The sequence below is a fragment of the Salvelinus fontinalis genome, unplaced genomic scaffold (assembly GCF_029448725.1).
Source record: "Salvelinus fontinalis isolate EN_2023a unplaced genomic scaffold, ASM2944872v1 scaffold_0251, whole genome shotgun sequence".
Lineage (NCBI taxonomy): Eukaryota > Metazoa > Chordata > Actinopteri > Salmoniformes > Salmonidae > Salvelinus > Salvelinus fontinalis.
This window is the reverse complement of record NW_026600460.1, coordinates 35,396-107,484: the sequence shown is the minus strand read 5'-3', so window position 1 is coordinate 107,484 and position 72,089 is coordinate 35,396. Positions and strand designations below refer to the sequence as shown.

General features: G+C 42.9%; 1 protein-coding gene across 1 annotated transcript; it reads right to left on the bottom strand.

The window, feature by feature from the left end:
- Positions 1–36,925: 36,925 nt before the first annotated feature.
- On the bottom strand, positions 36,926–71,119 carry LOC129844925 (ceramide kinase-like). The gene is made up of 15 exons (XM_055913086.1): positions 71,050–71,119; positions 69,339–69,459; positions 68,565–68,631; positions 68,185–68,330; positions 63,672–63,746; positions 63,148–63,297; positions 62,935–63,040; positions 40,360–40,436; positions 39,648–39,722; positions 39,077–39,229; positions 38,868–38,973; positions 38,669–38,754; positions 38,338–38,540; positions 37,974–38,185; positions 36,926–37,835 (listed from the first exon to the last, which is right to left on the bottom strand). Exons 2-15 carry the CDS (start codon positions 69,418–69,420, stop codon positions 37,745–37,747), a joined length of 1,629 nt encoding a protein of 542 aa, XP_055769061.1. The 5' UTR covers positions 69,421–69,459; positions 71,050–71,119; the 3' UTR covers positions 36,926–37,744.
- Positions 71,120–72,089: the final 970 nt, after the last annotated feature.

The window sequence follows — 72,089 nt, the reverse complement described above, 5'->3', positions numbered from 1 at the left end:
AAATACACTAGTTAGAACTGGGCGGACCCCCCACTGTATTTTTGGTTAGTTAGTTAGCTGTTGTTGAAATAGGCTAGTCTAGCTTAGGGGTGTTTTTGGATGCTTATTCTTTCTTTCCTTGGGTCCAGCTCAGCCCCTTTTCCTACCCCCCCATTACCGTGTGTTTACTAATAAACCCTGAGTTTGACGGTAGAATTTAGTTGTCTGTGGTTATTTCGTTCTCACCATTACTTTGTCACTATTACACTTTGCGTGAGTTATGTTACGGGTCCCATTACCATCCCCCCTAGACTGTCGGGCCAAAAGGGATTCGTAACAACAGTGAACACTGAATCAGAGCTGAGAAGGGCATTCACTCATGATGTCACTCTATGACCACACTATGATGGATAAGGGCCTGCTGTTCTGTTGACATTTTCCTTCTGCTTGCTTGGCTCTTTGACATTTCCATGGAGGGCTAATGCTAGCTAGTCTGATTTGGTGTAGGCAGAAACATGTGTCCTGCAAAGCAGGCCCATGACCTACCAAGGGTTTGAATTTCTCCCGCTCCTCATCCCCCAACCCAACTTTCTTTCTATGGCTGTTTATTAGCGAGTGTGTGTGCTGTGTCAGTATATTTCAAAGGAGAGAAGATTATCTTCAAACATTCAAAATATCAATTGTATTGATCTTCTCATTCAATGGAGAAACTGTCAAATGAGAACCTATGGTTTAGGTAGACCTTGATGAGTACAGTTTGTCTGTGATGACTCCGGCTGGGATTCAATCTGAAATCACGCCATTTAAAGGCCGCTGCACACCCTACTCAAACAGAACGATGGAACGCCGTATACGGTCCGTTCTAAAATTTGAGCCAAACAAAAGTACGTAGAGAACAACGCTCGTTACCTGCAGCGTTTACCATGAATGCGATCTCTGCTAACACGGTCACATTACCTTTTAAAGGCTGCCTTGTCTACTGGCATGATCATATTGACTCCTGGCCTTAATGACATCATTTTCATTGACAACAGAGAGGAGTTGACATAATGACCCAGAGCACTGGAGCAAAGGCCCTCCCCCCTTCACTTCACAATCACTGGCGTCCCTCCCTCCCTTCAGTGTTGTGAATATTTCATGCCCGACCCATATCCAGATAGCTAGGTTAGCCTTTATTTTCGTTGTTTGTCTTGTATGTCTCGAGCTAAAGGGAGTCGGTCAACATCGGTATCTACAGACCTTTTATTCTTAGCTCGGCACAATATCATGTTGGCTTATTCTGAGGAGGCCGTAGGAGGGCAACAACCCAGCAGCAGGACCGCTACCTCCGCCTTTGTGCAAGAAGGATTAGGAGGAGCACTGCCAGAGCCCTGCAAAATGACCTCCAGCAGGCCACAAATGTGCATGTGTCTGCTCAAACGGTCAGGAACAGACTCCATGAGGGTGGTATGAGGGCCCGACGTCCACAGGTGGGGACTTACAGCCCAACACCGTGCAGGACGTTTGGCATTTGCCAGAGAACACCAAGATTGGCAAATTTGCCACTGGCGCCCTGTGCTCTTCACAGATGAAAGAAGGTTCACATGCACATGTGACAGACGTGACAGAGTCTGGAGACGCCGTGGAGAACGTTCTGCTGCCTGCAACATCCTCCAGCATGACCGGTTTGGAGGTGGGTCAGTCATGGTGTGGGGTGGCATTTCTTTGGGGGGCCGCACAGCCCTCCATGTGCTCGCCAGAGGTAGCCTGACTGCCATTAGGTACCGAGATGAGATCCTCAGACCCCTTGTGAAACCATATGCTGGTGCAGTTGGCCCTGGGTTCTTTCTAATGCAAGACAATGCTAGACCTCATGTGGCTGGAGTGTGTCAGCAGTTCCTGCAAGAGGAAGGCATTGAATCTATGGACTGGCCCGCCCGTTCCCCAGACCTGAATCCAATTGAGCACATCTGGGACAACGTGTCTCGCTCCATACACCAACGCCACGTTGCACCACAGACTGTCTAGGAGTTGGCGGATGCTTTAGTCCAGGTCTGGGAGGAGATCCCTCAGGAGACCATCCGCCCCCTCATCAGGAGCATGCCCGGGCGTTGTAGGGAGGTCATACAGGCACGTGGAGGCCACACACACTACTGAGCCTCATTTTGACTTGTTTTAAGGACATTACATCAAAGTTGGATCAGCCTGTAGTGTGGTTTTCCACTTTAATTTTGAGTGTGACTCCAAATCCAGACCTCCATGGGTTGATAAATTTGATTTCCATTGATAATTGTTGTGATTTTGTAGTCAGCACATTCAACTATGTAAAGAAAACATAGTTGAATGTTAGCCAGGATTCTTGCAGATAACCAAAGATTTACAACTTTCAGATGAGACTGAATAAAATGATGATTATGGATGTAAAATATTACTAAATCTTTAAGAATTTATTCGGAAGATAACAGCTCTATAAATATTATTTTGTGGTGTCCCTCTCTAGTTAATTACATTTACATGATTAGTTCAATCAGGTAATATTAATTACGGAGAAATTATTTTATAGCATGTCATAGCAATTAATCTGGCATAGCCAAAGACACGACAAAGTGTTAAAAGCATTCCACAGAGATGCTGGCCAATTTTGACTCCAATGCTTCTCACGGTTGGCTGGATGTCCTTTAGGTGGTGGACCTGCAATGGTGCAGCATTGCAGTTCATGACACAAACCGGTGCATCTGTCACCAACTACCATACCCTGTTCAATGACACTTAAATCTTTGGTCTTGCCCATTCACCTTCTGAATGGCACACATACACAATCCATGTCTCAAGGCTAAAATCCTTTAAGTGGTTTTGACAGGTGACATCAATAAGGAATCATAGCTTTCATCTGGTCAGTCTGTCATGAAAAGAGCAGGTGTTTTGTCTACTCAGTGTTTATCATTTGAAAGATGATTGTTGAAATTAGTAAACCATGACCCAAGGAGTTGATAACATTAGCCAACTAAGTATCTGAGAATCAAGTGTGTTATGTAGCATTTAGGCCTGCGATCAAATATGGTATGACTAACCATTATAATGTCCTCGGCTACAAAGGACCAATGGTGTACATTCAGCAGGCCAATGTTAAGACCTATATCTCTTACAGTGACATTGTTATAGCTGTAAGTTGTCATAACAAAATGAAATTATCCTGTCGTACATATGTGGTGGCTTCCCATGTGGACAATATATCTGTCTAGAGATAAAACGGACTAGTGACCTCCCTGTGTCGTTAGTTCTTTCATCTTGAGGCTGTCAAAGGTCTCTTCATTTATTTCAGAATGGATGGGCTTTGGCGTCAAACCTATTCATTTCAGGAGCTGGAAAAAGTCCATTAAATTCAGAGATATCTGATGTTCCAAGGACAAAAGTCTGGAAAATGAGCAATCACAAGCAGCGTTGTTGAAATAATCATCTCTCCAGATGAAAGGGGAATAGTCTTTGATAAAAACACTTTTTTTCCAGGCTTAAAGGGTCAATTAGTTTCTACTTATTTCTCATAAGATTATTATTTTCCATTCTCTAGCTAAAAGGGATCAAATTACGCAAGACCTTATCTCAGAGTAGATTGAAACGGGCTCCACTGTCTTCAGTGCCAAAATCTGCTGCATCTGAGAGAAACGCACGTTGAACTAAGACTGAGAGGAAGAGGTAAAGTGAGGCCCAACTATCCTGAAATCGGTCTCCTTTCCTGCAGGTGGAATTTATATATATATTATTATTATTTTAAATTTTGCCCACCAAGCAAGGAGTTTTTGTCTGGAGGTCAATGAGTGTCGAATTTGACCAACAAAGAAATGAATGGCTTATTTGTTACGTGAGGTTTATTTGATTGAATAGAAGTTTCATAATAAGGAGGACACATGACATCCCTGCAAGCAGGAGCTAGACTGCTTTTATTGGAGGGTATTTTCATCCATATCGGGTTAACTTTTTGTACATAGTCCCCCCATTTTAGGGGACCAAACGTATTGAGAGCGATTCGCTTGTATTAGAGTAGTCAAGGGTTTAGTATTTGTTTCCATATTGCTAGCACACAATGATTACATCAAGAGTCACTTTTATTATAAATAAGAATAGAATGTTACTAAACACTTCTACATTAATGTGGATGCTAACATGATTACGGATAGTCCTGAATAAATTGTGAATTATGATGAATGACAATGTTTGCAACTCAAATATCATACCACCAAACATGCTAAGTTCTCACCATTATAATAATGGGAGATTTGCGGGGGGGGTTGATATTTATGCCTCTAACTTTCTCATCAATATTCAGGATTATCCATATTCATGGTAGCATTAACAGTAATGTCGTGTTTAGAAACATTCTATTCTTATTTACAGAAGTGATTCCAAAATGACACTACGTTGTTTACTATTCATTTCTATTGTGCAGAACATCATCTGAAACACAACCAAAACAAACAGCAAATGCATCAAACAAGTTTGTAGTGTGACAAGCTTGATTTAATCACTGCATTCTAGGAATATGGGACCATATTAGTGAATTTATCTCAATACTTCTGGTCCCCTAAAATGGGGCGACAATGTACAAAAAGTATTGTAATTTCGAACCAATTTATCCGATATGGATGAACATACCCTCAAACTTTAACCTAGTAGTCATATTAATTTGAAATCCAAAGTGCAGGGGTACGGAGCCAAAACAACGTGTCACTGTCCCAATACTTTTGGAGCTCACTAGAGTGACTAGTTTGAAATGCTTTTGCCAGCTGTATTTGACGGGGTTCCCTTTGCTTGACAATGTTCCTATATCTCCGATCAGATTTAAAGGACATAAAAGTTGGAGAGATTAAATGAAACCCATTTGCTATGAATCGGGCTGGATTTTGAAGTTCATCTTGACGAGTATGTTTTTGAAGTAATTGCAAAAAGGTTCCTATGTAGTGACAGGACACAACACCTTTGACTCCCATCTAGGCTTACATCAAATACAGTGAGCTGTTTGTGTAGTGGTGACTCCAGGGCTCCTAGTTGTAAAGGAGTGTGGTGTGGTTTCTTGCCCTCAGCCAATAATGATATTCCCACAGGAATTTCACACACACATCATAAATGGCTCTGTAGAGCTCTGTAGAGGTAAGTATGTACAAAATGTGTGGTCAAGGAAGAGGTCAAGTATTACGGAGATGTTTGTGTACAATATCTAAAGTAAAGTGCAAGTAAGCACATTCTCTGCTGTAGCAGCTGCATGTTTCACGTTTATGTGAAAATGGGGGAACTTTTGTGAACAGACGGTTCTCTAACCGAATTGGTTTGACCTGGTTTGTAAAAGGGATGGCACCTCTTGGGACATTGTGAAGGGTGAGGAGATTAGGGCTGGGTGATATCAAATTAAGTCGATTATGCGTCTCATATATACTCAGCAAAAAAATAAATGTCCTCTTGCTGTCAACTGCGTTTGTTTTCAGCAAACGTAACATGTAAATATTGGTATGATCATAACAAGATTCAACAACTGAGACAAACTGAACAAGTTCCACAGACATGTGACTAACAGAAGTGGAATAATGTGTACCTGAACAAAGGGGGGGTCAAAAGTAACAGTCAGTATCTGGTGTGGCCACCAGTTGCATTAAGTACAGCAGTGCATCTCCTCCTCATGGACTGCACCAGATTTGACAGTTCTTGCTGTGAGATGTTACCCCACTCTTCCACCAAGGCACCTACAAGTTCCTGAACATTTCTGGGGGGAATGGCCCTAGTCCTCACCCTCCGATCCAACAGGTCCCAGACTTTCTCAATGGGATTGAGATCCGGGCTCTTCGCTGGCCATGGCAGAACACTGACATTCCTCTCTTGCAGGAAATCACTCACAGAACGAGCAGAATGGCTGGTGGCATTGACATGCTGGAAGGTCATGTCAGGATGAGACTGCAGGAAGGGTACCACATGAGGGAGGAGGATGTCTTGCCTGTAGTGCACAGTGTTGTGATTGCCTGTAATGACAACAAGCTCAGTCCGATGATGCTGTGATACACCGCCTCAGACCATGACGGACCCTCCACCTCCAAATCGATCCCGCTCCAGAGTACAGGCCTCGGTGTAACACTCATTCCTTCGACAATAAACGCAAATCCGACCATCACCCCTGGTGAGACAAAACGGCGACTCGTCAGTGAAGAGCACTTTTTGCCAGTCCTGCCTGGTCCAGTGACGGTGGGTTTGTGCCCATAGGCGATGTTGTTGCCAGTGATGTCTGGTAAGGACCTGCCTTAAAACAGGCCTACAAGCCCTCAGTCCAGCCTCTCTCAGCCTTTTGCGGACTGTCTGAGCACTGATGGAGGGATTGTGCAATCCTGGTGTAACTCGGGCAGTTGTTGCCATCCTGTACCTGTCCCGCAGGTGTTATGTTCGGATGTATTGATCCAGCTGTTACACCTGGGCTGCCACTGCGAGGATGATCAGCTGTCCATCCTGTCTCCCTGTAGCGCTGTCTTAGGCGTCTCACAGTACGGACATTGCAATTTGTTGCCCTGGCCACATCCGCAGTCCTCATGCCTCCTTGCAGCATGCCTAAGGCACGTTCACACAGATGAGCAGGGACCCGGGGCATCTTTCTTTTGGTGTTATTCAGAGTCAGTTAAGGACTATTTTGTGTCCTAAGTTTTCATAACTGTGACCTTAATTGCCTACCGTCTGTAAGCTGTTAGTGTCTTAACGACCATTCCACAGGTGCATGTTCATAACATAATTTATGTTTCATTGAACAAGCATGGGAAACAGTGTTTAACCCTTTACAATGAAGATCAGTGGAGTTATTTAGATTTTTATGAATTCTCTTTGAAAGACAGGGTCCTGAAAAAGGTATGTTTCTTTTTTTTTGCTGAGTATTATATACAGTTGAAATCAGAAGTTTACATACCTTAGCCAAATACATTTAAACTCAGTTTTTCACAATTCGTGAAATTTAATCCTAGTAAAAATTCCCTGTTTTAGGTCAGTTAGGATCAACACTTTATTTTAAGAATGTGAAATGTCAGAATAATAATAGAATAATTTATTTCAGCTTTTATTTCTTTCATCATATTCCCAGTGGGTCAGAAGTTTACATACATACAGTACATACACTCAATTAGTATTTGGTAGCATTGCCTTTAAATTGTTTAACCTGTCAGCGGAACCCTGTTCCGCTAGCTGATCCCCTCGCCAACAGCCAATGAAATTGCAGGGCGCCAAATACAAATCAACAGAAATCTCATAAATCATATTTCTCAAACATACAACTATTAGGCACCGTTTTAAAGATACAATTCTCGTTAATCCAGCCACTTTGTCTGATTTCAAAAATGCTTTACAGCGACAGCTCCGCAAACGATTATGTTAGGTCACCACCAAGTCACAGAAATTTCCAGCCAAAGAGAGGAGGCACAAAAAGCACAAATGGAGAGAAAATTAATCACTAACCTTTGATTATCTTCATCAGATGACTTCATGTTACACAATACATGTATGTTTTGTTCGATAAAGTGCATCTTTATATCCAAAAATCTCATTTTACATTGGCGTGTTATGTTAAGTAATGTTTTGTCATCCGGTGATTTTGCAGAGAGCCACATCAATTCACAGAAATACTCATTATAAATGTTGATAAATTCAAGTGTTATGCATGGAACTTTAGATAAACTTCTCCTTAATGCAACCGCTGTGTCAGATTTCAAAGAAACTTTACGGTAAAAGCATACCATACAATAATCTGAGTACGGAGCTCAGAGCCCAAACCAGCCAAAAGAAATATCCGCCATGTTGCGCAGTCAACATTAGTCAGAAATAGCATTATAAATATTAACTTACCATTGATGAGCTTCATCAGAATGCACTCCCAGGAATCCCAGTTCAACAATAAATGTTTGACTTGTTCGATAAAGTTCATGTATGTCCATATACAGTGGGGAGAACAAGTATTTGATACACTGCCGATTTTGCAGGTTTTCCTACTTACAAAGCATGTAGAGGTCTGTAATTTTTATCATAGGTACACTTCAAAATATTAAGGAGCCACTCCTGAGTTGCCCTGGCTGTGTGTTGTCATGCTGGAAGACCCAGCCACGACCCATCTTCAATGCTCTTACTGAGGGAAGGGGGTTGCTGGCCAAGATCTCGCGATACATGGCCCCATCCATCCTCCCCTCAATACGGTGCAATCGTCCTGTCCCCTTTGCAGAAAAGCATCCCCAAAGAATGTTTCCACCTCCATGCTTCACAGTTGGGATGGTATTCTTGGGATTGTACTCATCCTTCTTCTTCCTCCAAACACGGCAAGTGGAGTTTAGACCAAAAAGCTCTATTTTTGTCTCAACAGACCACATGACCTTCTCCCATTCCTCCTCTGGATCATCCAGATGGTCATTGGCAAACTTCAGATGGGCCTGGACATGTGCTGGCTTGAGCAGGGGGACCTTGCGTGCGTTGCAGGATTTTAATCCATGACGGCGTAGTGTGTTACTAATGGTTTTCTTTGAGACTGTGGTCCCAGCTCTCTTCAGGTCATTTACCAGGTCCTGCCGTGTAGTTCTGGGCTGATCCCTCACCTTCCTCATGATCATTGATGTCACACGAGGTGAGATCTTGCATGGAGCCCCAGACCGAGGATGATTGACCGTCATCTTGAACTTCTTCCATTTTCTAATAATTGCGGCAACAGTTATTGCCTTCTCAACAAGCTGCTTGCCTATTGTCCTGTAGCCCCTCCCAGCCTTGTGCAGGTCTACAATTTTATTCCTGATGTCCTTACACAGCTCTCTGGTCTTGGCCATTGTAGAGAGGTTGGAGTCTGTTTAAATGAGTGTGTGGACAGGTGTCTTTTTATACAGGTAACGAGTTCAAACAGATTGTCACGCCCTGGCCTTAGTATTCTTTGTTTTCTTTATTATTTTTTTTAGGTCAGGGTGTGACATGGGTATTTATGTGGGTTTTGTAGTGTCCAGGCTGATTGTAAGGTTTAGGGGGTTTATTTAGAGTAGTTGGGTTTATGTTTAGTATAGTTGTCTAGCTGTGTCTATGTTGTGTGTAGTTGTCTAGGAAAGTCTATGGTTGCCTGAATGGGTTCCCAATTAGAGACAGCTGGTTTCTGTTGTCTCTGATTGGGAGCCATATTTAGGGTAGCCATAGGCTTTAGTTTGTTGTGGGGAATTGTCTATGTTGAACGTTTGTAGCCTGTGTGTGTGCACTACGTTTATTAGCTTCACGGTCGTTTGTTGTTTTGATAGTTTGTAAGTGTTTTGTTTCGTTTTGCCTTCGTCTATAATAAAAGAAGATGGCTTATTTTCCACGCGCTGCGTTTTGGTCCGTCTCTCTTCCACACGATCGTGACAGAATTCCCCACCAACATCGGATCAGGCAGCGTGTGCAACAACAACAGGACCCACCTACACTGGACTATTGGAATTGGGAGGAAATTCTGGACTGAGAAATACCAGGAGAATATAACCGCCCCAAAGCTGAGCTGGAGGCAGCGAAGGCAGAGAGGCGGAGATATGAGGAGGCAGCAAGGAGACGTGGCTGGAAGCCTGAAAAGCCCGTGAGTACTACCCAAAAATTTCTTGGGGGGGGCTAAGAGGTAGTGGGCCAAGGGCAGGTAGGAGACCTGCGCCCACTTCCCAGGCTAACCGTGGAGAGCGGGAGTACGGGCAGACGCCGTGTTACGCAGTAGAGCGCACGGTGTCTCCTGTACGGGTGCATAGCCCAGTGCGGGTTATTCCCCCTCCCCGCACTGGTAGGGCTAGATTGGGCATTGAGCCAAATGTCATGAAGCCGGCCCTACATATCTGGCCACCAGTACGTCTCCTTGGGCCGGCTTACATGGCACCAGCCTTACGCATGGTGTCCCCGGTTCGCCTACATAGACCGGTGCGGGTTATTCCACCTCCCCGCACTGGTCGGGCGACGGGGAGCATTCAACCAGGTAAGGTTGGGCAGGCTCGGTGCTCAAGGGAGCCAGTACGCCTGCACGGTCCGGTATTTCCGGCGCCACCTCCCCGCCCCAGCCTAGTACCACCAGTGCCTACACCACGCACCAGGCTTCCAGTGCGTTTTCAGAGCCCTGTTCCTCCTCCACGCACTCTCCCTATGGTGTGTGTCTCCAGCCCAGTGCCTCCAGTTCCGGCACCACGCACTAAGCCACCTGTGCGTCTCCTGAGTCCTGTACACACTGTTATTCCTCCCCGCACTCGTCCTGAGGTGCGTGCCATCAGTCCGGTACCACGCACCAGGCATATAGTGCGCCTTGAGAACTCAGTGTGCCCTGTTGTTGTTCCCCGCACTAGCCTGAAGGTGCGTGTCCTTAGCCCGGTACCTCCAGTTCCGGCACCACGCACCAGGCCTACAGTGCGTCTCAGCCGGCCAGAGTCTGCCGTCTGCCCAACGGTGACTGAACTGCCCGTCTGTATTGAGCCTTCAAAGCCGCCCGTCTGCCATGAGCCTGCAAAGCCGCCCGTCTGCCATGAGCCTACAGAGCCTTCCGCCAGACAGGAGCCGCTAGAGCCTTCCGCCAGACAGGAGCCGCTAAAGCCTTCCGCCAGACAGGATCAGTCTGAGCCATCCGTCTCCCCAGCGCCGTCTGAGCCATCCGTCTCCCCAGCGCCGTCTGAGCCATCCGTCTCCCCAGCGCCGTCTGAGCCATCCGTCTCCCCAGCGCCGTCTGAGCCATCCGTCTCCCCAGCGCCGTCTGAGCCATCCGTCTGTCCCGAGCCAGTAGAGCCGCCCGTCTGTACAGAGCCGTCAGAGCCGTTAGTCAGTCAGGAGCCGCTAGAGCCATTCGTCAGTCAGGATCTGCCAGAGCCGCCAACCAGACAGGATCTGCCAGAGCCGCCAACCAGACAGGATCTGCCAGAGCCGCCAACCAGACAGGATCTGCCAGAGCCGCCAACCAGACAGGATCTGCCAGAGCCGCCAACCAGACAGGATCTGCCAGAGCCGTCAGCGAGCCATGAGCGTCCAGAGCCGTCAGCCAGCCATGAGCGTCCAGAGCCGTCAGCCAGCCATGAGCGTCCAGAGCCGTCAGCCAGTCATGAGCTGTCCCTCAGCCCAGAGCGGCTATTTATTCAGAACTGCCCCTCAGTCCAGAGCTGTCTCTCTGTCCGGAGCTGCCTTTCAGTCCGGAGTTGCCCCTCTATCCTGAGCTACCTCTCTATCCTGAGCTACCTCTCTATCCTGAGCTATCCCTCTGTCCTGAGCTATCCCTTTGTCCTGAGCTATTCCTCTATCCCGGTGCTGCCCCTTGTGTCGATGTTACCCAAAAGATTAAGTGGGGGTAATATGAGGGTGGTCATTTGTAGGGGGAGATATAAGCTGGGATTGACTATGGTGGGGTGGGGACCTCGCCCTGAGCCTGAGCCACCACCGTGGTCAGATGCCCACCCAGACCCTCCCCTAGACTTTGTGCTGGTGCGCCCGGAGTTCGCACCTTAAGGGGGGAGGCTATGTCACGCCCTGTCCTTAGTATTCTTTGTTTTCTTTATTATTTTAGTTAGGTCAGGGTGTGACATGGGTATTTATGTGGGTTTTGTAGTGTCCAGGGTGATTGTAAGGTTTAGGGGGTTTATTTAGAGTAGTGGGTTTATGTTTAGTATAGTTGTCTAGCTGTGTCTATGTTGTGTGTAGTTGTCTAGGAAAGTCTATGGTTGCCTGAATGGGTTCCCAATTAGAGACAGCTGGTTTCTGTTGTCTCTGATTGGGAGCCATATTTAGGGTAGCCATAGGCTTTGGTTTGTTGTGGGGAATTGTCTATGTTGAACGTTTGTAGCCTGTGTGTGTGCACTACGTTTATTAGCTTCACGGTCGTTTGTTGTTTTGATAGTTTGTAAGTGTTTTGTTTCGTTTTGCCTTCGTCTATAATAAAATAGATTGCTTATTTTCCACGCGCTGCGTTTTGGTCCGTCTCTCCTCCACACGATCGTGACACAGATGCAGTTAATACAGGTAATGAGTGGAGAACAGGAGGGCTTCTTAAAGAAAAACTAACAGGTCTGTGAGAGCCGGAATTCTTACTGGTTGGTAGGTGATCAAATACTTATGTCATGCAATAAAATACAAATGAATTACTTAATCATACAATGTGATTTTCTGGATTTTTGTTTTAGATTCCGTCTCTCACAGATGAAGTGTACTTATGATAAAAATTACAGACCTCCACATGCTTTGTAAGTAGGAAAACCTGCAAAATCGGCAGTGTATAAAATACTTGTTCTCCCCACTGTACCTCCTTTTGTTAGGGCGTTTGGTAAACAAATAGAAACGCGTGTGCAACTTCCAGCGGAAAGGTCGGACGAAAATTCCAAAAAGTTATATTACTGGTTGTAGAAACATATCAAACTATGTATAGAATCAATCTGTAGGATGTTTTTATCATAAGTCTTCAATAATGTTCCAACCGGAGAATTCCATTGTCTGTAGAAAAGCAATGGAACGAGAGCTACCTCTCGTGAATGCGCGTGACTGAGCTTGTGGCTGCTGGCAGACCTCTGACTCATTCCCCTCTCATTCAGCCCCCCTTCATAGTAGAAGCATCAAACAACGTTCTAAAGACAGTTGACATCTAGTGGAAGCCTTAGGAAGTGCAACATAACAAATATCCCACTGTATTTTCAATAGGGGCTGGCTGAGTTTAAAAACTACAAACCTCAGATTTCCCACTTCCTGTTTGGATTTTTCTCAGGTTTTTGCCTGCCATATGAGTTCTGTTATACACAGACATCGTTCAAACAGTTTTAGAAACTTCAGTGTTTTTTCTATCCAATACTAATAATAATATGCATATGTTAGCATCTCGGACTGCGTAGGAGGCAGTTTACTCTGGGCACACTTTTCATCCAAAAGTGAAAATGCTGCCCCCTGTACCTGAGTCAGGTTTGTAGGCCTCCTTGCTCGCACATCTTTTCAGTTCTGCCCACAAATTTTGTATAGGATTGAGGTCAGGGCTTTGATGGCGACTCCAATACCTTGACTTTGTTGTCCTTAAGCCATTTTGCCACAACTTTGGAAGTATGCTTGGGGTCATTGTCCATTTGGACAGCCCCTTTGTGACCAAGTTTTAACTTCCTTCCTGACTGATGTCTTGAGATGTTGCTCCAATATATCCACATAATTTTCCTGCCTCATGATGCTATCTATTTTGTGAATTGCACCAGTCCCTCCTGCAGCAAAGCACCCCCACAACATGACACTGCCACGCCAGTGTTTCACGGTTGGGATGGTGTTCTTCGGCTTGCAAGCCTCCCCCTTTTTCCTCCAAACATAACTATGGTTATTACGTTCAAACAGTTCTATGTTTTGTAACGAAAAGTAAAAGAAATCAGACCCCTCGACCTAGAAATCAGGCCAGATCCAGAGCTACCCCTGTGGGCCCTAGGACCAATTATAGACTTGGGAATGACTGCCACGACGGAGACCAACCAGCAGAGGGAGCCAAATGAACCAGACCTAACAAAACGGGACCTCAAACAAGAACCCCTCGACATGAAGACCGAGGGAGAATGGTATGAGGAGACAAATGAACAGGCTCGAGAAGGGCTAGACATGAAACAAGAACCAATCAGCATGAAGACTGAGGGAGAGTGGTATGAACCGCTCGACCAAACTGACGCCCCAGCGGAAGAAGAGTTATGGGCATCAGTGCTGAAAGACTTAACATTGGACTGAGTCCCACCAAAAAATGTTGAGCATGCTACAAGAGAAGTAGTGGTGGCAAAATGTGACAAATCGATTGCACTCTCAAGTGTCTTCCCCTGAACTGAGTGTCTTAAGAGAGGTATAAAAGGAGGAGAGGTCCGTGCCTAGTGCATGATCCTCGACACATATGATGTGGACATCACATCATAGGGAATCATCAGGCAAGGTAAATTACTCTTCACTATACTCTGCTTGTATTGACTACTTTGACATTAAGACACGAGCATTATATTGACTGGTATATCTTGAGAGTTGTGTTGTATTCTGGAAAGTCGCTCCATTAAAAGGAAGCAGTTGTGTAGGAGAGAAATCCCCTAGAGAGCAACAAGCGCTATCCTTGGGAGTACCAGAGACAATTCCAATTTGAAGGCTTGAAAAAGCCCAGAAATAAGTAAGCCTCGTAGAGAGCCAAGAGTCACTAAAAAGGGGTCAGTATCCAAAGCAGTAGGCAGTGAAAAGTGTAACCTTAAGAAATTGGGAGACAATAATAGATTAAAATATTATACACGGCAGAGGCTGCCAGTATTACTCTTATAGACACCAGTTTCGGGAAGGACCAAGGGAATAGAGCAGTAAGGTAAATATATTGTTATTTGCTTTATTTTAAGAGTTATAGGAAGTGTTTAAGCTGATTATATTTGCAATACTATTTGGCATAGCATAACGCATTAAGGATTGATTGAGCATTATTGATGTATTAGGACTGTATAACCATTTAACTGTAATAACGTGTATATGACAAAAAACAGAGTGACTTAAATAAATGCTTGAAACTTTGACAACTAGGCCAGGGAACCGACCTGGAGAGCGAACGCCTTTGACACTCTCACTAAACGGAAAGTGACCCTGGTTATAGGTTAAAGGGATAGCACTAAAGAATATTTCATTGTGTGGACAATAATATATCTTTGGAAAAATCAAACATATAACAATACTAGTTTCCAAGTGACTACTAGCTGACGAGCATAATAACTAACAGAAGTTAATTATTAGGTATTGGTATACAAGAGAGGAAGAGACGGGTTAAGGGAGTATAGGAGGAATCTATAAACATAAAGTAATAAAGTACTCATCTATCCAAGGCCCCACACTAGACCGGGGAAATAAGGGAGTGACAATGTGAATGAAGGAACAAACCCAACTCACGCGAAGGGCCAGTAGGAATAAATAGACGGGTTGGTAGGGCCGCACGGCTAGGCCCTGGTCACACCGAAGTGACTAAAATCCTAAAGTACTCTGCCTAGCCAGAGGACGGGATAGAGGCTTTTGCTGCAGGCGACGGGCAAAAGTCAGCACCGTGACAGTTTGTTTCATCAGACCAGAGGACATTTCTCCAAAAAGTAACACTTTTGTCCCGTGTGCAGTGGCTTCTTCCTTGCTGGGCGGCCTTTCAGGTTCGTTGATATAGGACTAGTTTTACTGTGGATATAGATACTTTTGTACCTGTTTCCTCCAGCATCTCCTTTGCTGTTCTGGAATTGACTTGTTCTTTTCGCACCAAAGTACATTCATCTCTAGGAGACAACGCGTCTCCTTCCTGAGCGGTATGACGGCTGCGTGGTCCTATGGTGTTTGTACAGATGAACGTGGTACCTTCAATTGCTCCCAAGGATGAACCAGACTTGTGGAGGTCTAACATTTTTTTCCTGGGGTCTTGGCTGATTTCATTTTCCCATGATGTCAAGCAAAGAGGTACTGAGTTTGAAGATAGGCCTTGAAATACATCCACAGCTACACCTCCAATTGACTCAAATCATGTCAATTAGCCTATCAGAAACTTTTAAAGCCATGACACAATTTTGGGGATTTTTTTCAAGCTGTTTAACCTGTCTAGGATCAGCGTGGCGCTAGCGGCACTCCCCCCCCCCCCCACTGAAAAACCAGTGCCGCGAAATTCAAAAAAAATATTTTTTTAAAATATTTAACTTTCACACATTAAAGTCCAATACAGCTAATGAAAGACACAGATCTTATGAATCCAGTCAACATTTCCGATTTTTAAAATGTTTTACAGGGAAGACACAATATGTAAAGATGTACATCTATTACCTAAAAACACATTAGCATAATCCACCATCTTTTATTTGTCCACCAACACCAGTAGCCATCACCAATTCGGCTAAACTAAGATATTTATAGCCCCTAACCAACAAAAAAACTCATTAGATGACAGTCTGATAACATATTTATGGTATGGGATAGGTTTTGTTAGAAAAAAGTGCATATTTCAGGTATATGGCATAGTTTACAATTGCACCCACCATCACAAATGGACTAGAATAATTACAATGAGCAACGTGTTTACCTAACTACTAATCATCAAACATTTCGTAAAAATACACAGCATACACGAATCGAAAGACACAGATCCTGTGAATACAGACAATATTTCAGATTTTCTAAGTGTCTTACAGCGAAAACACAATAAATCGTTATATTAGCTTAGCACATAGCAATTAGCAGCCCAGCATTGATTCTAGCCAAAGTGAGCGATAAAAGTCAACATCGCCAAAAGATATTAATTTTTTCACTAACCTTCTCAGAATTCTTCCGATGACACTCCTGTAACATCACATTACAACATGCATATACAGTTTGATCGAAAATGTTTATATTTAGCCACCAAAATCATGGTTAGACAATGTGAAATGTAGACAAGCTGGTAAAGAAAACGTCCTTGCGCCACTTAGACAGTGATCTACTCTTATACATAAATACTCATAAACGTGACTAAAAAATATAGGGTGGACAGGGATTGATAGACAATTTAATTCTTAATACAATTGCGTTATTACATTTTTTAATTTATCCTTACTTTTCAATACAGTTTGCGCCAAGCGAAGCTACGTCAAAAAACATGGCGTCCTAAGCCACTAAAATGTTTCGACAGAAACACGATTTATCATAATAAAAATGTCCTACCTTGAGCTGTTCTTCCATCAGTATCTTGGGCAAAGGATCCTTTCTTGGGAGAAATCGTCTTTTGGTGGAAAGCTGTCCTCTTGCCATGTGGAAATGTCAACTACGTTCGGGATGAACTGAAAAGTGTGCCCAACTTTTCACATCGTTGCAAAAATAAATGTCCCAAAATCGCACTAAACGGATATAAATTGCTATAAAACGCTTTAAATTAACTACTTTGTGATGTTTGTAACTCCTATAACGAGTGAAAAGATGACCGGAGAAATATAACAGGCTAAACTAACGCTTGGAACAGGAGAGGGTCGGTGTCTTCCACGCGCGTTACGCAGCAAGAAAAGACTTGCTAGCTAAAGGTTTTTTTCATTTGTAGGGCCTGTGAACGAGCAATCGAGCCCGTTGGAATCGTCATCACGTAAAGGCATCCAGGGGAAGACGTAAGAAGTGTCCGTATAGTCATAGCAACGACAGTGCCCGTTTAAATGACTTCAGAAAAGTGGCCAACGTTTCTCAAATCTGACTCCATGTCAGGGAAATTGCTGTAGAATGGGCTCTGTTCCACTTAGAGACAAAATTTCAACTCCTATAGAAACTATAGACTGTTTTCTATCCAATAATAATAATAATATGCATATTGTACGATCAAGGATTTTGTGGGAAGCCGTTTAAAAAATTAGCCACATTAGCATAAATAGTCTAAACAGCGCCCCCATCCCCAACAGGTTAAATGCAGTCAACTTAGTGTATGTAAACTTCTGACCCACTGGAATTGTGATACAGGGAGTTATAAATGAAATAATCGGTCTGTCAACAATTGTTGGAAAATCTGTGTGTGTATGTACAGTGGGGAGAACAAGTATTTGATACACAAAGCATGTAGAGGTCTGTAATTCTTAACATAGGGACACTTCAACTGTGAGAGACGGAATCTAAAACAAAAATCCAGAAAATCACATTGTATGATTTTTAAGTAATTAATTTGCATTTATTTTATATAAGCCAATAAACACTAAACAAAACAGCAAAGGACAAGGCATATTGACATTAAGATTAAGATTAGATTTATATTCACAAAGCTCGCTAACTAGGGTATCTATTGTAACTTGTGAGTACTTGGGACAGTGTTTGAGTGAGTGTCCATGTGCTCGCGCAGGTTCCTGAGAGCTGTGACTTCGCCAAGGGTTAACATAATGTGTGTTGTCTCTTCGTGTGCAGGTATGTCTTTAATTTTGTCCGAATTATGTTCTGTATAATTTTACTTGTATTGTATGGTGTGCTGTTGTGCATCAAATGTGTACACGCAGTTATTTCCTTTTGGCGCTCTTTTGCCTGACCTTTGGCTCTGAGAGCTGTGACTGCGCCAAGGGTTAACATAATGTGTGTTGTCTCTTCGTGTGCAGGGCAAATAAAAAGATTTCAACTAGCAGACCGTCAGTTGTGGCAGCGTCCCAATTAAAAGTACACAACGCAGAATGAACCACGCTACACTAGCATAGGATAGAGGTAGATTAGTGGGGTTCTGTGTGGTAGAGGGGATCAATCAAATTGGCAAAATCGATATAGTTATATAGTGACCCCCAAAAAATAGTCCGATAGACTTATTCAGATAGCAGCCGATAAGACAGCTACTGATTAGCGGGCCCCAGATGAGCGTTCAGGTAAGGTCGCGACGGAGGTGGCAGTTGGTTAACTCCCTCGGGCAGATAACGTCGGTAGTCAGTCGTGAAGGCCCTGTGGGGCTCCGCATTGGCAGTAAAACGTGTCCCGATAGGTGATTGTAGCCCTGGAGTGGCTGATGGAACTCTTCAGCTGGCTAGCTCCGGAATAATTGATGTTAGCTCCGGGATTGACGTAAGCCAATAGACACACGGTTTGCAGCTAGCTAGCTGCGAGATCCAGGTGTAAATGTCCAGAGCTTGCGGTTGAAATTCGGCGATATGGAGAAAAATAGGTTCGGTATGTTCTGGTCTGAGTCGCGTTGTACTAAAGTGGCGATAGAGCTAAAGGAATAGCTGATGACCACAAACCGTGGTTAGCTGAAATACTAACGTTAGCCAGTAAACTGGCTAGCTTCTGGCTAGCTTCTATTGTGGATTTTCAGATTTGAGGTAAATAATATTTTTTTTTGTAATTGGTGAGGCGGGTTGCAGGAAAGCGTTTTGAAGTTGAGTTTTTGGGAAACAATATATATACAAAAGATATGCGAAGAAAGGTGTAAATATATATATATATATACGGGACACGACAATAGAAGGACAAAAGGACGTCTGACTGCTATGCCATCTTGGATGAAGAAAAAGAAAAAATGCTGAGAGGGACAGAGACATTTTGAAAGTATGCCTTATCTACTTTGAAGAACTAGTTAAATGATTTCGTCAGACAGGTCTGCAACATAGGCTACCTAAATAGAATGACTAGACAGTACAGTATGGGGAGCACAGAGATAACGTTAGTTTTGGCTCGCTGACTGCTACTATCTGAGTAGAGATGAGATTACTTTAAGAAATGAAAAATAAGGAATTAATATACAAAACTGATATTTGATTTCATAGTCATTTCCTATTTTTCTATTGATGTCTACCAATGTGGACCTGACAGAGACGATGGAATATGTTCAATGTTTTGGCAGTTATTTCATTTTTTAAAGCATTAAATACATTAGTGAAAACCGTGATTATTTTTTTCAATAATCGAAACCGAACAGACCTCAAAGAGCACTAATTGTTCAGTACTATTGCTTTCACTTGACCTTTTGCAGCTAGCAGACCCAAGCATTTGCTGGTGTACATAAACCCTTATGGGGCAAGCAGCAAGGCAAGTGCATTATGAGCAGAAAGTCTCGCCTCTCTTCGCCTGTGCCTCCATCTCCACGGACGTGATTGGTGAGTTCCTGCCAAAGACATTAAACATGCTTTAATAAAAGATGAGTCTTTATGGGCCAAGTCAAATTGTTCACTCTAGGCAAATGGGCACAAGCTCTCTCAGGCCGCACAGGAATATGACATAATTTACGGCCGCCATCTGTCATCCTAGTTCCTCATTGGAAAGGATGATGGTCGATGAATACTGGATTCCTTTACATCCGGTTTACTTCTCAGACTAGCGGAAGACTGTAGACATTTGTCAAAGTCATATATTTTGACGAATTCCATTTAACTATACAGCTGCTTGGGTTGATATCAAAATATTGATACAGTATTTGAACAATTGTGTAAAAAAAAAAAAAAAAAGAAGGTGGGTGTGAAAATGTTTGCACATAAAATCAAACTATTCCTTTGGCTACAAATTGTTTCAATGTCTAACAATTAGAGAAGAGAAAATGTCTACTTTAGGACTTCTGCTATCTCAGACTTCTTCATGGAAAATGCTTAGTCGATATATTGCGAGTGAATGATTACTCCTTAAGTCCAAAATATCGATTTATGCAACAAATTAGGAAAACATCATGCGATATAAATTAGATATAAAGGATGAGAGATATAGAGAGAGAGAGAGACAAAGAGGGAAAAAGAGAGGACACACAGAGAGACAGAGATAGAGGCAGACATACAGTAAATTACTCAAATGTCAAATGTAAGCACATTCCATTCGTTCCCATGTGGATATGCTTTGCTCCCATAGGAGAATGATCGAGGCTAAAAGTCCGTAGTAGCATGGGTAGTGCTATTGAAGGCTTCCACCATTTCAATGTAGTCAACTGGGTGGGACTTCATTGGCTGATCTTTCCTGGTGAACTTGTTGTAGTCATGTCCAACGGTCATCTTGACGGATCAGCTAATCATGAAGAAGAAAAATTACTACTTCAAAATGGAGATAGCCTCAATGGCACTGCCAATGCTGTTAGACGTTATAATGCCACAGACACAAAGAGGAGTCCCCTGTCTCGATGTTTGCTCCTCGTCTGAATCTCAGGTGACAAGGGATGTCGTACTATGGCTCAGTTTACACAGGCAGCCCAATTCTGATCTTTTTTTCACTAAATGGTCTTTTGACCTATAAAATATCTAATGTGAAAATATCTGATTTGTACGTTTGTTTATGTGTAACTCTGTTGTTTTTGTCGCACTGCTATGCTTTATCTTGGCCAGCTTGCAGTTGTAAATGAGAACTTGTTCTCAACTGGCCTACCTGGTTAAATAAAGGTGAAATAAATAAAACAATGAACTTGAAGTCTGTAGTTGTACACAGTGAAGCATTGAGGATGAGTATTTGCGTTCTTAGAGTAATGTCATAATGGATCATGCGGTCATAAGAAGATAGAATCCTCTTGCTATTAGGCTAGAATCTTAGGTGGGAGAACATTCCTAGAGAAGGTTAGTTGGAGACGGTCATCATATTGGTAAGTCATGTTTATAAATTTTTCCAAAAGTTATGGTGAATCTACTATAATGGAGAGGACGGTTTTAGGCAAATATGATAGAAATCCTTAGCCTACTGCGAGTATCTAACTCCTGTCTTATGTTTAAATTCATATTTTCTTGGTTAAAGATTGGTTTGTATTAACAGCATAGTGTACTGTACTATAAACATTTTGAAAAGATTTACACAAAATCTATAGTATAAAGAGAAGTTTGCATAATTGGTTGGTCACAGCTTTTTAAGTTTGGATACAGGGCAGTCTTATGGTGAGATGCAAAATAATGTATTAGAGACACTAGAAATGTAGGCATTGATGAAAGACACCGCATAGGTTAAATGCTTTAATAGTAGTTTGAATGAATGCATGTCAATTGTGTTTAGGGAAACTGGGAGGTTATGTTTTTTGGAAATACTGTCACTATAATCACAGGATGCATAGCCGCAGGAAGTAGGGGTGCTGCAGCACCCCCTGATACATTGTAATAAATAAATACATGTTTAATTTTTTATTATTACAAATGTATTTTTACACCAAATTAGTGCACTAGGCCTTTGAGTGGAGAAAAATACTCAACAGCAGAGCGGAGAAAAATATTCCTCAGCCCCCGCCCACACATCTTCCCTCATCCCTGATAGTGTGCTATGGTTCTTACTGCTAAGAGGTTAGAGGTACAGAGGGCTATATACCCTTTTCACACTACTGAGCCAATTCAGCCAAACGTTACATTGCTATTGTGTGATGTCACAGTGTGAAACACAATGTCAATTTCATAGAATTAGGAATTAGAATACTAGAATGGATATGAACCTTCTTATGATTGTCCAAAAGTCAGCCATGTTGGTCAGGGAGTTGGTTAACCATGGTTTCCCAGTGCTGTGATAGGATATTGTGTAAAACAATTGGTATAAAAACTGTATTTCCAATTAATTATTATTAATGCATCACCTATGCCGCTACAGCCATTCATTCCAATTAGACTGATTTTGGATTTCTCCCTGACCAAGATGGCTGCCATTTTCACCCCATTATGGAACTTTGATAGTTTATGACGTAGCCCCTCTAGTAATTTAATAGGATCTCTATGGTCAAAATATGGTTGAGAGGTGATATTCTAGAGATGGTTAGAGCAGGAATAGAAATATAATTGCTAGAAAGGACATCCCTATTCAATTCAATGTTGTGCTGATGGGTGCACCCTTAGCAAAGCAGGAAGTGTCCTCCATTAACCAAGAAGTACAGGATTGTATTGTGCTCATTATTTAATGTCAACTGACATTACACACATTTCAATGAGAAGTCCTTGCCATGGCGTTTCAAATAACAATGGCAATTGTGTATAACAATGCCAAGCTAGCCATTTTGAGTGTAACCGTGAGAGGGTGCAGTCAAATTGCCGGGGTCTGAGGGGATATTTCCATTCTACACATTCTATTTATATGAGAGTAGTTTGCAGAAGGGTTTTAGAAGTTTGCGCAAAGACACAGAAGTAAAATAAACTTCCAATTGACAATCTGCAGGGGAAATTGTCAGTAATTTGAACAATAATACAATTTCTGTCAATTTGGAATATACATTACGGTCAAATTCATCTTTGGCAATTGGGTAAAAAGGATAGATGGAACTGTTAAAAGTGATGTGCTTGATGCCTTTTGATGCCGATGACGTCTTTTAGATTGTTTAAGGATTTGTTTTCCTTTAGCAGCATTCTGCAGGATGCTAACATTTACAAACTCTCTTTTAGAGCTCATTCGTTATGGAAGTGCAGAGTATTGGTCAGAGCGACTGGCATTTTGAGGTGGGCCTGCTAAGGAAAGAGGTGGGCAAGCTAACGCAATGGGACTGTATGGAGGAGACGAGACAGATAGAGAGACAGAAGATGGAGATGTATGGAGAAGAGAGACAACAGCAGGATTACCAGTATCTGGAGATGAATAGACAGAAGGTGTTGAAGGAGGTGGAGAGGGACAGACTTGAGAGGATGAAGAGGGAGGAGAAGAAGGAGCTTGCAAAAATAAATCAGATGAAGGATGAAGAGTTGCTGTTAATGGAAATTAGAATGAGGGAAAGGACGAGAGAGATGGAGGAGGTTCAGGGAGAAATCTGAGAGGCAGAAGGTAAAGAAACAGATGGAGCTCCAGAAGAAGAGACAGGAGGAGAGAGATGAGTGGGAGATATCTAAAAAGAAGAGCATGGAGGAATGGAAAGAGTTTTACAGGAAGGAAGAAGACTACCGAAAGGAAGAGGAATGGATGAAAGCAGAAAGGAAGGCAAAGAGAAAGGTGGAAGAAGGAAAGAGAAGGAGAAAGATGGGAGAAGAACAACAGATGTTAAAAAAGCAAGCCATTCTAACAAAGAAACTGAGTGATGGAAAGAGAAGAAACCTGGAAGAGAGAAAGGAAGATGAAAATAATATGGGAGAAAAGTGTGTTAAGGAAGCAAGGGACAGAGACAGGAGAGAGCTCCTGAAAGAAAAGAGGCGGAGACGGATTGCAGAAGAAAATTTGACACACATGGAGAAACAAATGATGGCGATGGAGGACAGGAACAGAGAATTTGAGAGTCAGATTAGAGAAGAGAAAAGAAAGCACGAGGTGGAAATGAAAGAGGAAACTGGAAGACATGAAGAAAGAAATGTTTGGAAAAATTAGAGAGTTGGAGAGGAAGAGAAAACGTGAGAGTCAGATTAGAGAAGATATTAGAAAAAGAGAAGAGGAAAGAAAGTATGAGGAAACTGGAAGACATGAAGAATGAAATGCTTGGAAAAATGAAAGCGTTGGAGGTGTGGAAAGGTAAAACATGAAGGGGGATAGAGAGGGACAGACTTTTCACAAAGTATTTGATGGCACAGTGAGGTATAGGTAAAAAGGATGAGATATAGAGACAGGCAGAGCAAGACATACATACAGTATATCACAAAAGTGAGTACACCCCTCACATTTTTGTAAATATGAGTATATCTTTTCATGTGACAACACTGAAGAAATGACACTTTGCTACAATGTAAGGTAGTGAGTGTACAGCTTGTATAACAGTGTAAATTTGCTGTCCCCTCAATAACTCAACACACAGCCATTAATGTCTAAACCGCTGGCAACAAAAGTGAGTACACCCCTAAGTGAAAATGTCTAAACAGATAGGGGTCTACCTGTGCCTGAGCACCTTAGTATAAATATCATCTGTCCTGCCCCAGCAGCATACCATTTGATTAACACTTGATAACGCTTGATTTACATCATCATCAATTCTCGGTCTGGTTGGACTACACGCAGCAGAGAGAGGAGCGGATGCATCTCCGACCCTCTGACCCATGTCCACTCCTTCAGTCGGGAGTTGCACATGTGTGTCAGGGCAGCAGCAACACAGGTAGTCTACACTCTAGCAAACCATCCTATACTAACATATCTCATAGTGAGGGAACCACATATCAGACTCATCCTTTCATCTCATAGTGAGAGAACCACATCAGACTCATCCTTTCATCTCATAGTGAGAGAACCACACCAGACTGATCCTTTCATCTCATAGTGAGAGAACCACATCAGATTCATCCTTTCATCAAGCATTTCTCAGCCTTGACGTACAGGTCATGCTCCAACAGTCACCCAAGTACCTTGCGCACCAGAGACCCATGCACGGCGCGTTTAGCGGAATAGACAGGAATGTCATCGATATAATCCACTACACCCGCCTGTGCAGTTCCCTGAGAATCTCGTCTACAAAAGATTGGAAGACTGCTGGAGCATTCTTCAAGCTGTACGGCATGACGAGGTACTCATAATGGCCGGATGTGGTACTAAACGCTGTCTTCCACTCATCTCCCTCCCAGATACGCACCACGTTATACACGCTCCTGAGATCCAGTTTTGTGAAAAAGCATGTCCCGTGAATTGACTCAATCGCCGTGGCAATGAGAGGTAGCGGGTAACTGTACCCCACCGTGATGGAATTTAAACCTCTATAGTCAATGCACGGACGCAAACCTCCCTCCTTCTTCACAGAAAAGAAACTGGAGGAGGCAGGTGATGTGGAGGGCCGAATGTACACCTGCCTCAGAGATTCAGAGACATATGTCTCCATAGCCACCGTCTCCTCCTGTGACAGGGGATACACGTGACTCCTGGAAAGTGCAGCGTCTACCAGGAGATTTATTGCACAATCCCCTCGTCGATGAGGTGGTAATTGGGTCGCCGCCTTTTTTATTTTTATTTATTTTTATTTTACCGTTATTTTACCAGGTAAGTTGACTGAGAACACGTTCTCATTTGCAGCAACGACCTGGGGAATAGTTACAGGGGAGAGGAGGGGGATGAATGAGCCAATTGTAAACTGGGGATTATTAGGTGACCATGATGGTTTGAGGGCCAGATTGGGAATTTTAGCCAGGACACCGGGGTTAACACCCCTACTCTTACGATAAGTGCCATGGGATCTTTAATGACCTCAGAGAGTCAGGACACCCGTTTAACGTTCCATCCGAAAGACGGCACCCTACACAGGGCAGTGACCCCAATCACTGCCCTGGGGCATTGGGATATTTTTTTTAGACCAGAGGAAAGAGGGCCTCCTACTGACCCTCCAACACCACTTCCAGCAGCATCTGGTCTCCCATCCAGGGACTGACCAGGACCAACACTGCTGAGCTTCAGAAGCAAGCCAGCAGTGGTATGCAGGATGGTATGCTGCTGCTGCTTACAGAAGGCGATAGCCAAATTGGCATATTCTGAGGGAATGCGCACGGTGGAGATTTGCTCTGGACTTCCCACCGTCGTTGCACCGATGGGAAACCCCTACACACCTGCCTGAGCACTCCTCTGACTACCCCTTTCAGAGCCCTCTGTTGCAAGGAAATCTTGGGGTTGTAACGGGCCAACCAGGGGATCCCCAGCACCACCGGAAACGCAAGAGAATGAACGAGGAAGAGACTCATTCTCTCCTCCTGACCCTCCTGCGTAACCATGCCCAGTGGAGCCGTGGCCTCCCTGACTAGCCCTGACCCTAATGGTCGGCTATCTAAGGCGTGCACTGGGAAGGGTTTATCAATCTGAACAAAGGGGATCCCTAAACTATGTGCAAAACTGCGGACATTAAAATTCCCTGCTGCGCCTGAATCTACTAGCGCCTTATGCCGGGAATGAGGGGAAAATTCAGGAAAAGAAATTAACACATACATGTGACCAACGGGGGGCTCTGGGTGAGCCTGGTGCCGACTCACCTGGGGTGTCCGAGCAGTGCTCGGCCTGACATCTCGACTCCCCGAAGGACCCCTCCAGCACCGGTCAGCAGTGTTCCCTCTACGACCATAGCTGGTACAGGAAAGGGCTCCTCCTCCGGTCACCCTCGCTGCAGCACCTCCTAGCTCCATGGGCATTGGAGTGGAGGGGCTGGGGGATGAAACTGACAGGATCCGATCCGGACGTCCGTGGGTCGCCAGCAAGTTGTCCAAACGAATGGACATGTCTATCAGCTGGTCCAAGCAGAGGGTGGTGTCTCTACAGGCTAGCTCCCTACGGACATCCTCGCGCAAACTGCACCTGTAGTGATCGATCAGGGCCATGTTGTTCCATCCCGCGCCAGCGGTCAAGGTCTGGAACTCTAGGGCAAAGTCCTGTGCTCTCCTCTTCTCCTGCCTTAGATGGAACAGCCTTTCACCCGTCGCTCGGCCCTCAGGTGGGTGGTCGAACACGGCCCGAAAGCGGCGGGTGAACTCTGGGTAGTTGTCCCTCGCTGAGTCTGGATCGTTCCATACCACGTTGGCCCACTCCAGGGCTTTGCCTGAGAGGCAGGAGACAAGGGCGTTCACGCTCTCACGTCCCGAAGGAGCCGGGTGAACGGTTGCCAGGTATAACTCCATCTGGAGTAAGAACCCCTGCCACCCGGCCGCCGTCCCATCGTACTCCCTCGGGAGTGAGAGTCGAATACCACTGGGACCAGGCAATGAAGGAGAGGGTTGTGGTACTGGTTGGAGTGTGGCTGGTGGAGGTGTAGGAGAGAGGTGGCCTTCCTATCTTTCCATCGTCACCATCACCTGATCCATTGCGGTACCCAGCCGTTGTAACACTGCCATGTGGTGTTGAATGCGCTCCTCCATAGATGTTGGGAGTTCAGCTCCTGCTGACTCCATCGATCTGGTGCGGGATTCTGTGACCATGTTGCGTTAGGAGGTAGGAGTCAGGAGCAGGAGAGCAGAGATGTCTGAGATGCGTACTTTTAATAGGCAAGTCCACCAAATACAGGTATGGCACAATCCAAAAGTCAAACGCCCTCGACAAGAGACACCCGTTACTCACACGGAGGAACAAACAAAGCTCCTAAATAGCACACTCTTATTCAATGCGTGAAACAAAAAATAGGTCACAACCTCACCGAGCTACATCACAAAATAAAACCATCCCGCACAAACCTAGGCAGGCAACAGGGTAAATATCTACACACAGAAATGAAGGCAAATGAAACCAGGTGTGAAATAACCAAAGACAAAACAAACTCAAAAGGAAAAAAGGATCGGTGGTGGCTAGTAGGCCGGCGACGCCGAACAGGGAGAGGAACTAACTACGGTGGAAGTCGTGACAGCTGCGCCACTCGGGAGCCCCTTGTTGTTGGCATTTCCTGCTTAAGTTTGCCCACTTTGCCAATGAAATAATAATTTAAATGATTGGCAACATCAAATGGTTTTGTGATGAATAAGCCATCTGATTCAATGAAAGATGGAGTTGAATTTGTCTTTCTGCCCATAATTTAATTTAAAGTACTCTAAAGTTTTTTCCCTACATTATTTATATTATTGAACTTAGCTTCATAATACGGTTTCTGATTCTTTTTGTTGAGTTTAGTCTCATAATTTCTACATTTGCAGGAAGTCAGCCAATCAGATGTGCAGCCAGACTTATTAGCCACTCCTTTTGCCCCATCTCTTTCAACCATACAGTTTTTAAATTCCTCATCAATCCATGGAGCCTTAACAGTTCTAAAAGTCAGTTTCTTAACAGGTGCGTGTTTATCAATAATTGGAAGAAGCAATGTCATAAATTCATCAAGTGCAGCATCTGTATGCCCCTTACTGTTCACATCAAACCAACAAATATTTTGAACATTATCCACATAAGAATCACAGCAAAAGATTTTGTATGATCTCTTATACACTATTTTAGGCCCAGAATGTGGAACGTTCTCTTTCCTGGATATAGCCACTATATTGTGATCACTGCATCTAAACGTCTATGGATACCGCTATAGAACAAATATAGAACAAAGAGTGCTGTGTACAGTTGAAGTCGGAAGTTTACATACACCTTAGCCAAATACATTTAAACTCCGTTTTCACAATTCCTGACATTTAATCTGAGTAAAAATTCCCTGTTTTGGCCCATTCCTCCTGACAGAGCTGGTGTAACTGACTCAGGTTTGTTGGCCTCCTTGCTCACACACGCTTTTTCAGTTCTGCCCACAAATTGAGGTCAGGGCTTTGTGATGGCCACTCCAATATCTTGACGTTGTTGTTCTTAAGCCATTTTGCCACAACTTTGGAAGTATGCTTGGGGTCATTGTCCATTTGGAAGACCCTTTTGCAACCAAACTTTATCTTCCTGACTGATGTCTTGAGATGTTGCTTCAGTATATCCACATAATATTCCTTTCCTCATGATGCCATCTATTTTGTGAGGTCAACCAGTCCCTCCTGCACCCCCACAACATAATGCTGCCACCCCCGTGCCTCACGGTTGGGATGGTGTTCTTCGGCTTGCAAGCTTCCCCCTTTTTTCTCCAAACATAACGATGGTAGGTATGGCCAAACAGTTATATTTTTGTTTCATCAGACCAGAGTACATGTCTCCAAAAAGTACGATCTTTGTCCCATGTGCAGTTGCAAACTGTATCTAGCGTTTTTATGGCGGTTTTGGAGCAGTGGCTTCTTCCTTGCTGAGCGACCTTTCAGGTTATGTTGATATAGGACTCGTTTTACTGTGGATATAGATACTTTTGGACCTGTTTCCTCCAGCATATTCACAAGGTCTTTTAATGTTGTTCTGGAATTGATTTGCACTTTTCGCACCAAAGTACGTTCATCTCTAGGAGACAGGACGTGTCTCCTTCCTGAGCGGTATGACGGCTGCGTGGTCCCATGGTGTTTATACTTGCAAACTATTGTTTGTACAGATGAACGTGGGTATCTTCAGGCATTTTGAAATTGCTCCCAAGGATGAACCAGACTTGTGGAGGTCTACATTTGTTTTTCTGAGGTCTTGGCTGATTTCCTTTTGATTTTCCCATGATGTAAAGCAAAGAGGCACAGAGTAAGGTAGGACTTGAAATACATCCACAGGTACATCTCCAATTGACTCAAATTATGTCAATTAGCCTATCAGAAGCTTCTAAAGCCATGACATAATTTTCTGGATTTTTCCAAGCTGTTTAAAGGCACAGTCAACTTAGTGTATGTAAACTTCTGACCCACTGTAATTGTGATACAGTGAATTATAAGTGAACTAAACAATTGTTGGTAAAATGAGTTGTGTCATGCACAAAGTAGATGCCCTAACTGACTTGCCAAAAGTATAGTTTGTTAACAAGAAATTTGTGGGGTGGTTGAAAAATGAGTTTTAATGACTCCACCCTAAGTGTATGTAAACTTCCGACTTCAACTGTACGTGGTGTTGAGGGGCAATGGGGTGTTTGTGCTGGAGAATGCAACTTCATTACACTTGTATTGAGAAAGCTTACTAGACAGAGTTGATCTGTGTCATGCAGTGTTGGGCTTCATTAGGCCTCCTCTGCCATGCTGTGGCTGCGTTTACACTACACTTCCCACAGTGCTGCATTTCCACCACACATACCAACATCCGTAGGGGTGACAGCTAGGGCCCCACAGCTCCTAGTGGAGTAATGCACAATTGTGTTCTACATCACCCACTTCGTATGATATGTTATATCCTTTTTTGGGTTTGTCAACAAAATGGGTCACAGGCCAGCGTTTGGTGCCATTGAAGGTCATTTCAGATAACAAAAGGGAACACACTGGATTTGTGTGGCAAGTCTGTATTGATAATTGAGTTGTGAGCCTTGGAGACAGGCTGCTACTGTAGCTTTCAACGACTTGGTTAAGCCCTGAATCGAGGTCATTCCTCCCACTAAGTTTATATACTTGCTTTTTCAAATATATTTTACACTAATAAATTGCTTTCATTTGTGGCCCAAAATACTTTTATGTTTGTGGTGATTTAAAATGATACATCCTTTCCAATAGTAAAGTCTTACTGATTCCCCCATTTTTGTGTAAGCTTCAGCTAGTAGCCTAGCGGTAAAGAGGTGAGCCAGCAACTGGAGGGTTACCAGTTCAAATCCCGGGTCAGACGCAAAGAAGTGAGCTAGTAACCGGTGGGTTGCTGGTACGAAATTCTAGATGCCATTGCCTGCCGTTGTGCTCATGAGCAAGACACTTAATCCCCCACAACAGCAGCGCCCAGTGTGGCAGCCTCCTGCACCTCTCCTAAACCTGTGTATGTACACTGAGTATACCAACAATTAAGAACACCTTTCTAATATTGAGTTGCAACCCCCTTTTGCCCTCAGAACAGACTCAATTTGCTGGGGGAGGACTCTACAAGCTGTTGAAAGTGTTCCACAGGGATGCTGGCCAATGTTGACTCCAATGCAGTTGTGTCAAGTTGGCTGGATGTCCTTTGAGTGGTGGACCATCCTTGATACACACAGGAAACTGTTGAATGTGAAAAACACAGCAGCGTTGCAGTTCTTGACACAAATCGGTGCACCTGCTTGGCACCTACTACCATACCCCGTTCAAAGGCACTTAAATAATTGATCTTGCACACTCACCCTCTGAATGGCACACATACACAATCCATGTCTCAGTTGTCTCAAGGCCTAACAATCCTTCTTTAACCTGTCTCCTCCCCTTCTTTTAGACTGATTGAAGTGACATCAATAACGGATCAGAGCTTTCACCTGGTCAGTCTATGTCATGGAAATAGCAGGTGTTCTTAATGTTTTGTATACTCAGTGTTTTTATTTCGGAGGGCTTGGGTTTAAAGCGGAAGTCAAATTTAATTGGGACCTTGTGTGTAATTGACCAATAAAGTGATCTCCATCTTAATTGCTCTTGGTACTGATTCTAAATGAGCAAGTCAATCTCAAATGGATTTGGCACATTGCCTACTTTAATACATTTATCAGATATGACCCAAATATAGCTTGTGTTTTTCAGAACACTGCTGGTAATTTTGCACATGGAGCATTTCTTTAGCGGAGGCTCAATTCAATTTCCAATTCCTGAGAACATCTGACCACAGAACCCTGCCACCAGCAGGGCCTGGGGTCTTGAATTCTCTCAGGTGAAATTACCCTACATTGACTGACTCTACAGTCTTGCTTGACAGGTCATCTTTTTCCAGAGGCAGCGTGGTGAAAAAAGCTGCTCATTCTATTACCTTCAGGTCCATGTCACAACCTTTCAAATGCTCTGGTCCCTCCACTTTATTAGGTTAGGAATCATTATTTTAATGCAGGTGTCCATTTTCTCTCAGGTGTATTAAAGTTCCCTAACCTTTGTTTCCTTCTGACCGTCTCAGTAAGCTGGAAGTTAATCAAGTCCAGTCACAATGACACGGGTAAGAAAAATGTCTTCCAACCCAACCTCATTTTATTCATATGGACATTGTGAATGATCAACTGCATTTCCAATGTACTTAACTCAAATTGATAATCATAGGTTCCTGTGTGTCTTATTGTGAATTAGTGGGATTTGATTATGCCTAATCAAGTTACTTCATCTCTTTCAACCGCTGCCTGAAAGAGAACCTATCTTCTATGTAAAACTACCTCATCCCCCGACAACAAATTTAGACTTGAAGAGACAATGCATTATTGCATCATAGTGTTGGAAATGAATGTCTGGCAAACCATCCTTACATTGGCCGATTGCACCAGGCACAGCTGTATTATACAGGGCACGTTTGAAAAGAGACCTAGGTCTCTGTCTCCCTGTTAAAATGAAGGTTAAAAATAACATTTAAAGTCAATAAGAAGTCCACACATTTATTCAAGGTTTAAATACTATTTATACAGTCATGTACTCAGAACATTACACTGTCAACCAAAACAGACAAATCTCCACATCATTCTTCATGACGATCTGTAACATCTTGAAACCTGCAAGATCAATAAGGGAGCTGGCTTTCTGTTGTACATTTGTTTGAGGTTTTATTGGTGAAAACGTACTAATATCAGGGTCTCAGTTGTAATCTCATGATGAGAGAATTCTGAGTGTGTGGTGTTGAGGGGCAATGGGGATGTTTGTGCTGGAGAATGCAAGTTCATTACACTTGTATTGAGAAAGCTTACTAGACAGTTGATCTGTGTCATGCAGTGCTGGGCTTCATTAAGCCTCCTCTGCCATGCTGTGGCTGCATTTACACTGCACTTCCCACAGCGCTGCATTGGCACCACACATACCACACTCCGTAGGGGTGACGGCTAGGGCCCCACAGCTCCTCGTGGAGTAATGGCCTCTCAAACACACACACACTGCTCTCTACTCCATACGGGAAACCGCACTCTGCTACAGTCAGCAACTCGCAGGGATCCTGTACTGTAAATTGGGTAGGCATAAATGAAGGAGGCACCTCCAGCTTTAAGAATGCAGCATTAGGAGTGCCCCGCTGATACGTTGAGCTTCTAACGGGTCTGGAGGTGAACCAAACTGCCTACACCGGAGTTAAAGAGTTGAAGCGGTGCCTAGTGCTTGTGGAGGGGAGGGGGTCACAGTGGCTGATGAATCGGCATAATTCGGTTCTGCTGAGCTAAAGCTAAAGGATCTTGGATGGATGGAGGATCATCTGTCTTAATGGCTGCATGGTGGACAATTCAGAGAGGATGGTCAGAGAGGAATTGGGAATGTAGGCAAGATTCCTTGCAAAACGAGGATGCCTAAGTAGAGGGTGTAATTTGAAAAGAAGAGAAGGGATTGGTCAATGTGCCCCCTTGGGTAAAATACTCTTGTACTTCAGCATCTTGTTTTATTTGTCTCTTTCCTGGTCCTATTCTAGGAGGCCAGACGGCATCTATCATATTAAAGAGCCCTTCTCTCTTCCCCCAAGTAGAGGACGTTTGAGTTCATCTCTATCTGCAGCAATGTCCTACTTATGCACATCGAGCTAATTTACAGTGACTGGAAAAGGGGTACCACTCAAACATTACACACAGCTATCTCAGGCAAGATCGTTTCACATCCCCTTGACTTATGCATAAGGACATACATCATTCAAATTGTATATCTGAAAATATCACTTAACCTTACTCAAACAGCATATTCCATAGTACTCCTTTTTAATTCATGAAATGAATGATATTGAGAAACTAGCATGTTAAGAATGATTCTCGCTCAATTGTTCTACTGTACTTCTCCTCATAGATGTTCTATTTCAAGAGGCTGACGATGTACTCTGCATGCTGTAACCCCATCCTCAAGGTGCTCATGAAAATCTCTAAGACAAACTGAATGTTTAAGAAGCATCCTTCATCTCAGCTGCACGCATAAGACCATTCTGAGACTGGATTTGAGGGAAAACTAGAGTAGAAAATGAACAAAGCTGAGTCTTTTGCGGAATACACAGAGGGAGACAGTGGATTGGGGATTGGAGTGATGGCGTTGTTTGCTTTTGAAATGACATGAGTCAGGATGTCTCTTAGTCCCTTGACAAATATGCCCAATCTGACAGAATGCACACTGAGAATTTGCTGAGCTTTTAAGCAGATACTGTGTCAGAACAGTTCAAACATTGTTATTTCACACACCAAGTCATATTGAAAAAAATTGCTCAACGATGTGACAGTGGTGGACCAGTGACACAGCTTCTGAAACAGCTCTAACTTCACTTCAAGGCAATTTTCTGAAAGACTATTCTACAAATGTACTCAGTCTTTGATTGCTCCATATTATAGCAGCTGCACTGTTACAAAAATGTATGTTTTCTTAGATCAGCTTTATACAATAGTCATTGTTTGATTTGAAATGATACAGTTACTATGAGGTTACAGTACAGACTGTCAGCTTTAATTTGAGGTTATTTCTCATCCATATTGGGTGAATCATTTTGAAATTACAACACTTTTTGTGGATAGTCCCCTCATTTTAGGGGAGCAAAAGTATAGGGACAAATTCACTTAAGTGCATTAAAGTAATAAAACGTTAAGCATTTGGTCCCATATTCCTAGCACACAATGACTACATCAAGCTTATGACTACACATTTATTGGACGCATTTGGTGTTTGTTTTGGTTGCGTTTTAGATTATTTTGTGCCCAATAGAAATTAATAGTAAATCATGTATTATGCCATTTTGGAGTCACTTTTATTGTAAATAAGAATTTCTAAACACTTCTACATTCATGTGGGTGCTACCATGATTACGGATAATTCTGAATGAATCGTGAATAATGATAAGTGAGACAGACGCACAAATATCATACCGCCAAGACAGGCTTAGCATTTTTTGAGAAGTATGATATTTGTGCGTCTATAACATTGTCACTCATCATTATTCACGATTCATTCAGGATTATCCGTAACCATGGTATCATATGTAGAATTTTCTGTGGCATAGCAGAATTAATATGTCCTTAGATTAGAATAAAGTACACACCACAAGCTGGTCGAGAGTTTCAAGTTCCTCAGTGTCCAGATCACTAAGGATCTATCATGGTCCACACACTCCATCACAGCAGTGATGAGGGCACGACAACGCCTCTTCCCCCTCAGGACTTTGAAAAGATTTGGCATGGGCCCTCAGATCCTCAAGACTCCAGCCAGCCAAGTCATAGACTGTTCTCTCTGCTACCGCAGGCCAAACGGTACCTACGCACCAAGTCTGGAACCAACAGGACCTTGAACAGCTTATACCCCGAAGCTATAAGACTGCTAAATAGTTAATACAGGTAGCTATTTGGTTAACTATTTGCATTGACCATTTTTGCATGAACTTTGACTCATCACATACGCTGCTCCTACTGTTTATTGTAAAGCTTTAAAGGAATGGGCAATTGGCATGCTGACAGCAGGAATGTCCACCAAAGCTGTTGCCAGATAATTGAATGTTCATTTCTCTACCGTAAGCCACCTCCAGCATCATTTTAGACAATTTGGCAGTATTTCCAACCAGCCTCACAATCGCAGACCACATGTAACCACGCCAGCCCAGGACCTCCACATCCAGCTTCTTCACATGCGGGATTGTCTGAGAACAGTCACCAGTTCAGCTGATGAAACTGTGGGTTTGCACACCAAAGAATTTCTGTCAGAAACCAACTCATGGAAGATCATCCGCGTGCTCACCAGGGTCTTGACCTGACTGCAGTTTGGTATCGTAACCGACTTCGTTGGACAATGGTGGAGTTGGGGTTATAGTATGGACAGGCATAAACTACGGACATCAAACACAATGGCAATTTGAATGCACAGAGATACCGTGACGAGGTCCAGAGGTGCATTGTCGTGCCCTTCATCCGTTGCAATCACCACGTTTCAGCATGATAATGCACAAGCCCATGTCGTCTATACACAATTCCTGGAAGCTGAAAATGTCCCAGTTTTCCATGGCCTGCATACTCAGACATGTCACCCGTTGAGCATGTTTGGGATGCTCTGGATCGACGTATACGGCAGCGTGTTCCAGTTCGTCGGACGATGCAATGTTTTTTAACTCAATTGTCCAGTGTTGTGATCGCGTGCCCACTGGAGCCACTTCTTTTTAGCTGATGGGAGTGTAACCTGGTGTGGTCATCTGCTGCAATAGCCCATCTGTGACAAGTACCGACGAGTTGTGCGTTCTGAGATGCCGTTCTGCACACCACTGTTGTACTATGCCGTTATTTAACTGTTTGTGGTCTGCCTGTTAGCTTGCACGATTTTTGCCATTTTCCTTCAACCTCTCATCAACGAGCCGCTGACTGGATGTTTTTGGTTTGTCGCACAGATCACGATAAACCATAGACTGTCAAGACACTGGGGATGCTATGTGACCTCCAGTACTAGCTGCAGTGTTAAGTCAATGGTACGAGGGAGTATACCAGACGTTTTAGACAAAATCACTACACAATGACATCTAAACCAGAATGCATCACCACATCAGCATGACATCTAAACCAGAATGCATGACATCTAAACCAGAATGCATCACCACATCAGCATGACATCTAAACCAGAATGCAGCAAGACCAGCTCGACAGTGAGGCGTCGCACCAGCAAGACCAGCTCGACAGTGAGGAATCGCACCAGCAAGACCAGCTCGACAGTGAGGAGTCGCACCAGCAAGTGCAGCTCGACAGTGAGGAGTCGCACCAGCAAGGCCAGCTCGACAGTGAGGAGTCGCACCAGCAAGGCCAGCTCGACAGTGAGGAGTCGCACCAGCAAGGCCAGCTCGACAGTGAGGAGTCGCACCAGCTCGACAGTGAGGAGTCGCACCAGCAAGACCAGCTCGACAGTGAGGAGTCGCACCAGCAAGACCAGCTCGACAGTGAGGAGTCGCACCAGCAAGACCAGCTCGACAGTGAGGCGTCGCACCAGCAAGACCAGCTCGACAGTGAGGCGTCGCACCAGCAAGACCAGCTCGACAGTGAGGCGTCGCACCAGCAAGGCCAGCTCGACAGTGACGAGTCGCACCAGCAAGGCCAGCTCGACAGTGAGGAGTCGCACCAGCAAGACCAGCTCGACAGTGATGAGTCGCACCAGCAAGACCAGCTCGACAGTGAGGAGTCGCACCAGCAAGGCCAGCTCGACAGTGAGGAGTTGCACCAGCAAGGCCAGCTCGACAGTGAGGAGTCGCACCAGCAAGACCAGCTCGACAGTGAGGGGTCGCACCAGCAAGACGAGCTCGACAGTGAGGAGTCGCACCAGCAAGGCCAGCTCGACAGTGCGGGGAAAAGACACACGGAACAGTGTGTGCAGAAGGCAATATGATACGCAGGACACCAAGCACTGCAAGTGCAACAAATACGCAACACTTTTCTAACAGCAACCTCAAACACCACAGCTCAGACACAACAGCAAATTAACATGGAATGACATCGCAGCAATGGCAGAAATAGCCTGCTGCGTCTATTTTAATGCTACCAAGTCACATGTTTCAGGGCATAAACTGTTGATACGCTACAATACATTGAGTTTTCAGTGTGACTCTAGCCCGTCTGGTGGTATACTGTAGCTATATAGGACATATTAAATGACCACATTAAGGTGACAGGCGAGCTGGCATCTGGTACCCATAGAGAGTGCTCTGGTTCATCCAATATCCTATCATCCACACAAATGTTTTCAAATTCATGCTTTTTAGGTGCAGGGAAATAACATCCAACAAGGCAAGCAGCTAGAATCATTCAAACATGCTTTAATATTGGGTTTATGTTTATAAATAAACAAAGCTTTGTACCAATTCTTCATAATTTGGAGCAGCGTACATTCCAACACGCGCAAACGGAAGTTCTACAAATGTTGAACAGCTCGTTATGTGTTGGTTAACATCTCTTTATTGCAAAAGGATAGCAGGAAGGGGGTACATTAATTTAAGATTTTCATGATTTGTTCTTCGCTATAGTGGATAATGAACCTCTGTAAATGTACCAGCACTCTTTGACCTGTGAACTTGTGACCTCATTAGAGAAAGGTAGTGCACAGGGCTAAGGGAAGTGACAGCAGTGGCAGCCTTTGAAATGCTGTAGGACTGTTCCAGTGACTGATAGGGTAGGGCAGCGGAGGGACGAGGGGACCTAGAGTGCACACGGGGGGTTGGCGAGGTCCTCAAACAAAGGCTGCTCTTCGATCCCTCGCGCAAACAGCTTGATCAACTGGCAGTGAACTCTGGCAAGGCAGAAGACAAAGAAAACATTGTCAGGGAAAAAAACTAAGGCAGGAATTCAATTCAAATGTTGAAGACAGCACAGTGCAGGAAATAAACTTTTAGAAGTGTGTTATATTTCCATGTAGAGGGGTGCGTACCCGACTTCAATGGCAGCGTGGGGGAGGATCTCGCCGTCACAGTTCCAGCTGCTATAGGCAGGGCTGCAGCTGCAGGCCGGGTGGTCCCGGCAGATCTGGCTGAAGAGCTGCTTGCCGTTCTCCCTCAGGTCCAGCTCCGAGTGGTTTTGGCAGTGGCGCGGCGTGAAGCGGAAGCGCCGCACACGGTGCACCTCTACAAAGGTCATGTCAAACTGAAGGGGGGAGGAACAGAAGTGAGAAAGTGAAATCCCTGGTACAGGAAAGTGGCGAGTTAAACATCTCATGCAATCACTGCTATGGACCCGGGTTGGAGTACCCACAGAAATCAAGAAACCATTGCAGTAGCCCCATCCAGTGTGGTTACCTGGTCGTCTTTGCTGGTGTGGCGTAGCAGGTGGCGAAGGAAGTTGAATCGGGAGCACTTGCGTACGAGGATGAGGTCGGTGGTGCCGTTAGCAAGGTGGGCGGCGGGGGACAGGCCCTTGGGCCTACGGGGACAGGCACAGCTCATACTGGCCGCGTTGATGGCCAGGAACTTCCCTCTGACCACCCCCCCCACCCCACTTCATATTCTGGGATAGAGCAGAAACAGATGTTCGGGCTTTGTGGTGAAAACATTGAGCAGGTTTCAGTAGAGACCCATAGCGTGTGGAGTTGAGGCCATATGTTAGTTCAGGCAGAGATACTGTACCTACCTCTGTCTGAGACATCTGGAGCCGTCTTGGATTCCTCTGGGGAATCCCCTGAATACAGCTGCCCGTTGCGCTGGCATATGAAGCACCTGGAAAGCAGGAATGGAGTTGGCTAGCCAAGTGAGCAATCTCCTTTGCACCATCTAGACAAACATGTAATACTAAACTACACAACAGGTTGTACGTGTACAGTATTACATACCCAGCTCTACACCTGGTCTTGTCTCGCGGTGTTCCCAGTGTGTCAGTTTCTGGTAGAAAAGACACAGCCCCTTCATAGTGGTGATGTGTCAGGAACGTCTTAAAACCTGCACAAAACGACATCATGCCATTTCACTAGCAACAGCAACAGACTCCCGCAACAGTATGGTTGTATTTCCTAAAACAGCTAAAGCTACTCCTCTGACCCACCTGAAAAGTCGTATCTGGCTGGTCCCATCCAGCGTTTCCTCTCGCTGTCTGCCAGCACGTCGCCGTAGAAACCGTATCCAAGCAGGGAGACGGAATACCTCAAGAATGTGTTGTTGTGATGGACCGAGCACACGTCCATTGGCTGGGAGTCTCCTGTGAAGACACGCACCCCCCAAGTCTAGTATGAGTGATCCTCCACAGATACTGTGTGTGTGGGGTACAGTGTCTTAAAGAGGTGTGATGACACACTATGTCCTTTTACTATAAAAAACACACCTGCACACCCATCCACCCACACTGACCTCCAGCAGTTTCCTCTTATCTCAAAAGCTTTGAATAAGTTGGTCACGGCTGTCACTTGTTGGTCAGCGGAGTGTGCCATAGCGATAACATAGAAGTGACAAACACGAGACATTTCTATTCACAATGAATCTCCAGGAATGACCTGGAACAGTGATAAAGAATGCTTATGCTACTAGTCTGTGCTGTATAAAAATGTCAGTTACACTATTTTTAAAGGCAATTTAATTGGAAGTGCTGTTAATATTTCAATATAGATAACTGCACCCACCCACTATGACATGTAAAGCTGAGGTCACAGGGTCATTGATGCCGACAGTGGCATAGCAGATGCAGTCCGTTGAACCTGGATACCACACAAAACAAGACAATGATACATTATGTTCCTGCCTACACAGACAAAAGCTAGCAGTGTGTGTGTTTGTAATAATAATAATTTGGTGGGTGCTTAAAACTGTCCTCTCTCATACATGTACAAGTGTGTACTAACATGCATGCGTGTATTAGAAATGTTTTTTATTTTTTGTTGCATATCCCAACACCCTTGGAGAGTGGGATCACGGCCAGGGTGTGTGTGTGTGTGTGTAAGATGGAAAAATGGAACACGGAAATCAACAGATAGTGTAGTGTACATGAAATGGACCTCATGGTTGACATTAGTTTGTAAACTTACGCAGTCATGTCATAAACTGAGCTATTGATGTGATCATTGCTGTGTAAACATAGTGGTATGTGTGTTTTTACTTTATTAGAATCCCAATAGCTGTTGCACATGCAGGAGCTACTCTTCCACATAAAACAAAATACATGACAGAGTACAGAATAGCTATAGACAAGAACATTGTTACATTAAATCAAAAATATTAAATATAAATAAGATTCTACATTGTCAAGACACCAAGAGAGGAGAATGCTTGCAGATGGCATGTATAGAATGCGTACATGCATGTGCTTGTGAATGTCTGCGTGGGGTCTTGACTAACCTGCGGGTATAATGCCGATGCGGAGACTACAGGGTACCAGCTTCTCCTCCGGGCTGTTCTGGTCCACTCCGTTATCCCTGTGTCGAGACCAGGCCGTGAACTATCTCGCTGAACATGCAGTCCCCGCCCACACACACACCACTCTGCATAGAGGTCAAAGGTCATGTAACACAGAGGTCAGAACAACAAAACTGATCTTTTTGTTTGTCGTTTGAGATTAATATACTTGACCAGGGGTGTTTTTAGTTCAACTGTGATTGGTTGAATATGATTTAGTGACGGTTGAGCTGAAAACCAGACTACAAAGAGGTCTTTAACCCTTTCATACGTACCATCACACGGGTGTGATCGTTCTACAGTGGTCCCTGAAGCGTACGATCACACCCGTGTGATTAGAACACTCATTTAGAACGGCCAGTTTCGAATGACGCAACAATCAGCGTTTGAGCTGGCCACACTTTTTTTTAGAAACTATTTACACAAACACAGTCCTTACAAAGTTATGTCCAGAATGTGAGCAGTTTATTTTTTGGATTCAATGTTCAGATATTCACAGATGTATATATAGCATAACACAATCATCCTAACCGGGAAAATGTAGGCTACAATAGTCCTAGCGCTAACTGAGGAAAGATTGACAAGCAGTCATATTTTCTAACTCTAGGCTGACATAAACTACAATGATGAATTAGCTAATAGCAATTACTATGTATAATTAATCACATCACGGGTGAGCTCACCATTGATCGAAATAATTAGGTAAAACACTTTATAGAAATCGAAAGTAATCCGATGATTAGTTTCAGCGTGCAGCCATGCATTTTTCCTCACAGAAACCGAAGATAATAAGAGAAGACGAGATGAGTTTGGCCTATTTATAGTATGCATGTTGAAGGGGTGTGTCATCTACCGTCGTTCACATCCCACCATTCATTTCCAGAAGTCCTCAAAGAATTTGTGAACTCTTACTCACCCCATTTTGTTATAACATCTTTGGTCAAACAGACGATTACGTGAAACCCAGAATGCATTGTATGTCAACAAACATGGCTACACAGCTGGAATTAGCTTAGCTCATCATAATCAGTACAACCTTCAAAAAAATTATTTTACACACATAATATGTGCCCATTACAATCTGTGCACGAATCGGAATGCATGATTTGTCACCTAGAATTGAAAACATGTGAATAAAACCGTAAATACACAAATAATTGCCACACGAAACATTTTCTGATAGTGATTTATTGATACAAGTGGCGCGTGCCGGTAGTCAAACACGTACCCTCTCACTGAGCCATTCAGTGTTGTTGTTTATGTATGTAGCTAGTGAGCTAAGCTGTAGCATTAGCAATGTCTTTCAAAAGGAGACAACTCACAAATGTGAAAATTCTGGAGATTTTTTTAAAATTCTGACAATGAGTCTAAAAGTCAGGATTCAGATTCTGACAGTGACAGTGAGGAGCTGCCCTCCAACCTTGTAGCCATTGAGAACCCTGAATCTGAATTTCCCTTGTCCACTGACGAAGTACCAGTTCCCTTTGAAGATGCTGGTGGTGATGGAGGCAGACCGACAGTGGATGAAGTACAGGAGTTCTGTGGTAGCTGGAAGGCCACCAGTCATTTCATCCCTCCTGGCCCTGCCCAACTCACGCTGGGGCGACCGTTAAGGATATTTGGAACTCACGCATGAAAGGGTTAATTGAATTGAGAGAGAAACGGGGGATAAGGGGGAATAGACTCTGGGATTTTTGAAGATTATTAAAACTGGTTGCTCTTATACATTCTTATTGATGAACCAATGAATCAAACTGCTCTTGTTATTACCTTTGCGGGGGGAGGTTGTCTTATTCTGCTGGGCTGGAGGGGGCTGTGCAACCCCCTGTTGGCCCACAGAGAAGATGGAATAATCTGAGAGAGATAGAAAGAAAATGATCCAAAACAAACATCAGCCATGTTTCCTAAAATAGACTTGAGTAAACATCAAACAGTTCTATTCCAATTGAGTACCAGAGCCTATAGTGTGCTTGTGTGCTCTGTCTGTCTGTACGTCTGTACAGTATATCACAAAAGTGAGTACACCCCTCACATTTTTGTATATATTTGAGTATATCTTTTCATGTGACAACACTGAAGAAATGACACTTTGCTACAATGTAAGGTAGTGAGTGTACAGCTTGTATAACAGTGTAAATTTGCTGTCCCCTCAATAACTCAACACACAGCCATTAATGTCTAAACCGCTGGCAACAAAAGTGAGAATACCCCTAAGTGAAAATGTCCAAATTGGGCCCAATTAGCCATTTCCCTCCCGGTGTCATGTGACTCGCTAGTGTTACAAGGTCTCAGGTGTGAATGGGGAGCAGGTGTGTTAAATTTGGTATCATCGCGCTCACACTCCCTCATACTGACTGGTCACTGGAAGTTCAACATGGCACCTCATGGCAAAGAACTCTCTGAGGATCTGAAAAAAAGAATTGTTGCTCTACATAAAGATGGCCTTGGCTATAAGAAGATTGCCAAGACCCTGAAATTGAGCTGCCGCACGGCGGCCAAGACCATATAGCGGTTTAACTGGACAGGTTCCACTCAGAACAGGCCTCGCCATGGTCGACCAAAGAAGTTGAGTGCATGTGCTCAGCGTCATATCCAGAGGTTGTCTTTGGGAAATCGACGTATGAGTGCTGCCAGCATTGCTGCAGAGGTTGAAGGGGTGGGGGGTCAGCCTGTCAGTGCTCAGACCATACGCCGTCCACTGCATCAAATTGGTTTGCATGGCTGTCGTCCCAGAAGGAAGCCTCTTCTAAAGATGATGCACAAGAAAGCCCGCAAACAGTTTGCTGAAGACAAGCAGACTAAGGACATGGATTACTGGAACCATGTCCTGTGGTCTGATGAGACCAAGATAAACTTATTTGGTTCAGATGGTGTCAAGCGTTTATGGCGGCAACCAGGTGAGGAGTAGAAAGACAAGTGTGTCTTGCCTACAGTCAAGCATGGTGGTGGGAGTGTCATGGTCTGGGGCTGCATGAGTGCTGCCGGCACTGGGGAGCTACAGTTCATTGAGGGAACCATGAATGCCAACATGTACTGTGACATACTGAAGCAGAGCATGATCCCCTCCCTTCGGAGACTGGGCCGCAGGGCAGTATTCCAACATGATAACGACCCCAAACACACCTCCAAGAAAACCACTGCCTTGCTAAAGAAGCTGAGGGTAAAGGTGATGGACTGGCCAAGCATGTCTCCAGACCTAAACCCTATTGAGCATCTGTGGGACATCCTCAAACGGAAGGTGGAGGCGTGCAAGGTCTCTAACATCCACCAGCTCCGTGATGTCGTCATGGAGGAGTGGAAGAGGACTCCAGTGGCAACCTGTGAAGCTCTGGTGAACTCCATGCCCAAGAGGGTTAAGGCAGTGCTGGAAAATGATGGTGGCCACACAAAATATTGACACTTTGGGCCCAATTTGGACATTTTCACTTAGGGGCGTACTCACTTTTGTTGCCAGCGGTTTAGACATTAATGGCTGTGTGTTGAGTTATTGAGGGGACAGCATATTTACACTGTTATACAAGCTGTACACTCACTACCTTACATTGTAGCAGTGTCATTTCTTCAGTGTTGTCACATGAAAAGATATACTTCAATATTTACAAAAATGTGAGAGGTGTACTCACTTTTGTGATATACTGTATGTATGTCTTGCTCTGCCTGTCTCTATATCTCATCCTTTTTACCTATACCTCACTGTGCCATCAAATACTTTGTGAAAAGTCTGTCCCGCTCTATCCCCCTTCATGTTTTACCTTTCCACACCTCCAACGCTTTCATTTTTTAAAGCTTTTCATTCTTCATGTCTTCCAGTTCTCATACTTTCTTTCCTCTTCTCTTCCTCTCCTCCTCCAACTTTTTAATTTTTCCAAACATTTCATTCTTCATGTCTTCTGCTTTCATCCATGCAATTCATCCAAGCTGTAACAACCAATTATGCAAACTTCTCTTTATACTATAGATTATGTGTAAATATTTTCTAAATGTTTATAGTATAGAACACTATGCTGTTAAATGTGTTATAAGACATTACTAATCAATTGAAACTCCTCAGTAATCAAGCGGAGGTTCGGTAATCCAGATTATACAGTTAAGATAAATTAACCCTTTCATGCGTGAGTTCCAAATATCTCTAACGGTCGCCCCAGTGTGAGTTTTTTTATGCACGTGATGCTAGAATGTTCTCTCCATTCCAGAATGTTATTGACACGTGAGGTAACGTTACTCATTTTATAACCTTTATGGTGTTATAGTCAATCGTGCTTATGTAGCTACATTATTCTATTAGCTCTGTAAAACAATGCTAGTTGCGTCAGATAACTATTAGCTTGTGTTGTATTTTGAAGCTACCCTGGCTCTCTCTTCTCCTGTAGCTCCAAGGCATAGCGATTGGTCTCCTCTACTATGTTTCCCACCAGCTCCTCTGTCAGAAACAACTTGAAGCACTCTGCCTCAGTTGGAAATGGCAAGGGGCGTTGCATTCCAGACTGGGACTCGTCAAAGCAAACAGCAGGGCCAGGAGGGATGAAATGACTGGTGGCCTTCCAGCTACCACAAAACTCCTGTACTTCATCCACTGTCGGTCTGCCTCCATCACCACCAGCATCTTCAAAGGGAACTGGTACTTCGTCAGTGGACAAGGGAAATTCAGATTCAGGGTTCTCAATGGCTACAAGGTTGGGGGGCAGCTCCTCACTGTCACTGTCAGAATCTGAATCCTGACTTTCAGACTCATTGTCAGAATTTTAAAAAATCTCCAGAATTTCCACATTTGTGAGTTGTCTCCTTTTGAAAGACATTGCTAATGCTACTGCTTAGCTCACTAGCTACATACATAAACAACAACACTGACTCAGAGTGAGAGGGTAAGTGGTTGACTGCCGGCACGCGCCACTTGTATCAATAAATCAATATCAGAACATGTTTTGTGTGGCAATTATTTGTGTATTTACGGTTTTATTCACATGTTTTCAATTCTAGGTGACAAATCATGCATTCCGATTCTTGCACATATTATGTGTGTAAAATACTTTTTTTGAAGGGTGTACTGATTATGATGAGCTAAGCTAATTCCAGCTGTGTAGCCATGTTTGTTGACATACAATGCATTCTGGGTTTCACGTAATCGTCTGTTTGACCAAAGATGTTATAACAAAATGGGGCGAGTAAGAGTTCACACATTTTAGGAGGACTTCCGGAAATTAATGGTGGGATGTGAACGACGGTAGATGACACACCCCTTCAACATACATACTATAAACAGAACAAACTTATCTCGTCTTCTCTTATTATCTTCGGTTTCTGTGAGGAAAAATGCATGGCTGCCTGCTGAAACTAATCATCGGATTACTGTCGATGTCTATAGTGTTTTACCTAATTATTTCGATCAATGGTGAGCTCACCCATAATGTGATTAATTATACATAGTAATTGCTATTAGCTAATTCATCATGTAGTTTATGTCAGCCGAGAGTTAGAAAATATGACTGCTTGTGTTAGGTCAATCTTTCCTCAGTTAGCGCTAGGACAAATGTAGCCTACATTTTTCCGGTTAGGATGATTGTGTTGTGCTATATATACTTCTGTGAATATCTGAACATTGAATCCAAAAATAAACTGCTCACATTCTGGACATCACTTTGTAAGGACTGTATTTGTGTAAATAGTTTCTGAAAAAAGTGTGGCCAGCTCAAACGCTGATTGTCATCATTCGAAACTGGCCGTTCTAAACGAGCGTTCTAAACGAGTGTTCTAATCACACGGGTGTGATCGTACGCTTCAGGGACCACTGTAGAACGATCACACCCGTGTGATGGTACGTATGAAAGGGTTCAAATGGATTTATTGGCATGGGAAACATAAGCAAGTGAAATAGATAATAAACAAAAGTGAAATAAACAATCAAAAATTAACAGTAAACATTACGTTCACAAAAGTTTCAAAGGAATAGAGACATTTAACCTGTCTAGGAATGGGGTGCCCCCCCACCCCCACTGAAAAGGCAGAGCCGCGAAATTCAAAAAATATTTTTTTTTTTAAATATTTTACTTTCACACATTAAAGTCCAATACAGCTAATGAAAGACACAGATCTTGTGAATCCAGCCAACATGTCCGATTTTTAAAATGTTTTACAGGGAAGACACAATATGTAAAGATGTAAATCTATTAGCTAAACACATTAGCATAATCCACCATCTTTTCTTTGTCCACCAACACCAGTAGCTATCACCAATTCGGCTAAACTAAGATATTGATAGCCACTAACCAAGAAAAAAGCTCATCAGATGACAGTCTGATAACATATTTATGGTATAGGATAGGTTTTGTTAGAAAAATGTGCATATTTCAGGTAGATGTCATAGTTTACAATTGCACCCACCGTCACAAATGGACTAGAATAATTACAATGAGCAACGTGTTTACCAAACTACTAATCATCAAACATTTCGTAAAAATACACAGCATACACTAATCGAAAGACACAGATCCTGTGAATACAGACAATATTTCAGATTTGAGCAACGTGAGCAACGTGGAAAAAGTGCAGGTTCAAATTAACTACCTTATGATGTTTTTAACTCCTATAACGAGTAGAAACATGACCTGAGAAATATAACTGGCTTCACTAGTGCTTGGAAAAAGTGCAGGTCGGTGTCCACCGCGCGCATGACGCATCTGGAAAAGAGTTCCTACCTACACGTGTTTTTGTTTTATAGGGGCTGTGATTGCGCAATCGATACCATTCAAATCGTCATCACGTAAAGGCATCCAGGGGAAGACGTAAGCAGTGTCTGTATGCTCATAGCAATAACAGTGGCCTTTAAACTGACTCCAGATCAGGGGCCAAAATGTGTGAAATCTGACTCCATGTCAGGGAAATTGCTGTAGAATGAGTTCTGTTCCACTCAGAGACAAAATTCCAACGCCTATAGAAACCAGAGACTGTTTTCTATCCAATAATAATAATAATAATATGCATATTGTACGATCAAGAATTTAGTAGGAAGCCGTTTAAAAAATTACACGATTTACATAAATAGTGACAACAGCACCCCCTAGCCTCAACAGGTTAATGTTGTTCTGGAATTGATTTGCACTTTTCGCACACAAGTACATTAATCTCTAGGAGACAGAACGCGTCTCCTTCCTGAGTGGTATGACGGCTGCGTGGGCCCATGGTGTTTAGACTTGCATACTATTGTTTGTACAGATAAACGTGGGTACCTTCAGGCATTTTGAAATTGCTCCCAAGGATGAACCAGACTTGTGGAGATCTACAATTGTTTTTCTGAGGTCTTGGCTGATTTCTTTTCATTTTCCCATGATGTCAAGCAAAGAGGCACTGAGTTTGAAGGTAGGCCTTGAAATACATCCACAGGTACACCTCCAACTAACTCAAATTATGTCAATTAGCCTATCAGAAGCTTCTAAAGCATGACATAATTTTCTGGATTTTTCCAAGCTGTTTAAAGGCACAGTCAACTTAATGTATGTAAACTTCTGATCCACTGTAATTGTGATACAGTGAATTATAAGTGAAATAAACAATTGTTGGTAAAATTACTTGTCATGCACAAAATAGATCCCCTAACTGACTTGCCAAAAGTATAGTTTGTTAACAAGAAATTTGTGGAGTGGTTGAAAAACGAGTTTTAATGACTCCAACCTAAGTGTATGTAAACTTCCGACTTCAACTGTATGTGGTGTTGAGGGACAATGGGGGTGTTTGTGCTGGAGAATGCAACTTCATTACACTTGTATTGAGAAAGCTTACTAGACAGAGTTGATCTGTGTCATGCAGTGTTGGGCTTCATTAGGCCTCCTCTGCCATGCTGTGGCTGCGTTTACACTGCACTTCCCACAGTTCTGCATTTGCACCACACATACCAAAGTCCGTAGGGGTGATTGATAGGGCCCCACAGCTCCTAGTGGAGAAATGCACAATTGTGTTCTACATCACCCACTTAGTATGATATGTTATATCCTTTTTGGGGTTTGTCAACAAAATGGGTCACAGGCCAGCATTTGGTGTCACTGAAGGTCCTTTCAGATAAAAAGGGAACACACTGGCTTGGGTGAGTATAGAGTTTCCATTATTGGAAATTGATGAAAAAAATGTATCACTAGCCACTTTAACCTGTCTAGGACACACGTTCCCGCTAATGGTCGGTTTACATTGGTGCCATGTTCAGAAATGCCTCCAAAATATCCGAAGTAATTACAGAGGGCCACGTCATAAAACAGAAATACTCATCATAAACTTTGACGAAAAAAGCATACCATGCAATAATCTGAGACGGCGCTCAGAAGTAACAATATTTCTCCGCCATGTTGGAGTCAACAGAAATACGAAATTACATCATAAATATTCCCTTACCTTTGATGATTTTTCATCAGAATGCAGTGCAAGGAATCCTAGTTCCGCAATAAATCGTTGTTTTGTTCGATAATGTCCATTACTAGTGTCCAATTAGCTACTTTTGCTAGCACGTTTAGTTCACATGTCCAAAAGCTGGCGCTGGTCCAGGCAAACTCGGACGAAAACTTCAACAAGTTATATTCCAGGTTGAATAAACTGGTCAAACTAAGTAGAGAATTAATCTTCAGGATGTTATTATCATATATATCCAATAACGTTCCAACCGGAGCATTCGTTTTTGTGTACAGAGTAATGGAACGCAAGGCGATATCAAGAGTAATGTGCGTAACCAGGAACTGACATTCTGCCAGACCACTGACTCGAATAGCTGCCACCCGGTCCCGCTTCATTCCACGTTCTACTGACTGTTGACATATAGTGGAAGGCGTAGGAAGTGCAAACAGATCCATATCTTACTGGGATGTGAAAAGGCGATGAGTTGAAAATCAACCAGCCCCAGAATTTCCACTTCCTGTTTGGAAGTTTGCCTGCCCTATGAGTTTTGTTATACTCACAGACATAATTCAAACAGTTTTAGAAACTTCAGAGTGTTTTCTATCCAATAGTAATAATAATAATATGCATATATTAGCATCTGGGACAGAGTAGGAGGCAGTTCACTCTGGGCAAGCTATTCATCCAAAAGTGAAAATGCTGCCCCCTACCCCTAAAAGGTTTTAAACAATGCCACTTAATATAATAATGTTTACATACCCTACATTACTCATCTCATATGTATATATACTGTACTCTATATCATCTACTGCATCTTATGTAATACATGTATCACTAGCCACTTTAAACTATGCCACTTTGTTTATGTTAGAGCCGATTTGGGCATATTTTGTATAAAAGACTGAACATACTGAGCTCCATGTACATTTGTGTAAATATATTAAATATTAATGCATATGATGAAATATTAGGTACGTACCTTTATGATTTATTTACCGGATTGAGATATATTCATTTGTTATTAGTGTAACTCAGTTTTTGGCCCCCCCCTCTTGCCCATTCATTGTACTGTGTTAATTGTGTTAGTATAAAGGCAGGAAGTTGGGCCTTCGGGGGGAGGAGTCCTTGCTAGATGCGGGAGCGGTATAGTTTTTTGACCATATAGACATATAGACATACAGAAAGACAGACAGGTCATATTATATTATGTATTTGCATTTCAAGTAATCTCTGCTTTAGGTTGATTGGAGAATACCTTTTGTTAGATAAGAAGAATAAAAAAAAATTGTTGCACTATATCCCTGGATCTCATTGAATGTTTGGCCGTTTGGAAACGTTAAGTGTGGAATGTATGCGTCCGAAACAACCCCGCTTCAGGCTTGGGCAGTGGCCATGGTAAAGAGGAAAGGAAGCCACTACATTCAAGTCAAAAAACTCCGTGAAGGATTACTACCGGAAGGAAATCTCCGGTTCGGACTCACGCTGGATTTTGTTCTATTTGTAATTGCATTCGGACCATAAGGACAGCTCGCTTGGAAGGATTTGAACTCCTAGATTTCGCCAGCCGTGAGTAACCACTGCGAATGAATGAGCTGCCCTGTTCAATGCGATCGTTTGATCATGCATATTATGGAAGCGCAAATGTGCTTATAATTGGAATGTTTGATAAACTTGGGAATGGAATTCAAAATACAGCGCTGTGAAAACAATTAAGAAGTTTAAGTTTGGGAAACACAGATCCTATGCACAATGTAGCCTAATCATATATCTAATATTTGGCCTAACGTGGAAATGCAATCCATCAACGCAACGAATGGAACTTAAGGATCTAAAGATACTGCGTGTTAAAACTTCATTAAAGGGACAAAACCTCAACGGGATGAAATGTTTAAAACGCATATAAAATGCCAAACTTGCACATGTGCAATTCAAAATGGGTCAATATGCTGAAATGGATGACTGTGTTTTTAAAGATTAAAGGAGGTCTAAAGGGGCATTACGTTTAACAATCAAACCAACAACCGTGTCATTGTAAATTGAGTGAACTAAAAGTGAATGATGGAGGAGGAAATCCCAAATAAGACTCCACTGGAGAGGGCAGAGGAGCATCTAAATTCACTCTATGCAGCCCGGAGAGGCAAACTTGGAGTGTGTACACGCAAAATGAATGAAATAAAAGTCCTTCTTGTTGATGGAGGAAACATTGCAACTGTGAATGAGAGTCTTGAAGCATTTGATGCTGTGCTCAATGACTTTAAGAATGCTCATGAATCTGTGCTAGAGCTGGTCACAGAGGAGGAACAGGAACAGGAGAGCATTAACTATTATCAACCAAGAATGAGAACTTATGAACATTTCCTGAAAGAGGTGGAAATATGGAAAAAGGCTGAAGTTGAGCCACAAACGCTCATTGAACCACATGACAGCATTTCCAATGTGTCAAAAATATCAAGTAAAACTAAGTATTCTAAGACTGCTTCCTCAGTGTCCTCTGAACGCCTTAAAGCCGAGGCAGAACGAGCAGCTCTACTAGCTCGCCAAGCATCATTACAAGACAAGCATGCATTGGAACTGGAGAAAGCTCAACTGAATGTTAGGATGGAAAAAATGGCACTGGAAACAGACATAGCAGCATATAATGCCAAACTGAAGGTCCTGGAGAGTACTGAGTCAACTTCTCAATCCCATTCTGTGGCAGCCCATTTACTAAGCCAAGAAGATGGAATGAACTCTTATTTTGAGAAACAGGAACCAGAGGTCTATGTGGAACCTGAACCATCACCTGTTGAGTTTGCTGCATTAGGTGCAGTTCCAAAGACCCCACTACAAAGAGTTTTACAACAACCGACCACAAAGCCATCAAACCCTATTCCGAAAACAGTCGTAAACCACACTCTTCAGCAGCCAACAGCAAGGTCTAGCAATCGACACAGAATCAACACTGCGGGTATCAGCCATAATACCAGCCATGATAACCTCTCTACTGTCATGCAAAGGCAGAATGAAATTGCTGACCTCCTTGTACTACAGCACAAACAAGCCACACTCCCTGTTAGGGAGATACCTATGTTTGACGGTGATCCTCTAAACTTTAGGCCATTCATGCGTGCATTTGAGCATGGTATAGAAGACAAGCAGTCACCAGGATAGGCTCTATTACCTGGAACAATACACCTCTGGTCAGCCCAAGGATCTGGTCCGTAGTTGTCTGCATATGGAAGCCAGAAGAGGCTATGCAGTAGCTAAGAGGTTGTTAAAGGAACACTTTGGCAATGAAATCAAAGTCACCACTGCTTACATGGAAAAGGCTTGGAACTGGACAAACATCAAACCCGATGATGGAAAGGGACTGGGTGGTTATGCACTCTAAGAGGTTGCTGTAACGCTATGCAAGACCTACAGAACATGGAAGAGCTTAATCTTCCCTCCAACATAAAGCTGATCATGTCAAAACTTCCCTACAAACTAAGGGAAAAATGGAGGTCTATGGCATGTGATATTTTAGAGAGAAGTCACCTGAGGGCCCAGTTCAGTGACCTGGTGACGTTCATGGAAAAACAGGCCAAAATACTGCAGGATCCGTTGTATGGAGATATTCAAGATCCCCTGTACAACAAAAGGTTTTTAAAACCCAAAACAGAAGCTGACTTTAAACAGCAGTTCAAGTCCAAGAGTAGGGGAAGCAGCTTTGCCACTACAGTAGCTGTAGTGGCAGATTGTGACTCTGAAAAACCTTTAAAAGAACAAACATTCAAAGTAAAGAGACCAGGCACCTACGCTTCTGATGCTCCCAGTATCTCATGTATATTTTGTGCTGGTGCGCATTTATTGGTCGACTGCCAACAGGTGAAGGCACAGCCACATGAATTCAAGGTTGAGTTTCTGAGATCAAAAGGCCTTTGTTTTGGCTGTTTGATGAGAGGACACTTAAGCAGAGAATGTAAAAAAAGGATGACCTGTCAGAGCTGTCAAAGAAAGCACCCCACTATCCTGCACATTGAAGGAAGAGAGAGATTTAGATCTCAAAAGGCAGATATGAGTGGTGTAGCAGTAAAGCGGGAGGAGACTGTCAGCAGTGCTCTTGTTTCACTGGAAGCTGGTGAAGATACCGGGGCCGGTACAGATTGTGCACTTGCAATTGTGCCAGTTCAAGTAAAGGGGGCAAATGGAAGCAAGTCTGTGTTAACCTATGCGTTTCTCGATTCTGGTAGCTCAGCAACATTTTGTACGGAGAGACTCATGAGGCAGTTGCAAGCTAAAGGCAGTGCGACTGAAATTCTGCTACGCACAATGGGGCAGGAGAGTCCTACCAAGAGCTTTGAGATATCTGGATTAGAGATTGGCAATGTGGAAGGCGACACATCTTGCATTACCAAAGATCTACACCCAACATAAGATCCCAGTGACAAGAGAGAACATTCCCACTCAGAAAGATCTCAAAAGGTGGCCATACCTGAAAGAGGTTCAGTTGAAGGAGATTGATGCCGACGTCGAACTTCTGATTGGCGTAAATGCTCCAAAGGCAATGGAACCCTGGCAAATCATAAATAGCCAAGGCAACAGTGTATGGTATGCAGTGAAAACCCTCTTTGGATGGGTGATGAATGGTCCTCTCAACAGTTGTACCATGGCAGAAGAATCTGGGCGTCCTACGGTGATGGCCAATCGTATCTCAATGGCCGACCTGGGGGTTCTTCTTGTAAATCAGTACAACCATGACTTCCCTGAGAGAGTATGAAGAGAAAAGTGAGATGTCAGCTGAGGATCGTAGGTTTATGGAGATTGTATCAAGCTCCATAACCCTCAAAGACCATCACTACTACTTACCGTTGCCCTTTCGCAACAAAGATGTAGTCCTGCCAAACAACCGTGACATGGCAAAGCAGCGGGCTCTAAATATTATCAGGAAGTTCAAGAAGGACAAAGGTTATGCTGCAGAGTACAAAGGCTTCATGGAAGAGATGATAACAAAAGGTTACGCCGAGAAGGTACCACAAGAACAGCTCCTCAGAGAGAAAGGCAAGGTATGGTACATACCACACCATGGCGTTCACCATAAGCGCAAAGGAACGATACGAGTGGTGTTTGACTGTTCATCATCCTATAAAGGTACATCTCTTAACAGTGAACTCCTTCAAGGCCCTGACCTGGCAAACACGCTTATAGGAGTCTTGCTAAGATTTCGGCAAGAGCACATTGCCATGATGGCAGACATCGAAGGAATGTTCCATCAAGTACGTGTCCATGAAGATGACTTAGACTTCCTGCGATTCCTATGGTGGCCGGATGGTGATACTAACAAAAGATTGGAGGAGTACAGAATGACAGTACATCTTTTCGGTGCTATATCCTCTCCAAGTTGTGCAAACTTTGCACTGCGAAAGACTGCAGAAGACAACTGTGAGGGGTACGATGAAGAGGTGATTCAAACAGTCAAGTCCAACTTCTATGTTGATGACTGCCTCAAGTCAGTGGCCACAGAAGAACAAGCCATAGCTCTCACAAGAAACCTCAGGGATGTGTGCTCTCAAGGTGGGTTCAAATTGACCAAGTGGGTCAGCAACAGCCGCACTGTACTAGCTTCTATCCCTGATGAACACAAAGCCAAGCAGATAAAAGAACTGGACCTGGACAGAGAAAAGCTGCCTGTTGAAAGAGCACTTGGAATCCGATGGAACATTGAAAGGGATGTGTTTACCTTCCAAGTCACTGTCAAGAACAGACCCCTTACAAGAAGAGGTATTCTCTCAACTGTCAGCTCTATTTATGATCCATTAGGTTTCCTCGCCCCATTCGTATTAAAGGCAAAGCAAATTCTTCAAGTGCTCTGCAAGCTAAAGTGTGGATGGGACGAAGTCATCCCTGAAGAACACTCTATTTCATGGAAGAGATGGCTCTCAGAGCTGGACCAGCTCTCCAGATTCCAGATAGACAGGTGTATGATGCCTGAGAACTTTGGTCAAATCAAGGCCGCACAGCTGCATCACTTCGGTGATGCAAGTGAACAAGGTTATGGCACGGCAAGCTACCTTAGGTTCACAAACGTTATGGAAAAGGTCCACATCGCATTCATACTGGGGAAATCAAGGGTGACTCCACTCAAGCAGATGACGATCCCCAGACTGGAACTTGCTGCAGCAACATTGGCAGTGCGAGTGGACAGGATGTTAACCTGTTGAGGATGGGGGCGCTGTTGTCACTATTTATGCTAATCGTGTAATTTTTGAAACGGCTTCCCACAAAATTCTTGATCGTACAATATGCATATTATTATTATTATTGGATAGAAAACAGTCTATAGTTTCTATAGGAGTTGAAATTTTGTCTCTAAGTGGAACAGAAGTCATTCTACAGCAATTTCCCTGACATGGAGTCAGATTTCAGAAATTTTGGCCCCTGATCTGGAGTCAGTTAAAAGGCCGCAGTTATTGCTATGAGTATACGGACACTGCTTACGTCTTCCCCTGGATGCCTTTACGTGATGACGATTTGAATGGGGTCGATTGCGCGTTCACAGGCACTATAAATTAAAAAACCCTGTAGCTAGCAAGTCTTTTCTTGCTGCGTAATGCGCCTGGAGGACATCGACCCGCACTTGTTCCAAGCATTAGTGGAGGGAGTAATATTACTCTGGTCATGTTTCTACTCGTTATGGGAGTTAAAAACATAAGGTAGTTAATTTAAAGCGTTTTATAGCAATTTATATCCGTTTAGTGCGATTTTGGGACATTTATTTCTGAAACGCTGTGAATTGCTGGGCACGCTTCCAGTTCATCCCGAACGCGGTTGGCATTTCCACATGGCAAGAGGACAGCTTTCCACCAAAAGACGATTAGACCCAAGAAAGGATCCTTTGCCCAAGATACTGATGGAAGAACAGCTCAAAGTAGGACATTTTTATTATGATAAATCGTGTTTCTGTCGAAAAATGTTAGTGGCTTAGGACGCCATGTTTTTTGACGTAGCTTCGCTTGGCGCAAACTGTATTGAAAAGTAAGGATAATTTAAAAAATGTAATTCAGCGATTGTATTAAGAATTAAATTGTCTATCAATCCCTGTCCACCCTATATTTTTTAGTCACGTTTATGAGTATTTATGTATAAGAGTAGATCACTGTCTAATATGGCGCACGGACATTTTCTCACCAGCTGGGCTACATTTCACATTGTCTAACCATGATTTTGGTGGCTAAATATAAACATTTTCGATCAAACTCTATATGGATTGTGTAATATGATGTTACAGGAGTGTCATCTGAAGAATTCTGAGAAGGTCAGTGAAAAAATTAATATATTTTGGCGATGTTGACATTATCGCTCACTTTGGCTAGAATCAATGCTGGGCTGCTATGTGCTATGTGCTATGCTAATATAACGATTTATTGTGTTTTCGCTGTAAGACACTTAGAAAATCTGAAATATTGTCTGTATTCACAGGATCTGTGTCTTTCGATTAGTGTATGCTGTGTATTTTTACGAAATGTTTGATGATTAGTAAGTAGGTAAACACGTTGCTCTATGTAGTTTTTCTAGTCCATTTGTGACGGTGGGTGCAATTGTAACCTATGCCATCTACCTGAAATATGCACTTTTTTCTAACAAAACCTATCCCATACCATAAATATGTTATCAGACTGTCATCTGATGAGCTTTTTTCTTGGTTAGTGGCTATCAATATCTTAGTTTAGCCGAATTGGTGATAGCTACTGGTGTTGGTGGACAAATAAAAGATGGTGGATTATGCTAATGTGTTTTTAGGTAATAGATGTACATCTTTACATAGTGTCTTCCCTGTAAAACATTTTAAAAATCGGACATGTTGGCTGGATTCACAAGATCTGTGTCTTTCATTAGCTGTATTGGACTTTAATGTGTGAAAGTTAAATATTTTAAAAAAATATTTTTTTTTAATTTCGCGGCACTGGTTTTTCAGTGGGGGTGGGGGGGGGAGTGCCGCTAGCGGCACCCTCATCCTAGACAGGCTAAGGTTGGAGCTCCAGATTGAACTTGAGGAGTCAACTTTCTGGACAGACAGCCAGTCGGTGCTAAAATACATCCGCAACGATACCAAGAGATTCCATACTTTTGTGGCTAATCGGGTTGCTATGATCCGTGACCTATCGAAAGCAAAACAGTGGAGGTATTTGAACTCCAAACACAACCCAGCCGATGATGCCTCAAGAGGATTACATGTTGAAACTTTCCTGAACTCAGAGATGGCGCAAAGGACCAGAATTCATGGAGAAAACAGAAACACAATGGCCGAAAGTCCCCGAGGAGCTTGGCTCCATCCCTCCAGATGATCCAGAGGTGAGAAAAGACGTCATCGTAAACAGTACATGTGTGGAAGAAAAGAGTCCGACCAGCAAACTGATTGAGTACTATTCAACATGGAACAGCTTGAACAAAGCAGTTGCCTGGATGCTGAAACTGAAGAGACTTCTACTACAGTTAAGCCAGAAAAGGAAAGTTCTCACCCAAACTGATCCAGTATCAGATCAGAGTCTGACAAACTCACTGAAGGAACAAATTGACAAGTTCAAACTGACGTTTGGAAAAGAAAGTCTGTCTGTAGATGACCTAGATGAAGCAGAAAAGGTCATCATTCGATTTGAGCAACGACAGCACTTTAAACAAGAAATTGCACTAGTTGTAAAAGGAAAACAATGTGCCAAGAGAAGCGGCTCAATCTGTAAGCTTGATCCAATAGTTGACAATGGCATTCTGAGAGTAGGAGGAAGGTTAAGCAAAGCTGCTATGCCTACGGAACTAAAGAATCCTATGATCCTGCCCAAAGACTCCTACATCTCCAGACTGATCTTACTCCACATCCATGAGCAGGTTGGCCACTCTGGGAGAGGTCACATGCTTTCTAGACTTCGCCAGCGATATTGGATACCCTGTGCCAACTCCTTAGCAAGGAAGATCCTTAAGAGCTGTGTCTTCTGCAGGCGGATGCAAGCTAGAGCTGGGGAACAGAAGATGGCTGACCTTCCACAAGATCGGGTAGCACCTGATTTGCCGCCTTTCACCCACGTGGGCATAGATTACTTTGGCCCCATAGAGGTGAAGCGAGGCCGCGTTCATGTGAAGCGGTATGGTGTGATCTTTACTTGCCTTGTGAGTCGAGCTGTCCATCTAGAAGTTGCTAGTTATCTGGATACTGATTCCTGCATCAATGACCTGCGCAGGTTCATCTGTCGAAGGGGCCCAGTAACAAGTATCAGAACAGACAATGGCACCAACTTTGTTGGAACACACAGAGAGCTAGGAGAAGCTCTGAAAGAGCTGGATCACAACAAGATTCAAAATAAATTACTGAAGGAAGGAGTGACATGGTCATTCAACCCTCCCTCTGGAGCCCACCATGGGGGGGTATGGGAGAGGTTGATCCGACTGGTGAAAAAGATCCTCTATTCAGTCCTTAACCTGTTGGGGATGGGGGCGCTGTTTAGACTATTTATGCTAATGTGGCTAATTTTTTAAACGGCTTCCCACAAAATCCTTGATCGTACAATATGCATATTATTATTATTATTGGATAGAAAACAGTCTATAGTTTCTATAGGAGTTGAAATTTTGTCTCTAAGTGGAACAGAGCCCATTCTACAGCAATTTCCCTGACATGGAGTCAGATTTGAGAAATGTTGGCCACTCTTCTGAAGTCATTTAAAAGGGCACTGTCGTTGCTATGACTATACGGACACTTCTTACGTCTTCCCCTGGATGCCTTTACGTGATGACGATTCCAACGGGGTCGATTGCGCGTTCACAGGCCCTACAAATCAAAAAACCCTGAAGCTAGTCATTCTTTGGGAGCTGCGTCATGAGCCTAGAGGACCCCGGCGCGCACCTGTTCCAAGCGTTAGTTTAGCCTGTTATATTTCTCCGGTCATCTTTTCACTCGTTATAGGAGTTAAAAACATCATAAGGTAGTTAATTTAAAGCGTTTTATAGCAATTTATATCCGTTTAGTGCGATTTTGGGACATTTATTTTTGCAACGATGTGAAAAGTTGGGCACGCTTTTCAGTTCATCCCGAACGCAGTTGACATTTCCACATGGCAAGAGGACAGCTTTCCACCAAAAGACGATTTCTCCCAAGAAAGGATCCTTTGCCCAAGATACTGATGGAAGAACAGCTCAAGGTAGGACATTTTTATTATGATAAATCGTGTTTCTGTCGAAACATTTTAGTGGCTTAGGACGCCATGTTTTTTGACGTAGCTTCGCTTGGCGCAAACTGTATTGAAAAGTAAGGATAAATTAAAAAATGTAATTCCGCAATTGTATTAAGAATTAAATTGTCTATCAATCCCTGTCCACCCTATATTTTTTAGTCACGTTTATGAGTATTTATGTATAAGAGTAGATCACTGTCTAAGTGGCGCAAGGACATTTTCTGACCAGCCTGTCTACATTTCACATTGTCTAACCATGATTTTGGTGGCTAAATATAAACATTTTCGATCAAACTGTATATGCATGTTGTAATGTGATGTTACAGGAGTGTCATCGGAAGAATTCTGAGAAGGTTAGTGAAAAAATTAATATCTTTTGGCGATGTTGACTTTTATCGCTCACTTTGGCTAGAATCAATGCTGGGCTGCTAATTGCTATGTGCTAAGCTAATATAACGATTTATTGTGTTTTCGCTGTAAGACACTTAGAAAATCTGAAATATTGTCTGTATTCACAGGATCTGTGTCTTTCGATTCGTGTATGCTGTGTATTTTTACGAAATGTTTGATGATTAGTAGTTAGGTAAACACGTTGCTCATTGTAATTATTCTAGTCCATTTGTGATGGTGGGTGCAATTGTAAACTATGCCATCTACCTGAAATATGCACTTTTTTCTAACAAAACCTATCCCATACCATAAATATGTTATCAGACTGTCATCTAATGAGTTTTTTTGTTGGTTAGGGGCTATAAATATCTTAGTTTAGCCGAATTGGTGATGGCTACTGGTGTTGGTGGACAAATAAAAGATGGTGGATTATGCTAATGTGTTTTTAGGTAATAGATGTACATCTTTACATATTGTGTCTTCCCTGTAAAACATTTTAAAAATCGGAAATGTTGACTGGATTCACAAGATCTGTGTCTTTCATTAGCTGTATTGGACTTTAATGTGTGAAAGTTAAATATTTAAAAAAAATATTTTTTTTGAATTTCGCGGCACTGGTTTTTCAGTGGGGGGGGGGGGGGGGGTGCCGCTAGCGCCACGCTGATCCTAGACAGGTTAAAGAGCAAGTACTGGATGATGAGGCTTTGCAGACAGCCTTGTGTGAAGTTGAGGCGATTATGAACGACAGACCAATCACTACTGTAACAAATGACCCTAACGATCTAGAACCCCTGACTCCGAACCATCTGCTTCATCTGAAAGCAAAGCCAGTCCTGCCACCAGGACTATTCCAGAGAAGTGACCTATACTCACGAAGGAGATGGAAGCAAGTACAATATATCACTGACCTCTTCTGGAAGAGATGGATCAGGGAGTATCTTCCACTTATGCAGGAGCGGAACAAGTGTAACAAAACTAAGAGAAACTTCAGTTCTGGTGACCTTGTGGTCATCGTCGATGACACCGCCCCAAGGAACTCTTGGCTAATGGGGCGTGTGGTGAAGGCTTTGCCAGGGGCCAAAGGTCTTGTCCGGAGCGTCATGGTTAAGACTAAGACCAATATCTTACAGAGACCTATCAATAAACTCTGTCTGCTCCTTGAGGCGACGAAGTGAGACACACACACACACACACACAGTGCTCCATCTTTGAATCACGTGCACCTCTGATTCGTTGATGTCGTACTCTTACATTCTTTGATGTCATACATTTTTTGGACGTCAAACTCTTGACATTTTTTGGAAGTTGAACACCTTTACACTTCAACTCAGACTGAGATCTATGGACTATTTTCCTATATGGCACCTTGTATATTTGTATATAGCTATGAACTGTAATGGTGCTCTGGTATAGAATGGTGCTCTGGTATAGAATGTTTTTGTATTGGCTCTACGTTTGAATATTAAGTAATTGTTGTGCATTCAGTGCCGTCAACAATTAGGGGCCGGTATGTTAGAGACGATTTGGGCATATTTTGTATAAAAGACTGAACATACTGAGCTCCATGTACATTTGTGTAAATATATTAAATATTAATGTATATGATGAAATATTAGGTACGTACCTTTGATTTATTTACCGGATTGAGATATATTCATTTGTTATTAGTGTAACTCAGTTTTTGGCCCCCCCTCTTGCCCATTCATTGTACTGTGTTAATATAAAGGCAGGAAGTTGGGCCTTCGGGGGGAGTCCTTGCTAGATGCGGGAGCGGTATAGTTTTTTGACCATATAGACATACAGACATATAGACATATAGACATACAGAAAGACAGACAGGTCATATTATATTATGTATTTGCATTTCAAGTAATCTCTGCTTTAAGTTGATTGGAGAATACCTTTTGTTAGATAAGAATAAACATTTTTTGTTGCACTATATCCCTGGATCTCATTGAATGTTTGGCCGTTTGGAAACGTTAAGTGTGGACTGTATGCGTCCGAAACAACCCCGCTTCAGGCTTGGGCAGTGGCTATGGTAAAGAGGAAAGGAAGCCACTACAGTTTACATACCCTACATTAGTCATCTCATATGTATATACTGTATTCGATACCATCTACTGCATCTTGCCTATGCCGTTCTGTACCATCACTCATTCATGTATCTTTATCCCTTTACACTTGTGTGTATAAGGTAGTAGTTGTGGAATTGTTAGGTTAGATTACTTGTTGGTTATTACTGCATTGTCGGAACTAGAAGCACAAGCATTTCGCTACACTCGCATTAACATCTGCTAACCATTTGTATGTGACAAATAAAATTTGATTTGATTTTGAGTTGTGAGCTTTGGAGACATGCTGCTACTGTAGCTTTCATCGACTTGGTAAAGCCCTGAATCGAGGTCATTCCTCCCACTAAGTTAATAGACTTGCTTTTTCAAATATATTTTACACTAATAAATTGCTTTCATTTGTGGCCCAAAATACGTTTATGTTTGTGGTGATTTAAACTGATACATCTTTTCCAATAGTAAAGTCTTACTGATTCCCCCATTTTTATGTAAGCTTCAAATAGTAGCCTAGCAGTAAAAGAGGTGAGCCAGCAACTGGAGGGTTACCAGTTCGAATCCCGGGTCAGACGCAAAGAAGTGAGCTAGTAACCAGAGGGTTGCTGGTGTGAAATCCTAGATACCATATCCTGCCGTTGTGCTCTTGAGCAAGGCACTTAATCCCCCACAACAGCAGCGCCCAGTGTGGCAGCCTCCTGCACCTCTCCTAAACCTGTGTATGTACACTGAGTATACCAACAATTAAGAACACCTTTCTAATATTGAGTTGCAACCCCCTTTTACCCTCAGAACAGCCTCAATTTGCTGGGGGAGGACTCTACAAGGTGTTGAAAGTGTTCCACAGGGATGCTGACCAATGTTGACTCCAATGCTTCCCATAGTAGTGTCAAGTTGGCTGGATGTCCTTTGAGTGGTGGACCATCCTTGATACACACAGGTAACTGTTGAATGTGAAAAACACAGCAGGATTGTAGTTCTTGACACAAATCGGTGCACCTGCTTGGCACCTACTACCATACCCCGTTCAAAGGCACTTCAATCTTTGGTCTTGCCCATTCACCCTCTGAATGGCACACATACACAATCCATGTCTCAGTTGTCTCAAGGCCTAACAATCCTTCTTTAACCTGTCTCCTCCCCTTCATTTAGACTGATTGAAATGACATCAATAACGGATCATAGCTTTCACCTGGTCAGTCTATGTCATGGAAATAGCAGGTGTTCTTAATGTTTTGTATACTCAGTGCTTGTATTTCGGAGGGCTTGGGTTAAAAGCGGAAGTCAAATTTCAGTTGGACCTTGTGTGTAATTGCTCAATAAAGTGGAGCAGTCTTGGATTCCTCTGGGGAATTCCCTGAATACAGCTGCCCGATGTGCTGGCATATGAAGCACCTGGAAAGCAGGAATGGAGTTGGCTAGCCAAGTGAGCAATCTCCTTTGCACCATCTAGACAAACATGTAATACTAAACTACACAACAGGTTGTACGTGTACAGTATTACATACCCAGCTCTACACCTGGTCTTGTCTCGCGGTGTTCCGGGAATGTCAGTTGCTGGTAGAAAAGACACAGCCCCTTCATAGTGGTGATGTGTCAGGAACGTCTTAAAACCTGCACAAAACGACATCATGCCATATCACTAGCAACAGCAACAGACTACCGTAACAGTCCCAATGGTTGTATTTCCTAAAACAGCTAAAGCTACTCCTCTGACCCACCTGAAAAGTCATATCTGGCTGGTCCCATCCAGCGTTTCCTCTTGCTGTCTGCCAGCACGTCACCAGAGAAACCGTATCCAAGCAGGGAGATGGAATACCTCAAGAATGTGTTGTGATGGACCGAGCACACGTCCATTGGCTGGAAGTCTCCTGTGAAGACAGGAGTCTAGTATGAGTGATCCTCCACAGATACTGTGTGTGTGGGGTACAGTGTCTTAAAGAGGTGTGATGACACACTATGTGCTTTTACTATAAAAAAAAGCACACCCATCCACCCACACTGACCTCCAGCAGTTTCCTCTTATCTCAAAAGCTTTGAATAAGTAGGTCACGGCTGTCACTTGTTGGTCAGCTGAGTGTGCCATAGCGATAACATAGAAGTGACAAACACGAGACATTTCTATTCACAATGAATCTCCAGGAAAGACCTGGAACAGAATGCAGAATGCTTATGCTACTAGTCTGTGCTGTATAAAAATGTCAGTTACACTATTTTTAAAGGCATTTTAATTGCCTGCACCCACCCACTATGACATGTAAAGCTGAGGTCACAGGGTCATTGATGCCGGCAGTGGCATAGCAGATGCAGTCCGTTGAACCTGGATACCACACAAAACAAGACAATGATACATTATGTTCCTGCCTACACAGACAAAAGCTAGCAGTGTGTGTGTTTGTAATAATAATAATTTGGTGGGTGCTTATAATTGCCCCTCTCATACATGTACACGTGTGTACTAATATGCATGTATTGGAAATGTTTATTGCATATCCCAACACCCTTGGAGACTGGGATCACGGCCAGGGTGTGTGTGTGTGTGTGTGTGTGTAAGATGGAAAAAGGGAATGCGGAAATCAACAGATAGTGTAGTGTAAATGAAATGGACCTCATGGTTGACATTAGTTTGTAAACTTACGCAGTCAGGTCATAAACTGAGCTATTGATGTGATCATTGCTATGTAAACATAGTGGTGTGTTTTTTTAAACTTTATTAGGATCCCATTAGCTGTTGCACATGCAGGAGCTACACTTCCACATAAAACAAATTATACGACAGAGTACAGAATAGCTATAGACAAGAACATTGTTACATTAAATCCAAAATATTAAATCTAAATAAGAGGATCACGTGACCCCTGAACGAGATGGCCGCATGAACTAGGAGCTCCGCACAAGTAGTTTCCAATTCTTAATCTTACCCCCACTTCAAGTTTAAACTCATTTAGCTTTAGTCAAAAAGTCATGGCGGCTACAAAAGGCGACACTACAGGTGACATTTTTACCCGGACTCGAGCATTAGCGACGGAAAAAGCCTCCAAGAAGCAGCTAGCTTCAGAAACAGCTAGCGCAAGAGGACCCTTAAATCTATTGACATGGAACTGCCATGGTCTAGGTCATGCAATAAAACGGAAAAAGATACTATGTGCTCTAAAAAAGGAAAAAGCAGACATCGCGCTATTGCAAGAGACACACCTCTGTGATGCTGAACATGCCAAACTCCGCAGAGCTTGGGTGGGACATGTGTATTTCTCATTCTTTCAAATCCAACAGTAGAGGTACGCCTTTGTCCAACTCTGCTTTGACCTCTGCAAAAACATCGAGGTCACAGAGCTGGAAATTCAACACCTCCATGCTATCAAACGAAGCATTCCATACATTGGTAACTACATGGATAGACAACTACACACAAGACAACAAAGAATCTCCTGTTTCTCCGGCGACAATGTGGGACGCTGCTAAAGCCACACTAAGAGGTCATCTAATTGCATATGCTTCCTCTAAGAAAAAAGCAATGGAAGCACACAGGCTAGATCTGGAGGGGGAGCTGGAACGCTGTGAAAAAGTACATAAACAATCCCCAGACAGCACCTCCTGGAGTCAACATAAAGCAGCCAAAGCCAAACTGAATTTGGACTATACTCGGGAGATTTAAAAAATAAGTAAAATCATCTTTACTAAACAGAAATACCATGAGTAAAACAATAGGCCATGTAGATTACATGCTTATCAATTTAAAAAAGAGCAGTCAGAGCGTACAATTATGGCTATCCAAACAGCAGAGGACGAGGTCACATATGACCCAAAAAATATCAATTTAACTTTTCATGATTTTTACTGCAAACTATATACCTCTGAGAGAAAACACACGGAGGCAGAACTCCACTCCTTCCTAGAGGGAATCTCGCTACCTAAACTATCAGAGACCGACCAAGAAGATCTCAACTCCCCCTTCACTCCTGAGGAGGTCCAGGAGGCAATCACCTCCATGCCACCTAACAGGTCCCCAGTCCCAGATGGATTCTCCAGAGAGTTCTACAAAGCTTTTTAGCCCCAGCTTAGCCCTATTTTCATGCCAATGCTGGAGGATTTTTGCAAAAACGGAGTTCTCCCAGAATCAATGCACACAGCTCGCATTACAGTGTTGCTCAAAAAAGACAAGGACACCATATCCTGCTCCTCCTTCCGGCCCATAAGCTTGTTGGATTCCAAATTGCTCGCCAAAAGACTAAACACTCTTCTTCACAAAATAATAAAAGTGGACCAAACTGGATTTACTAGAGACAGATACTCTTCTGACAACATTCGCCGTCTTTTTGATATTATTGATCAAGTAAACGCACAGAAGACCCCTGTCCTGCTGGCTTCACTGGATGCTGAGAAGGCGTTCGACAGGATGGAGTGGCGCTTTCTGTTCTCAGTCTTAGAAAAGTTCAATATGGGCCCAAACTTTATTAAATGGATCAAATCACTATACTCTCATCCAAATGCCATGGTGACTACTAACGGACCAAACTCTGACAGATTCCATTTGGGATGGGGCACAAGACATGGGTGCTCGCTGTCCCCCCTGCTCTACTTGTTGGGGGCGGAGCCTCTGGCAGAGTTGATAAGGAGCAATCCAAGTATTATAGGTGTTCCTGCAGGCGGCCTGCAGCACAAGATTTCGCTTTACGCGGATGATGTCTTGCTCTACATATCCAACCCTGAGAAATCCCTTCCTCCCATTTTAGACACAATTGCTCAGTAAGGCACGTTTCCAGGTTCTAAGATTAATTTTAACAAATCCACTGTCTGCCCTCTCAATATTACACTCACCAGTTCTATGAAGACACTATGTCCATTCCAATGGAAGACACAGGGGTTTCAATACCGTGGGATATTCATAACACCAGATCTGAATAGGCTTTTCAAGGAGAATTATCTTCCACTCCTGGATCGAATCAAGAACGATCTCCAAACCTGGATCTCCCTCCCAATTAGCTTACTAGGAAGAATTAATGTCATCCGTATGAACATCCTCCCTAGACTGAACTATTTATTTCAGATGCTACCATGCTACCTCCCAGCTTCCTTTTTCAAAACAATTAACCAAAGCATCACCAAAATTTATATGGGGCAATAAAAAACCTAGGATCAAGCTCTCCACTCAATCGAAAGCTGAATCTAAGGGCGGTCTTGCCCTTCCCTCCCTTCAATTGTACTACTGTTCTGCCCAAATCCGCAACATGCTAACATGGATCACAACAGACAAGAGTCAACGTGGATCCAGATAGAAGCCCAATCCTGTGGTTCATTGCCACTAAGCTCAACTATATTCATTAATAACTTTAGTGAAGTGGGCAACATAGCCAAAACCTTTGTGATTTACAGCACCCTACTAGCGTGGAGGGACTGTAAGAAATACCTGGGCATTTCCTCCCAAAAATGTTCTCACTCGCCTATAGTAGGCAACCCAGACTTGCCAAAAGCCCTGAGGGATGCCAACTTTAATCTTTGGCATACTCTAGGAATCAGGACCTTTTCAGACCTATTTCATCAGAAGACCACTACACTGAAATCCTTTCAAGAGCTCTGCAGTGAATTCAATGTGCCAAGATCCCTTTTTTTTTATATCTTCAAACTAGACATGTCATTTCCTCATTTACTTCCAAGAGGGGGTTTAGAACTCAGTTGAATGAAGTTGAAACCCTTCTTGCCACAGCACAATCCATTAAAGGCAAAATATCTTATATCTATAGACTCCTTTCTGAGAAAGGAGGCTCCTCCTTTGAAAATAATCTGGGAAAAGGACCCTGGTCTGACTATCAGTGATGAGTTATGGGCGGAGGTTTGCGACAGGGTATACTGCTCCTCTACTAATGTAAAAATGAAAGAATCTAATTACACATTTTTGTACAAATTTTATTACACTCCCTTGAGACTCCATAGAATGAAAACAGACATTTCTCCTAACTGTAAAAGATGTACCTCTGAAAGTGGAACCTATATGCATGTATTTTGGAGCTGTAGAAAGATTGCCAGATTTTGGCAATCTATACATACTGCTGCACAGAAAATACTAGATGTACAGTTTGATATGACCCCGTGTATCTATCTTCTTAATGCCCAGCAGGACTTTGTTCTTGATCCTGACAGAGAAAAGTTGCTTATGACCATTACATACTTTGCTAAGAAATGTATTCTTCTATTGTGGGCCTCTAGTACCTCTCCTACATTTAAAATGTGGATTGACCAGATTGTTGACTTTCTCCCTCATGAAAAGCTCACTTTTGACCTACACAAGAGACAGCCCAAGTTTGATAGACTCTGGTCTCCACTACTCAACTATATTTCAAATTGGACAGAGCGAATGGGGTGATCAGGGAGATGAGCAGATGCGTGTTGTGTAAGGTGCTGTAAAATCTAAAAACTAATTATTGGCGTCATCTCAGCTAAGGCTGGAAATAGCTAATAAAGAACCTTGATAGTGCTGCTGCAAGTTCTATATTTTACATTTTGTAATAATTATTCTTTGTGTATATATATATATAACAATTTTTTATTAATTTTTTTTTTTTTTAAGTCTGTCACATCTGTGAATGTGGAATGTGTTTGGTTGGTTGATTGAAAAACAAACTTTAAATTGAAAAAAATATATATATATATATATAAATAACATTCTATATTGTCAAGACACCAAGAGAGGAGAATGCTTGCAGATGGCATGTATAGAATGTGTACGTGCTTGTGAATGTCTGCGTGTGGTCTTGACTAACCTGCGGATATAATGCCGATGCGGACACTACAGGGTACCAGCTTCTCCTCCGGGCTGTTCTGGTCCACTCCGTTATCCCTCTGTGTTCGAGAGACCAGGCCCTGAACTATCTCGCTGAACATGCCGTCCCCGCCTACACACACCACTCTGCATAGAGGTCAAAGGTCATGTAACACAGAGGTCAGAACAACAAAACTGATCTTTTTGTTTGTCGTTTGAGATTAATATACTTGACCAGGGGTGTTTTTAGTTCAACTGTGATTGGTTGAATATGATTTAGTGACGGTTGAGCTGAAAACCAGACTACAAAGAGGTCTTTAAAACAGACCTTTGATTACTATAGCGACAATGACATTGAGAACATCTCCATCCTCGACTCACCCATCATATTTCTTTAACTCCGCCTCTGTCTTCAGGTGGTCCCTGGCATGATTGGCATGCTCTGTAACTATGACAACAAATGACCAGGAAAGAGTTAGACGTCTTAGCATGCTTCACGTTTGTCTTTCAAGTGCTTCCTGTAGTTGGGATACACTTGAAATGTCAACTTGAACAGGTTAACAATTGATTCATTTATATCGCATTATGTTTTCCTAATTTGTTGCATAAATTGATATTTTGGACTTAAGGCGTAATCATTCACTCGCTTGGAGCAATATATCGACTAAGCATTTTCCATAAAGAAGTCTGAGATTGCAGAAGTCCTAAAGTAGACATTTTCTCTTCTCTAATTGTTAGACATTGAAACAATTTGAAGCTAAAGGAATAGTTTGATTTTATGTGCAAACATTTTCACACCCACCTTAGATGTTTTATATATCTTTTTTTACAATTGTTCAAATACTGTATCAATATTTTGATATCAACCCAAGCAGCTGTATAGTTAAATGCAATTCGTCAAAATATATGACTTTGACAAATGTTCAGTCTTTCGCTAGTCTGAGAAGTAAACGGGATGTAAAGGAATCCAGTATTCAACGACCATCATCCTTTCCAATGAGGAACTAGGATGATAGATGGCGGCCGTAAATGATGTCATATTCCTGTGCGGCCTGAGAGAGCTTGTGCCCATTTGCCTAGAGTGAACAATTTGACTTGGCCCATAAAGACTCATCTATTATTAAATCATGTTTAATGTCTTTGGCAGGCACTCACCAATCACGTCCGTGGAGATGGAGGCACAGGCGAAGAGAGGCGAGACTTTCTGCTCATAAATGCACTTGCTGCTTGCCCCCATAAGGGTTGATGTACACCAGCAAATGCTTGGGTCTGCTAGCTGCAAAAAGTCAAGTGAAAGCAATAGTACTGAACAATTAGTGCTCTTTGAGGTCGGTTTGGTTTCGGTTAGATTATTGAAAAAATAATCACGGTTTTCGCTAATGTATTTAATGCTTTAAAAATGAAATAACTGCCAAAACATTGAACATATTCCATCGTCTCTGTCAGGTCCACATTGGTAGACATCAATAGAAAAATAGGAAATGACTATGAAATCAAATATCAGTTGTGTATATTAATTCCTTATTTTTCATTTCTTAAAGTAATCTCATCTCTACTCAGGTAGTAGCAGTCAGCGAGCCAAAACTAACGTTCTCTGTGCTCCCCATACTGTACTGTCTAGTCATTCTATTTAGGTAGCCTATGTTGCAGACCTGTCTGACAAAATCATTTAACTAGTTCTTCAAAGTAGATAAGGCATACTTTCAAAATGTCTCTGTCCCTCTAAGCATTAATTTTTTTTTCATCCAGGATGAAATAGCAGTCAGATGTCTTTTTGTCCTGTATTGTCCTGTCCCGTATATATATATATATATATATATATATACACCTATCTTTTATATATGTATTTTTCCCAAAAACTCAACTTCAAAACGCTTTCCTGCAACCCGCCTCACTAATTACAAAAAAAGTATTATTTACCTCAAATCTGAAAATCCACAATAGAAGCTAGCCAGATTACTGGCTAACGTTAGTATTTCAGCTAACCACGGTTTGTGGTCATCAGCTATTCCTTTAGTTCTATCGCCACTTTAATATATCGCCACTTTTGTACAACGCGACTCAGACCAGAACATACTGAACCTATTTGTATCCATATCCCTGGGTTTCAACTGCAAGCTCTGGACATTTACACCTGGATCTCGCAGCTAGCTAGCTGCAAACCGTGTGTCTATTGGCTTACGTTGATCCCGGAGCTAACATCAATTATTCTGGAGCTAGCCAGCTGAAGAGTTCCATCAGCCACTCCAGGGCTACTATCACCTATCGGGACACGTTTTACTACCAATGCGGAGCCCCACAGGGCCTTCACGACTGACTACCGACGTTATCCGCCCGAGGGAGTTAACCAACTGCCACCTCCGTCGCGACCTTAACTGAACGCTCATCTGGGGCCCGCTAATCATTAGCTGTCTTATCGGCTGCTATCTGAATAAGTCTATCGGACAATTTTTATGGGTCACTATATAACTATATCGATTTTGCCAATTGGATTGATCCCCTCTACCACACAGAACCCCACTAATCTACCGACGGAAACGCACGAGGCGGCAAAAAACAGACCTCCATCCTATGCTAGTGTAGCGTGGTTCATTCTGCGTTGTGTACTTTTAATTGGGACGCTGCCACAACTGACGGTCTGCTAGTTGAAATCTTTTTATTTGCCCTGCACACGAAGAGACAACACACATTATGTTAACCCTTGGCGCAGTCACAGCTCTCAGGCACCTTGCTAGCCGAAGGTCAGGCAAAAGAGCGCCAAAAGGAAATAACAGGTGCTGCGTGTACACATTTGATGCACAACAGCACACCATACAATACAAGTAAAATTACACAGAACATAATTCGGACAAAATTAAAGACATACCTGCACACGAAGAGACAACACACATTATGTTAACCCTTGGCGCAGTTACAGCTCTCAGGCACCTGCGCGATCACATGGACACTCACTCAAACACGTCCCAAGTACTCACAAGTTACAATAGATAACAAGTTTCACAAAGCTCGCTAACTAGGGTAACATAAATCTTTATATTATCCACATTGTAACAAACTTATGGTTGCAAAACAGTACATTGTGTAACATTATGACGGTTTTATATTAAACAATTTCGGAGCCAAAGACAACATACCTTGCTAGCCGTAGGTCAGGCAAAGGAGAACACTAAAGTGGTATGGAAATACAGATAACCCGCGATGGGCCAAACCAAAATATACAAAACTTTTACAATCACATGTATGTACAATATTGATATGAAAAAGTGTTTGTACACCAAATAAAAACATTAGCTATGCAGCTGTAATTAAATTAAATAAAAAACTGAATTATTATTATTATTATCAAATTATTAACATCCCCTCTTGACCTGGCCTATTTGAATTGGTCCTTGTGTGCAACTTGGTGCATAATCTAGGGGTACAACATCACACTGCTACACTAGCTTGCTACCGATAGCCAGCTACCCGGCCAGCAGTCTGAATCGCCGTGACCCCAACCAACCTCTACTCACTGGACCCTTATGATCACTCGATTAAGCATGCCCCTCCTTAATGTCAATATGCCTTGTCCTTTGTTCTGTTTAGTGTTTATTGGCTTATATAAAATAAATGCAAATTAATTACTTAAATCATACAATGTGATTTTCTGGATTTTTGTTTTAGATTCCGTCTCTCACAGTTGAAGTGTACCTATGTTAAAAACTACAGACCTCTACATGCTTTGTAAGTAGGAAAACCTGCAAAATCATCAGTGTATCAAATACTTGTTCTCCCCACTGTACATACACACACAGATTTTCCAACAATTGTTGACAGACCGATTATTTCATTTATAACTCCCTGTATCACAATTCCAGTAGGTCAGAAGTTTACATACACTAAGTTGACTGCATTTAAACAGCTTGA

What these genes read in the sequence shown, in the direction of transcription:
- LOC129844925 (XM_055913086.1), bottom strand. Translation starts at nt 69,420, where the DNA reads ATGGGGGCAAGCAGCAAGTGCATTTATGAGCAGAAAGTCTCGCCTCTC. An exon ending in CATCTCCACGGACGTGATTG is followed by an intron (nt 68,632 to 69,338) that starts GTGAGTGCCTGC and finishes TTGTTGTCATAG; the next exon opens with TTACAGAGCATGCCAATCAT. An exon ending in AAGACCAGGTGTAGAGCTGG is followed by an intron (nt 40,437 to 62,934) that starts GTATGTAATACT and finishes GTCTCGACACAG; the next exon opens with GGATAACGGAGTGGACCAGA.